General features: G+C 38.9%; 2 protein-coding genes and 1 long non-coding RNA gene across 5 annotated transcripts; 2 read left to right on the plus strand and 1 right to left on the minus strand.

Annotated features, from left to right (window-relative positions):
- Positions 1 to 32,269: 32,269 nt before the first annotated feature.
- Positions 32,270 to 41,778, minus strand: LOC141610873 (ABC transporter G family member 24-like). 3 transcript variants are annotated; one of them, XM_074429175.1, is made up of 14 exons: positions 41,574 to 41,778; positions 40,737 to 41,003; positions 40,201 to 40,264; positions 39,730 to 39,873; positions 39,589 to 39,623; positions 39,366 to 39,439; positions 37,979 to 38,877; positions 36,240 to 36,536; positions 35,663 to 36,136; positions 34,839 to 34,987; positions 34,065 to 34,354; positions 33,609 to 33,742; positions 32,835 to 33,003; positions 32,270 to 32,677 (listed from the first exon to the last, which is right to left on the minus strand). In XM_074429175.1, exons 1-13 carry the CDS (start codon positions 41,665 to 41,667, stop codon positions 32,847 to 32,849), a joined length of 3,078 nt encoding a protein of 1,025 aa, XP_074285276.1. In that variant the 5' UTR covers positions 41,668 to 41,778; the 3' UTR covers positions 32,270 to 32,677; positions 32,835 to 32,846. The 3 variants fall into 3 exon arrangements, with proteins under 3 accessions (XP_074285276.1, XP_074285268.1, XP_074285284.1); XM_074429167.1 differs by having other exon boundaries at positions 32,270 to 33,003; positions 41,574 to 41,754; XM_074429183.1 differs by lacking the exons at positions 40,201 to 40,264; positions 40,737 to 41,003; positions 41,574 to 41,778 and having other exon boundaries at positions 32,270 to 33,003; positions 39,734 to 39,815.
- On the plus strand, positions 38,132 to 40,092 carry LOC141610891 (uncharacterized). The gene is made up of 2 exons (XR_012528433.1): positions 38,132 to 38,221; positions 39,755 to 40,092. It is a non-coding gene; the product is annotated as an uncharacterized LOC141610891 (long non-coding RNA).
- Positions 41,779 to 69,825: 28,047 nt separating the features above from the next.
- LOC141585787 (uncharacterized) lies at positions 69,826 to 71,444 on the plus strand. Its single transcript, XM_074406838.1, has 2 exons — positions 69,826 to 70,660; positions 71,104 to 71,444. Exons 1-2 carry the CDS (start codon positions 69,826 to 69,828, stop codon positions 71,442 to 71,444), a joined length of 1,176 nt encoding a protein of 391 aa, XP_074262939.1.
- Positions 71,445 to 72,089: the final 645 nt, after the last annotated feature.

Consider the following 72,089-nt stretch of genomic DNA (forward strand, 5'->3'; position numbering starts at 1 on the left):
GGGAAAACGAAAACATGATGTTTCGAATCCCAAAACCGAGAACATGCTTCAAGGAACGAAGGTTGCATCTTGACTTGACGAAGCACCAACAATTGACCAACTCCCATGCAAGCGAGTTGATACTTCTCGGGAGGCGATAAATCCCGGCACCATTGTCGCAACGCGTTCTCAAAAGCATCCATGAAATATTTTTGTGGAAGAAGAAGAGGTTTTGTAGAGATGATTTTGTGTTTCGGATGATGAAACAATGAAGCGCAAACGTCCCTATTTATACAAAATAATCAGCGCATTTTTCAGAAAAAGGGGAGAGCCGACTTCCATCGCTAGGCTGCTCGCGCCTCTTTGAGGCTTCCCCAGGATTCCCGTTGTTGACTTGTCTCTTTCAACATGTATTTTCTCCTGACACCTCAAACCTCCCGCCAGGAAGCTCGCGCCTCTTCGGGATGATCTAGGATACTTTGTGTTTCCTCACACTCACATTTCCTTGTTTTCGCGTTTTACGAAATCCGACACGGTTTCCATGACGCAGCTTTAAACATACGGATTTTTCTTTCTCTTTTTTTAGGGGGGAAGGGCTAGTCGCCCCGATCCGCGATGGATCGTTTCCATGTCAGTCGAAATTCCTGAAATTTTTTTGCTTTTTCGCGATTCAAAAAAACCAAAATCGAAAATTGATAACATGACATCAATTTTCATCAAAATTCAAGCACTCACAAATTCGAGTCTTGACCTCAAAAATCAAAAATCAAATATACTCGCAAAAATCCTTTTCTAAAAATTCTTTCCTGACGGTCTGAGTTTGATTTTTTCGAGTCAATTTCAATAATTTCGATGCAATTTAATTCATGACACGAGTTAATTGCTCAAATTTTCAAATCAATTCCTTTTGAATTCCGAACGTGACGATTTGTCACGAAATTTTCAAAATTCATTTCAAAATGTCAATTTTAACTTCAAGTCATCTTGGTTAATTTTGGTTTTCAATCAAATGTTTCTACGTGTTTGCGTTTATGTATATATGCTATTTGTTGCCTATTTTCTACACTAACGATGCAGGAACTAGTGCAAAGCAAATGGAGAATTGATAGCCGACAGCGCTCCTCCGTAACACAACACAAAAAAAGCCAAAATAAACCCCAAAATAAACCACAATCCAAAAACACATATATACAAACCGCCTTACGCAAAATACATCGACAATCGTCTATCATACAGACACTGGCCTAAAACAACCGTCTATCATACAGACACGGGCCTAAAACAACCGTCTATCATACAGCCGCGGGCCTAAAACAACCGTCTATCATACAGACACTGGCCTAAAACAAACGTCTATCATACAAACACTGACCTAAGACAACGAACTGGGGGCTATCCGCCACCTACCGAACTAAGTACTCTCTGTCCTCTCAAACGGAAAAGAAAGAGAGCAACATAGGGAACAAAGGAGCAACGACGGAAGCAGAGGTGATTACCATTATGGTTATACCCCGTTCCTGCTCCACGACAAAAATGAAGACAGTGCCTTGCAGACTTCGGATGATGAGGAGGCCAAGAACCATGATGCGAAGCACCACCCCGGTGCTGAACCCCACTCATCAGCCACCCTGTCTATGAGCCACAACGAAAAGGACAGACCGGCCATGTCAGCCGCCTCTCCTCCTCTACGGAAGCATCCTCCACCACCGCCTCGAATACGGCAACCTCCTCGGCCGCTACAGCCCCTCCAGGATCGACTTCCTCCTCCAAAGCCTCAACGACAGACCCCGTAGGTCCCAAACGATACCCTGCGATCACAAAAACAACAACAAAAAAATATCAGCCGAAATTTCGGCATTACGACGGCATGAAATGGACAAATCCAAACAAAAAAAAACAACCTGCAAAACAAAACAAGGGCAATCCCGCCCAAAATCCAACCAAACAAAACGGTTCACAAAAAAAAACACAAAAATGACTCGCCCATCTTTTCAAGCAAAAGACGAGTCAAAACCACAAAAACGGCGTTTCAAGACCCCTACAGGGTCCGCCTACAAACCAAAATACATTCCCGACACAATGGGGTATTTTTCTACGGCTCAAAAAAGGCAATTCATATGCTAATTTGAGCCCAAACCGGTCAAAATTCAAAAACGACCGCAAAAAGGCAAACGTGATTTTATCACGCCTCAAGGTGACCTAAACTACCAATAAGGTCCATTTCAAGGCAAACCGACTCAATTCAAGCCCAAACAGACGCTTATTTTGTCAGACGTAAGACCGTCACAAAAGGCAAAAATCCAATTTTGCCCGCAATATCCAACGAAGGTCTATGAATGGCGAATACGAGTTTTCCCAACTACAATGCAACCTAGTGGGACCCCCTACCCAAGCAAATAAACTTGGATTGCAAAATGAGACGGTTTCTCGCCTCACTCACGTTTTTCGAGCCTAGGGAGCGGGAACGGGGACCAAAATGCAAACTAAAAGCACCCCTATACTCCTAAACAGGTTTCTAACCTAATGCAAGCATCAATTTCACTCGAAATGGGCTTAATCAAAAATGCCCAATTCGATTTTCTAGGGTAAAATTCGCCCTAATTCAATCAAGCTAAAGATCAACAAATTTGAATGGATTCAAGAGGAAATACTTACCTTGAGATGACATTGTTGATGATGGCACGAGTGGAAGCTAGCAAAGGTCCTTCAAATGGCGATTTTTGCGGGTTTTTTGTGTCAAAAGGAAGAAGACGAAGTGAATGGTATGCGGCCTGAACTCGCGTCTTTTACAGAAAAATAGGGAGGCCCCTTTGGTTCGCCAGGTGGCTCGCGCCTCAATCAGGTGTCCCTTACCTTTTTTCAGCGAATTTTGGGCTTTAGCCCAATTTCCACATAACAAGTTTCAAATTTTCATTTGACGATATTAAAGGTCGTCATTTTCCCAAAAACAAAAGCAAATGGTGAAAATTCCAATTCACTTTTTTTCGAAAGCTTTAAACGACGGCACACAAACCGTCCCTCCAGTCGAATAGTGAAAATTTAAATTCGCTATTTTCAAAGATTTTCAAAGCAAACGGCGATTAAAACCGCTAATTCCAAAATAATAGTGAAGTCAAATTCACTATTTCCCTCCAATTTCAGAAATAAATAGCGAAAATTCAAAAATCGTTATTTCTCCAAATTTTGAGCAACGGCGGCACATAAACCGTCACTTCAATTAATAGTGAAGATTCCAAATTCACTATTTCCATCAAATGTCAATGGCGGCACATAAACCGTCACTTCAATTAATAGTGAAGATTCCAAATTCGCTATTTCCCACACATGTCAACGGCGGCATATAAACCGTCACTTAAAACGTAATAGCAAACTTAAAATTTGCTATTTTTCCTTCAAAATTAAAACAAACGGCGATCGAAACCGCCACTTCAAATTCAAAGAAGAACGACGAATGGTGAAGATTCCAAATTCACCATTGCTTCCAATACCAACAGGGGGCTTCCTCGCAGAACCCGCTCATTCCAGAAACAGTGATAGTGAAAATCCATACTCACTATTTCCACAGCGGCATCATGAGTTCGCTACTTCCAAAAACAAGCCCATTTGACGCGGCAATTCCCGTGGTCCATAAACCGACCGTACCACTGGCTGGCGAGCCTTTGTCCGCAAACTTCCAAAGACAGATCCCGAAAATATCTCGGGTACATTTCCTTGTCGTGGCAGGCGAGCCTTTGTCCGCAACCCGTCCAAGGACAGATCCCGAAAATACCTCGGGTACATTTCCTTGTCTTGGCTGGCGAGCCTTTGTCCGCAACCTTTCGAGGACAGATCCTGAAAATACCTCGGGTACATTTCCTTGTCATGGCTGGCGAGCCTTTGTCCGCAACCCGTCCAAGGACAGATCCCGAAAATACCTCGGGTAGGCGAGCCTTTGTCCGCAACCCGTCCAAGGACAGATCCCGAAAATACCTCGGGTACATTACCTTGTCTTAGCTGGCGAGCCTTTGTCCGCAACCTTTCGAGAACAGATCCTGAAAATGCCTCGGGTACATTTCCTTATCATGGCTGGCGAGCCTTTGTCCGCAACCTTTCGAGGACAGATCCCGAAAATACCTCGGTTACATTTCTTTACCACAGGCTGGCGAGCCTTTGTCCGCAACCTTTCGAGGACAGATCCCGAAAATACCTCGGGTACATTTCCTTACCACTGGCTGGCGAGCCTTTGTCCGTAACCTTTCGAGGACAGATCCCGAAAATACCTCGGGTACATTTCCTTCCCATTGGCTGGAGAGCCTTTGACCGCAAACATTCGAGGACAGATCCCAAAGATGCCTCAGGTACATTTCCTTACCATTGGCTGGCGAGCCTTTGTCCGCAACCATTCAAGGACAGATCCCGAAGATGCCTCGGGTACATTTCCTTACCATAGCTGGCGAGCCTTTGTCCGCAAACGCGCAAGGACATATCCGAAGATGCCTCAGGTATGACTCCTTCTTATGGCTGGCGAGCCTTTGTACGTAGTCTAATGGACATTAAACGACCCGAACAGGAAGTCGACAGACTCTAAACTATTCCCGACGATAGGTCCTTGGCTCTTACCCTCGAGACGCCTTGGCGCCGCCCTTCTTGACGGCAGGTCCTTGGCCCGAATCTTTTCGAGCCACCTCGACGTCGCTTGGGTCTCCAGGTTGTAATCTTCGATTGACCTGGGGGCTCTACTTTGACTTTCGCCCTGTCCAAGCCTCAGTCAAAGTGGGGGCTCTGTAGATACCCAGTATCTGCTTAGACTCCAACAAACACCCGATGATTATCGGATTACAACATGTTTTGGAAATCGCGGCGTTTGATCGACAGTTTGTGTACAACTTTACGTCGGAAAACTTAAAACGATTTCGAAAATAAAACATATCAAAACATTTCAAAAATACCTGGAGTGTTTAATGCACGACCACGGGGTCACAATGACACTAACTAGAGTCAAAACCGACACCGGACCAAAAACCGACTCAAAAATTCAAATCCCGACTCCAACAACGAGTCAACCGAGTCAAACACAAAAACCAAACATTTCAAACCTTCTACCTTAACTTTTCCCGGATTCATGTTGGTCAAGTACCAAACATATGACTACAAAACCTAGGATAGAACAAATCATGATTGCGTTTGTTGTGAAAGTGACAACACAGCTCGAAAACCCGCGACGTGGCTCGCGCCTCTTTGAGCAGCCCAAGTGGCCACGTCGCTCAAAACTCACACAACCACTCATTCTCCTATAAATACCCCTCAAATGCCACCCATTTGAGACTTACACGAGTGTCCGCCCCCTCTTTTCTCCCTTAAAATTCTCGACTCGACTTCTTAAGTCACAATCCGACGCGTATTTACGACCTACCGATCGTAAATACAAGCCTTACATATTGTTTGGTACCGTCATCGTATATTAAATCACTTGACCGACCACTTCGACCACTACACCATCACTAAACTTAAAACACTCTTTTTTACTTACCAAAACGGTTTTAAACCGAGTTTTTTCTGATCAAACGAGTTGTTACACTTACGTCGGTCACTCGCCATAACCAAACATGTAAGTATGAGGGTGTAAAAATTCTCTTTTATTATGTTTTCATTTGTTTCATGACTATAACATGCTAAAACATGCATAACATGAACCAAAACATGGAATAAACGAGCCAAAACTGATTTTTGGTCTGAGGCAGAAGCCCCTTAGGTCGCCAACTAGCTCGCGCCTAAATGGGGTATTCAGACCAGAGATCAACCGTGTTTGTTCTCGTCATTTCCCTTTAATCCATTTTCATATTTGTAATCGGCTCTTACCATTTCAAATATTTTCGAACCATTTTTACTTTATTTCACATGTTTTAACCATAAAGCATTTTTCACCCTTGGTTCCTCATACCATGACGGTTAAATCCGTGTTTCGGTGATAATATTTGGTTAATGACATTTAAAAGGTATTTTAAAACCTTTTATTTCATTTCTTTACATTTTCAAACAAGTATATTAGTCACCAACACAAAGTCATCCTTGGTTCCACATACCATGTCGGATTTAACCCGGGTACGATGATGAGTTTCGACTAATGACATTCAAATGGACTTAAAACAATTAGTCCATAATCATTTTCAAAACTATTCATGTCAAGTTCGTCAAATCGAACCCGGCATTGAATATTATCAAAATAATGATGATTATTCGAGTCTAGTTCTTCAAATCAACAAAAGCGGTCTAAACGACCCCTTCAAATCAAAACGGGTTCAAATACCCATTTCAACACGTTTTATAACGTTTTCTAAAAGGTCAGAACACGGCACATAAACCGTGGGCTAACCCGCGCCTAAACAGGCTCTTCTTTTCTCATTTTCAAAACCAGAGAGAGGCCCCTTATACCGCCGGCTGGCTCGCGCCTCATATAGCCGTCTGGTACAGGGCTTGTTCCCTTCCAGCATTAGTCTAGGACGATCCCGACTCCGGTTGACCCGGATATAGGATGGATCAGATGACTATTTGATTATTCAAAATCATATTTGCAAAATGCCTTACTAAGACAAGTGGATCATGTTATGCACCCTAAACCTAATACGGTAAATGGATGTTTAATTTCCGTTCGCATGCAAATCAACCATTAATCCAACTCGACATCTTATACTTGATAATTGGATTAAATCAACCGACTTAGAAAGCTCTCACATGTTAGGTTTAAATTATTGGATGCGCATTCATGCATTTAAACCGTTTTATCAACTTTTGCATTCAACCAACCAAGATCGATCAGTAGAGACCGCTAAACGCGGGCGGGATTGGGTGTCTGATTAAAGGGCTTCCCAATACGTACCTTCACCTCTTACTCAGAAACTTTGGATAGTGGACGACCTTATCCAGGGCGTACGAGAGTCATTCTAGAGATAGGATGCTAAAGAGGGACGATTTCCTTATCTTTAGTACCTATGTGAAAACGCTGCTTTGTGCTTCGATTTGACCGAGGTATAAAGTAGAATTCGAACGGGTTCCAGGCATCCCACAAATATTTGGTGGCGACTCCGAACATCTCTAATTGTTTCGAGACCCTTACCGAGACGAAACCGACCGATCTAAAAACGATCCGGTCGAAAGCATTTTTACGCCGCCGAGCGTGGCTTTCAAAAAGACGGCTGCCGTTGTCCACAGATCGGCTGGGCATACGCAGGTGGGCCATGTCCACAGAGGCTCGATCTAGGGAAGGCTACTCGATCGAGTAGCTCAGTCACTTGATCGAGTAAGTTACATACTCGACCGAGTTATGGAGTTCAGCGGTAAAATATAAATCGTGGAATCGTGAAACCAAAATTATTTCGTTTCATTTTCTCCTAAACCTAACTGCCCTCATATCTCTCTCCTTTATCCATATTCATCCTTTTGGAGCCTTTAAGAGTTGAGAGACCATGGGGATGGGAAGCATGAGTCGGGTAGTGGTCTTGTCGCCGGAATGCTACGTATAGGTATGTCATCATCATCATTGTCTTCCTTAGTTCTGTTTATGGTTGTGGTAGTAGTAATAGATTGTCATATGTTTGTAATAGGTGGTTGTGGTGGTTGCTTGTCGTCTTATGGTCATACGTGGTATTGCTGCAGATTGCTAAAGGTAGGTTTTCCTACTCAGTATTGTTGGTTGTTTAGTATGTTGTTTGTAGTGTTCGATTGTATTAGTATTTTGATTGGTAGTGTGGATTGATTGTAGTGGATGGTTGTGTGTTTGTCTCTGGTTTGTGAGGTGCGTCCTCGCCTGAGTGGAGTCACTTGCGGGAGTGGCTTCACGCCCTTGATTCGCCCTCTGTGGAACCCGCCACAGGAGGGGATGTGCACATTAAGGAACTTGGGTTTTCGCTCGGTACTGATGAGCGGGGATTTGGTAGGAACGGCTGCGGTCCTCCACTGGCGGCGTGGAATATCTGTTGCGATGCATATTATGGGAGGGCTACACACTTTAGTGGGTAGTCAGGTGTGTGGAGATGTCACGGAGTTGGGTGATTGGAGGAGGTGTTGGGTGTATGTTTGTCGTATTTAGTTTTGTGTGTTCCTTCAGTTACTGACCTTGTGTGGTGTTGTTTGTTTTTTTTTGTTGTGTTGTGTCTGCCGTGATCCATTATGGTGAGCAGTCGGTCTTAGCAGGTTGATATGTGGAGCTTAGCTGGGTGCTTTGGAGGGACGTGTCTTTCACGAGTCATGCAGAGATAGTATCACGTAGTTGTTAGATGTCACAAGTTGTATCTTTTATTTTGTTGATAACTTGTAAATAAACATAGCTGTTCTTCTATCGACATTTGATATTAACTGTTCCTCGGGCAACCGAGATGGTAACGCCCTTATCTGCTTGGGAAGGTCTTGTTAAGGTTCTTGGTAGATGGGGGTGTTATAATAAAAGAGAGGTGAAGAATGAAAATAGGGTAGAAATTTCGTATATAATAGAAATAGTGGAATTCAATTTCGTATACAACTATACAAGAGAGCAAATTGAAATAGGGTAGAATTAAATTGAAATGATTAGGTAATATTATTGAAGAAATTTCAAATGAAGTGACGAAGAAGTCGTGAAATATGAAGAAGGAGATGAACATTAAGGGATTATAAAGTATGAGGGTAGGGGTATTTTCATCATAAAAGATGAAGTTAAGTGACAAAAATTCAAATTGGAGTCAATTGTCCACCTAAGTTAATATTTTGGCTGTAATTTATCATCATAAGTAAAATTTTGGATGTAATTTTCAAAAAAAAATTATATAAGGCTGTAATTTTAAAAAAGTGGTTTATAAAAGGCATTAATCAACAATTTTCTCTTATTAAAAATGTGATAAAAATGGTGATGTTGTTGAATTAAGTATTAAATCAGTAGACTTACAGGGTTCATTACCATCAAATTTGCAGTCTTTAATATCGCTATCGAAACTTGTTTTGTCATCATGTATTCATACTAGTGATATTCCAAAAGAATTTGGTGATTACTGGTGAAATTCCTGATGCAATCTGCGGTCTGCAGAATTTGATGACACTGTCATTGAAATCGAACCATCTTCAAGGGGAAATTCCTGCAAACATTGGTAATTTATGGGTTCTTGTCGAGATTACGATACTTATGTTTGGCTTAAAATGAAGTGTTCAACAGTCACCATGCCAAGTCTCGAATGTGTGACACACAGAGGGAATCCATATTCAAGTGAGGTTGCGCAGCATCCATCGCGATTGCAAGTCGTTTAGTCGTGATTATATTACCACTAACACAAACGGAATCACACGAAGCCAAGATTTCCCCATTCCGATTATTTAATGCAGCTCTATTTCCACAACCCTCCATCGTCATTAAAGCATTTCCCTCCATCAATAATTGATATGAACTACCTTTCATGTCATAGCTAATGATATTCTTAATACCAGTGCTTTCACATAGTTTCTTACGGCGCAGGCCTACTATAAGTTCTTCTTCAGTGTCATAGTGATCATCTGAGACATCATGTATGTTGTCACGTAGTGTGTATCTTCCTGGCCAGTTAATATTTATCACCTCAAGATTGAACTGCCGTAAGAATGGTTTAATTTTGAGAACCAAACGGCGTATTGCAAATGATCTCGTATGATCGGTTATGGTAATAATCTTTAGTAATGCCAAATAGGTATGGAATCTTAACATCACCGCAATGATCAACACAATTAGGCTTCGAAATACTCAAGCCAACTGCGATTCTTAGCACTAGCAATAGATGAAGCACTAATAAGAACCACGACAGCATTTTTGTATTTTTTCGATCACATATAGAGTACAGCACTTAGCCAGACACATCGCTTACTAATATACGGTTAATTCCAAAAGGAATATGATACTATAAAGATAGCTTGTCTTCAAAATATTAACATAATCACAAATTCCAGCGGAAGTAGCCACACATAACGTCAAAAAGTTGTTAATTTAAACAAACCATAATTTAAACAAACCCTATACTAATTAGTGTAAATCAATTCCTTAATTTGATATAATATAATTAATAAAATTAAGAACTAGAATTATTACTTGATCGATACGAGAATTAGCATCCATAATTGTGTAATTTGACGGATTTGATTAATTTTGTGATGGAGAGAATTAGGCAAAGGGCATACTATGGAAAAATAATGAAAAAAAGTCCACGAATGAGTAAAACCCGTACATAAATGAGCAACTACGTTTTACTAAATCTCACACACTTTCTCTCTCCCCATCTAAAAAACATGTCTTTCTTTTCTACCCCTCTTAAAACCCAAAAAAATCGATAATTATGCATCTAATTTGCACAAATCCAAATTAATATAGCCATTTTACCAACAATTTCATGAATAAACTCATCTTTTAATTAATTGAATGATTTTCTTTTTTCAAAAAGACTTTTACAATTAGAGTTTCATAAATAAAAATGGAACGAATTTTGCTAAGATAGACAATTAAAACATAATTGGTACATAAATTGATGATTCTGAATTCATAAGAAAGATTAAAGCCATCAAAATGCAATTTTGTCACATCTCAGCTAATTTGGGATGGAGATAGTTGTGCACATTAAGTCGGGTTTATCAGTCGCAATTCCTAATAATACCAATTTCCCAACCCAACCCCCTTTCTCCTTTCTTCAACACACAACGACAATCGAGCACCATGCTAACGTCCCATTCCCCTCTTGCTGTCGTCGATCAGTTTTCGGGTGGGGCGGTTTGTAACACCCCCACACACCAAGATGCCTTACCAAGGACCACCCCAGTGTATAGAGGTGCTACTATCTCGGTTTCCCGAGGTAAGTAGATCAAATAAACAATAACAGAACATTCATTAAATAACTTTATACTTTACATCATGAGCCAGCGTGAGAAAGATGTTGGAGCTAGTGTCCTCCACAGTTAGTGTGATAACGTGTATAAATCTCTTATAGGTTCACAGGGTATACTTAGTATATTATCAGTTGATTAACGTTTACTAATAACGGTTGGCTTGCTAGAAGTTTGACGTTATTATCATACTGATGGTGGTGATCAACTGGTCCCTAAAAGTCACACCTAAAGGATGTTTTCGAGAGATGTGATTATATGAAAATATAATCACATTGATGCCTTATATGACTAAAAGGTTAGTCCATGTATTTGACTAAAAGGTTAGTTAATGTGATGATGAGTCGATTATTTAATACAATTAAATAATATCAGCTGAGACGAATTACTTGTTAATTCGTAAATTGAATATAAACTGTTATATTTAATTAATGTATATAATGTTAGCTTAAATGAATTAAGATGTTAGTTCGTAATTAAACGTAAACGGTTATATTTAATTAGCAAATTATAAATATGCGATATTTATAGTTAATGTATATATTATACGAAATTGTCATAATAAATGATGAACAGACCGGTATTAATAAATAGACTACAAACTGTTGTGTGCGGACTTATTAAATACGTGACGACATAAATGACAATTGATAATTATACACATTTTATACAATATGATAACTACCTAAAATAAGAAGATTTTCTCCTTATTTTTTGTGATTCACGGTTTAAAGAAAAATAGAAGAAAAATATCTTCCCCTCTTTTTCTCCTTTTACACGGTTATAATAGGAGAGAGGGAGGATCATTTTCTCTCTAGTTTTTGACCTAATACTCTCATCACTCAAAACCCTAAAAATTATTTGGAATTAGGGTTCTCTTTCTAGCAAGAAAAGGGCATTTCTCGGAGCATCTTGGGTGCAACGATTAGGAGAATATCGATCTCGATATTTGTTCTTAGGCCAAATTGCTAGGACCAGAGGTTAATTCTAATCTCTACTCTTTTGTTTATACAATTTCGTTTATGACTCGTAATTTCATATTTCATAATTTCGTTATAATCCGAATTTTCTTGATGAAATATACCGATATTTCCCACAAGTGGTATCAGAGCATAGGCCACAAAATTATTTTATATGATTTTCATAAATGGATTATAAAAAAAAAAAAAAAAAAAATTCGGCCGCATCACTTTTTTTGCCGAGAGGTTTTTGTTTCTTTTTTTTTTGGTGCATTGTTTCCATTTTGATTTATTGATATTGTTGTTTTAATATGTTAAGATGATAATATGATAAATTTGTAGATGTTTTGATTTAATAAGAATTAAATTGAAATGTAAATGGAAATTGTTTTGATTGATGATGTTCATTTGTTTTTGCTATATAGTTTTGGCATACATGATGTTAAATTGTTGTTTAAGAATCATGATTCATTAATTTAATAATGTTCAAATCAATTGCGATGAATCAAATATTCAGATAATCGATTTAATCATAATTTAGATATTCAGTTTAAGAGGTTAAACTGAATCATCTAGTTTCGATCTATGTTTAAATTAAACATTGATGATTATGCCAATCTTGTTATAGTAGCAACATTAAACAAATTTGTTCACATCAAAAGGGGTTGTTTTCGAAAATGCCGAGAGCAATAAAAAAAATAAAATAAAATAAAAACTGTTTTTCGATTTTAGGGCTGAATGCCGAGAGCCATAAATTTTTTTTTGTTTTTTTTGTGTTTTGGCCAATAATTATTATACATTATATCAATAATGTATGATTGTTTGTTGTGAAAAAGTTCACAAATTTTAGATACCCAATTATTTTAAAGTGGTTTAAAATGATGATAGATTAATTCATATTACAAGTTAATGTGTATTAAGATTGGAATTATTGTGAGTAATTGAGGAATTGTCATATAATTTTGATCATTTTAAAATAGGTGGTTTGGATAAATTACTCTACATAATTAAGGAATTATGTCTTGAATGATTAATTTATAGTTGATGCATTTTATTTAGTTGTATGAATTGTTGAATGGTTTATTTACGTATTTTTGCAATCGGTTGTAATTTTGTATTACCTAGTGTGGCCTTAGTTGATTATGTTTTCGTAATGATGGAAACATAATATTGATGTAATTTTGAGATCTCGAATCTCCTTTGGTTTTCTTTAGTATTATGTTTTTGAAATTAGAATGTAAATAGGTTTATTTTGTAATTTTTAATTGTAATTTTGAGAAGACTAAAGATGGAGATTGGATTGCTTACTCCCGCTACATGGACCAAGATGGAACATCAAGACAAGCTTCTCGGATCCTAGGAAGGATTCCAAAGTTGTATTTATGTTCATTTTGGTAGATAGGCCACACTAGGACTTTATTTTTGTTTTACGTTTTTCCATTCTTGTTGCTTTTCTTCGCATGATAGTTAGTGCATCAAATTCCGCCTAAACCAAACCACCTACTTAAATGCATGAAAATTGACTCATATAGTTTGGATGTTAGTTATCATGGACATACAGATGTCACACTATTTTAAGCCATCATCTTAGTTTATTCATTCTCGCATGCTAGATATTAGTTCACTTAAAATGTATTAAAATAAAATTGATGGGATCTTCCTCTAAAACTAAAATTGAGACTAGTCTTTATAGGCCAAACAACTATGAATCCCTTCTTCGTCGGTAGGCATATAGGACCTTACTCTCCATATGACCCCTTCTACGTTGGGTAAGTAGTTTGTGTTGACTTATTTTACCTCAACATTATAATCCGAAGAGTTTCTCGAGATTATGATGGACTATAGATAGAATTTACAGAAATTTATCAACCAAGAATTCTAAAAGTAGAATTAGCCAAGAGGTTGGCTCATCAATTTACAGATAATTGAGTCTTGGGATCATTTATATAATTCTTGAGGGAGGTCAATTGTATAAATGCTTGAGTCTTCGCATTATAACAGTTTTGCATTAGACTTAAATCATAACGATGAGTATGCTTATTATGTTTTTCTTCTTCTTTTTGCAGTGTAGAATTCGTTTTATATTGATAATAGTGCTTACAACAAATGGCTGGAAATAATGATATCCCTATGCCAAGTGTCACACTTGCACGCGAGTCCTGGCTCAAAACATTCATGGACCACATGAATCAGTCCACACGACTGAAGAATGATGGGTCCAACTTTGCGGACTGGGAGGCATCATTACGGAATGCTGCCATTGCTGACGGCAAGCTCAAGTACTTGACTGAGCCAATACCGCCAAACCCAGGTCCCAATGTAAGAGCTAACGATCACTTACTTATAGTGACTTCGTAATGGAAGCGGGTGCGATAAAGAACGTACTCATTTTTGCAATGGAAACCAATTTGCAAAGACGCTTCATTGCCCAAGGTGCAAACAAGATTTTCACCACGCTCACTAATGAGTTCTCAAAAGCACCGAGAATCGTTACTTATGAGCATACCTGTCGCTTCTTTAAGGTGAAACTCCAGATGGGCCAACCGGTTAGCCCACACATTCTTGACATGATTGAGAATGTCGAGAAACTGGAGGCACTTGATTGCAAAATCAGTGAGAGCATAGTCATTGACCGTATGCTTCATTCACTTCATGATGGTTTTGCCCTTTTCAGGGCAAATTACTACATGAATGACATGAAGAAAAGTCCTCATGAGCTACACTCACTTCTCGTACAGACCGAGAAGGATATGAAATTGAGTGGGAGCATGAAGCAAGATGTTCTCATGATTTCCAACAAGAATAAGGGTAAGGGCAAAGCTCACGACGACCTAACTGTAGGAAAGCCAAAGTTTAAGAAGTCAGGAAACGGTAAGAGTGGGCCTGGTGAGACTAGTGGCTCACAAGGCAAGAAAAAGAGCAAGGGCGGTAACGTTGAGTGCCACCATTGTCACAAGACTGGGCATTGGAGGAGGAACTGTCCCGTGTACCGTGAGGACATAAAAGCAGGCCGCGTCACTCCTGTTCGTATGTCATCTTATATTCATATGATTGAGATTAACCATGCAAGTTTCGGAACTTGGGTACTTGATACTGGTTGTGGTTCTCATCTGTGTAATCATTTGCAGGGCCTAAAAAACATCACACCCCTCGCAAAGGGTGATGTGGACCTACGAGTCGGGAATGGAGCAAGAGTTGTTGCAGTCTCAATGGGAACATACGTAATCCAGCTCCCGAGTGGTTTTGAGTTATATTTATATAACTGTTACTATGTACCCAGTTTATCTAAGAATATTATTTCTGTTTCCGTACTTGATAAAGACGGTTTTTCATTTTCAATAAAGGACAATAGCTGTATTTTCTCTTTTAATGAAATGGTTTATGGCAAAGCACTTTCCATGAATGGAATTTATATCTTAGATCAAACCACGGATATATTACATGTGAATAATAAGAAATTAAAGGTTGGTGACAAAGATCAAACTTATCTATGGCATTGTCGAATGGGACATATAAATGAAAAACGTGTAAAGAAACTCATTGAGAGTGGGACTATCTCCACATTTGATTTCTCATCATTTGGCACGTGTGAATCATGTCTTATCGACAAAATGACTCGAATTTCCTTCAAAGGTGTTGGAATGCGCGCTAATGACCTATTAGGACTCATACATACTGATGTATGTGGACCTATGTCAATCACCGCAAGAGACGGCTATAGATATTTTATCACTTTCACGGATGATTTGAGTAGATACGGATATGTCTACTTAATGAAGCATAAAAGTGAGTCTTTTGAAAAATTCAAGGAATACCAGAATAAGGTTGAGAACCAACTAGGAAGAAAGGTTAAAGCACTCCGTTCAGATCATGGTGGCGAATATCTTTCAAATGAGTTTGATCAACACCTTAAAGACTATGGAATAGTTTTACAGTTAACTTCACCTGGAACACCTCAATTAAATGGTGTGTCCGAACGGAGAAATCGAACACTACTTGATATGGTTCGATCCATGATGAGTCACACGGTAGTACCTGATTCATTATGGGGCTTTGCTCTTTTGTAAGCTGCTCTTATACTTAACCGAAGTCCGTCTAAAGCTGTCGACAAGACTCCGTATGAAATTTGGAAGGGAACGGTCCCTAACTTGTCCTTTATTCGGGTTTGGGGCTGCGAGGCTTATGTCAAGTGGAGACACGAGGATAAGCTAGGCCCGCGATCGGTCAAGACATACTTTATTTGTTATCCAAAAGGAATGTTTGGTCATTACATCTATTCGCCTACCGAACATCGAGTTTTTGTTGCGGCTAGTGCAAAGTTCTTAGAGAAAGAATTTCTCGAGAACAAGTCAAGTAATAGAACCTTCGAGCTGTCGGAGATTCAAGAACCAACAACCGAGGAACAGATGGAGGAAGATGTTCCTTCAACTAATGATACGGTTAATATTGCTCAGGAACCTAGGAGGTCGGGTAGAGTCTCTAATCATCCAGACAGATACATTGGTATGGTCGAGGAAAATGACGTTTTGCTCCTAGAGAGTAATGAACCCGCTACCTATAAAGGTGCCATGACATGTTCCGACTCTAAGCTATGGCTTGAAGCCATGCGATCCGAGATGGACTCCATGTATGAGAATGACGTATGGGATCTTGTTGATTTACCTAACAAGATACGACCTCTTCAAAGGCAAAATGGCTTTACAAAATAAAGCATTCTCAGTAGAAGGGCGACCAGATACCTATAAGGCACGACTAGTGGCAAAAGGTTTCACTCAAGTGCACGGATTGCATTATGATGAAATCTTTGCACCCGTAGTTATGCTGCGTTCCATTCGGATAATCTTAGCGATTGCCGCTTTTCATGACTATGAAATTTGGCAGATGGATGTGAAAACCGCCTTCTTAAACGGTTATTTGGAGGAGGAATTGTACATGGTACAACCCGAAGGTTTCATAGATCCTGAAAATCCTAAGAAAGTGTGTAAGCTTAAACGTTCCATTTATGGACTTAAGCAAGCTTCTCGGAGTTGGAATCATCGTTTCGACCAGGTGATAAAAGAGTATGGTTTCACTCGATCGGTCGAGGAACCATGCTTATATGTCAAGTCGAGTGGGAGCAAGATTGTTTTCTTGATATTGTATGTCGATGACATACTCTTGATTGGGAATGACATTCCTCTCTTATCTTCGGTAAAAGGATGGTTGAAGAACCATTTCTAGATGAAAGATCTAGGTGAGGCACAACGCATATTGGGAATCCGTATCTATCGAGATAGATCACGACGGATGTTATCACTGAGTCAGGAGTCTTATTTAGATAAGATTCTTGAAAGGTTCAGCATGACAACCTCCAAGAAGGGGAACCTTCCAATGACTTCTGGGATGCATTTGAGCAAGTCTCAGTCACCCAAGACACCTGAAGTGGTTGAACGCATGAGTCGCGTTCCTTATGCATTAGCCATAGGATCAATCATGTATGCCATGATATGCACACGTCCAGACGTGGCATATGCATTGAGTATGACGAGTCGGTACCAAGGCAATCCAGGTGAAACACACTGAATGGCTGTTAAAAACATCCTTAAGTACCTACGGAGAACAAAGGATTGGGCATTGACTAATGGAGGAGATACTAAGCTATGTGCAATCGGTTACGCAGATGCTAGCTTCCAAACGGATCGAGATGATTCGAAATCTTAGTTTGGATTCGTCTTTACTCTTAATGGTGCTGCGGTCAGCTGGAAAAGTTCCAAACAGGAAGTTGTAGCAGATTCTACTACTTAATCCGAGTACTATGCCGCTTCAGAAGCAGCAAAGGAAGTTATATGGATGCGTCAATTCTTACAAGGACTAACCATAGTTCCTAGTTCGAATGACCCAATCACCATCTATTGTGACAATAGAGGTGCCATCTTCCAGGCCAAGGAGCCTAAGTCTAGCAACAAGTCTAGACACGTACATCGGAAGGCTCACCTGATCCGTGATTACGTGGAGTAAGAGGAGATAGTGATTGACAAGATTGCTTCAGATGACAACATCGCGGATCCTCTCACTAAACCATTGAAATATGATAAGCATGAAGGGCACGTTATTTCCATGGGAATTAAACGTGTTCCTCAGTTGTACTAGTTACTTATGGATTCGATACATTTTCTTTTTCATATGCTATTTATAACTTCATCGTATTTTTCATATTTTGTTTTTCATGTGGATTGTACGACAACATTGAACGCCACAAAGTGAACTGAATTACATTATATTTGTTTTGGTCCGTAATCGCCTACATGAGCTGATAACTCTAGCTACTATATTGTGAAGTTGATTGATGGTGGGTTCAATGAGCCATAAGTCAAACGGTTGGCTGATCGATCACAGATGCGAGTTATAACGATACCTCGTAGGATATTGTGACAACGTAATGGAGTCCTAAATGTTTAAAAATATTCGGTGCCAGGTCGTGGATTGGACGTCCATTGTGTTCCTAGAGTCGATTCTTTTTACTAACGACTATCTCTTGAGATCAAGGCAGTTTTTGGGTGACTTTGGTTTCTTTCTCATGGTCGACCGTAACAGGAGGCTAAGCAGATTTTTACTGGGTCATTTCATACTGTACTTGTATCTGCAGGATTCGAGTTGAAGAAAATATCCATCCTTTATCAGGTTTAGTCATTTCTCAGGGCCACTCGAGGAGTTGTACCTGAAATGCATGACCATGCTCGAATGATGATTCGTTTATAAGTTAAGTTACTCTCTAGTCGAAAAAACCACTCTTGATAATGATCACCTGTAAAATACGACCTTTGTGAATACGGATTTTGCAAATTGTTTTACAGTGAGTGGGAGAAATTAAGGATATGAGAATCGGTTATCGCACATACACTTGTGAGGACAAGTGGGAGTTTGTTGGAGCTAGTGTCCTCCACAGTTAGTGTGATAACGTGTATAAATCTCTTATAGGTTCACAGGGTATACTTAGTATTTTATCAGTTGATTAACGTTTACTAATAACGGTTGGCTTGCTAGAAGTTTGACGTTTTTATCATACTGATGGTGGTGATCAACTGGTCCCTAAAAGTCACACCTAAAGGATGTTTTCGAGAGATGTGATTATATGAAAATATAATCACATTGATGCCTTATATGACTAAAAGGTTAGTCCATGTATTTGACTAAAAGGTTAGTTAATGTGATGATGAGTCGATTATTTAATAAAATTAAATAATATCAGCTGAGACGATTTAATTGTTAATTCGTAAATTGAATATAAACTGTTATATTTAATTAATGTATATAATGTTAGCTTAAACGAATTAAGATGTTAATTCGTAATTAAACGTAAACGATTATATTTAATTAGCAAATTATAAATATGCGATATTTATAGTTAATGTATATATTATACGAAATTGTCATAATAAATGATGAACAGACCGGTATTAATAAATCGACTACAAACTGTTGTGTGTGGACTTATTAAATACGTGACGACATAAATGACAATTGATAATTATACACATTTTATACAATATGATAACTACCTAAAATAAGAAGATTTTCTCCTTATTTTTTGTGATTCACGGTTTAAAGAAAAAAAAGAAGAAAAATATCTTCCCCTCTTTTTCTCCTTTTACACGGTTATAATAGGAGAGAGGGAGGATCATTTTTCTCTCTAGTTTTTGACCTAATACTCTAATCACTCAAAACCCTAAAAATTATTTGGAATTAGGGTTCTCTTTCTAGCAAGAAAAGGGCATTTCTCGGAGCATCTTGGGTGCAACGATTAGGAGAATATCGATCTCGATATTTGTTCTTAGGCCAAATTGCTAGGACCGGAGGTTAATTCTAATCTCTACTCTTTTGTTTATACAATTCCGTTTATGACTCGTAATTTCATATTTCATAATTTCGTTATAATCCGAATTTTCTTGATGAAATATACCGATATTTCCCACAAAAGATACAACGTAAACAACTGAAAGAACTACTAGAGATGAGTGACAGCGATATCTACTTCGGTAGCGTGATGACTCGATTCCCCTCTATGTCCTGCAAGTATCAAGACTAACTGTACCTGCTAAACCAACTGCTCACCATTCCCGAATGGATCACCACAGTTTTGAAAACACAACTCGGGGTCAGTTCACTGAATAATAAAGATAAGCAGAGTACAGTAATGACAAAAACAACTATTCCACAATCAACTCTGTCTCACCATCACATCTCATAACTGACTACACACTTAAGTGTGCAGTCCTGCTAGATTACTGCCGCAATAGATAATCCTCTCCGCCAGTGTGGGACCGTAGCCTTGCCCACCTAAGCCTCGCTCATCACACGAGCGATAACCCGCATGTTCCTTAATGTGCACATCCCCTCTTGTGGCGGGTTCCACAAGGGGCGAATTAACGGCGTGAAGCCACTCCCGCAAGTGACTTCACTCAGCCGAGGACGTACCTCGCAAACATCATCAATCCATCTCAACTCCAATACTCCAGAATACAATCAACAACAATAATATCATATCAATTAAATCACAACATCACGCACATCTTAAATCCATTATACAATCAACTTAGTAGGGAAACCCTATCTTTCCGCTATTCCATAAAAGTACATCCAACAACTAGCCAAGCAAGACTATGAGGTGAATCCTACAAGTAGTAATCACATCCTATTACTTGACTATCCAAAAACTTACTGAAAGATTACGACGAAACATAAACTCACCTTGAGACGCGGACCAAAGTCGGCAAAGATGACGTCCCGACTCGAAGACTTCAAGCATGAACCATTCCCCTTATTGGGTTAGAGTCTAAGCTAAATGAGAGAGTAGCAAGATGGGTGATAGGTGGGAGAGAGATTAGGGTTAGAAAGAGAAAGGAACCGTCGAAAATGAAATAAGGTTTACGATCTCGCATTTTATAATAACGCCTTAACAGACATGATACTCAGTCGAGTATAGTCATACTCGGCCGAGTAAGCCCTACTCAGTGGAGTATTCCCTCTACTCGGCCGAGTAACCTTCACTAGGTCGAGCAATCAGTAACGTAGGTCTCCTATCTTCTCCCATATCCCTTGCTACGAGTCTCCTTTGGTCAAATGGTCAGTCAACGGGTCTTTAAACAGGGCGGGTATTACACGATTGATAGTCTGTAGAGATTTCAGGGGGGCGGGTAAAAACGAGTACAGGTAGAGCTTTCACAGCTAGTGTGGCGGGTACGGGTACAAAAATTGCACCCGCCATGAGTGGTGGGGCGAGGATGGGTTTTATGTCATACTCACTTAATACCCGCATACCCACCAATTATTAAAAAAAATATATTGTATTATGACTTTTTATAATATCCTTTATTAAATTTTATAGAAAATCTTAAACTAGAAATATAAAAATGAAATTTTGAGGAAATTCATAGTGATTAAATTATATTTTATTCAAAAAAAATATGCAAAAAATTATGACATAAGTGGTTGGTGGGTAAATGGGGGGTACGGGTCAAGATTTTCAGCCGGGGAGGTACGGGGGGGGGGGGGGGTAGGGGGGGTACGGATATAGAAACTTGTACCCACCATGGGTGGTGGGGCGGGTACGGGGGAGCCTATATCCACCACCGCCCGCCCCAATGACATCCTTAATGGTAGGGTACTTTTGGGGAATTCTTTATTTCTTTTGGTTTTTGATTTGCCTCTCTTTTGATGGGTGTGAGAAATGAGAGAGGCAAATTCGAATGGAGATGAAAAAATGTGCAAAATTAAGTAAATTTGTGTGCGGATTTAGCAAATCCCTTTTTTAAGGGAAGTCTTATATTTTCTATTTTTCACAAGGTGTGAGATTTATTTTTAATTAAATTATTGATGTGACCATAATTTGAGCATATTTAGTCCCCGAATTAGCCTTGTTCCCATGCTTTTTAGTGCATATTTGGATCATTTATTATCTTTAGTCCTTTGTTTTGCATATTCTTTGAGGTTTTTTTCCTTGGTAGGAAAGGAGTGCAAACCTTGCATTTTCATGGCAAAATAGAGCTAAATTGATTGAATTCAATGACCAAGCATCAAAGAGAAGACAAGACTAGAAGGCCTTTGTACATATTGTAGTAGTTGGGCAATGATGAGAAAAGATCCTTGCATCTCCGACGAAATCCTCAAGGAATGTATGAAGAAAAGGAAGAAAAGAAGAAAGGAGGAAGCTAACTCAGAATCCGAGCGGATTGCCCACAATCCGCCCGTCCAAGACAAGCAATCCGAGCGTCTTCCTCAGAAGGACGCTCGTCCAAAACCACCACAATCCGCCCGTCCACCCCACGAATCCGCTCGTCCAAAAGGCCCACAATCCGCCCGTCCCGTGCCCTGGACGCTCGGATTGTGTGACAGCTATTCTGTCTTCTACTTGTTTAATGAAGGATGCGCATATTTTTCAAAGACCGGCGAAAAGGAGACCGGAGTCTCTCTTGAGACCGGCGATTCCTCAAGGACTTAATCGTCATTTAAGCCCTTAGTAAACCCTAATTTATGTACCAATCCCCGCTATAAATACCCCATTAGTCTAATTAGCTAATCATGTTCTTCTTATCAATCTCTAGTGTAGTTTATATCAATCAAATCTCTCTTTAATCTTGTAATCAACTTTTAATCAAGTCTTAATACAAATCTCATTTCCTTAATCTTTCTTTTGTTCATCTTCTATTTTGGGTAATTGAAGATTATTTGGGTTATTATTGGGAGATTGACAACCTTCCAATCAATCATCAAGTACTTCTATTATTCTTTGCTTTATTATTGGAATCATTAGTAGGTATAATTCTCTTAATTCCTTTTTAATTATTGTTAATCTTCTTCATTTATTCATCATGTTTTACTTTGTTGGTATGATTGACAACCTTGCTAGCATGTTCAACATGATAATGAGTGAGTAGTTTCCTTAGCTAGGGTTAATGGGTAATTAGGGGAAATCAACATGGGGGATGATTCATGCTTAAATTAATATGTTTTCATAGTTTATTTGCTTGCTTGTTGTGATCTCAACTTATGCACATGTTATGTTTGATAAAATGCGAGCCTATGAATTCTTGCATTTTTTACCCATCACCTATCTTTTCAATGAGACTTGTAAGACATAAACCAACTCGAGTCTCATTAGACCATGCATATAGTTGAGTAGGGAAGATTAAATCGACTTGTAGGTGTTGTACAATCTAATCGATTCGGTTCCGGGACCCAAACTTTCCTAGGATTGTAAGATATAAACCAACTCGATCCATCATAACAATAATTGCTTGCTTATAATTTGAGAATATGTTTGTATGATCAATTCCCATGAATCCGCTATGACCCCATGACACCCTAGTGCCTTTTATCAATTGTTTACATCCCTTTTTAATCATCTTGCTTGTTTACTTTTATTGCTATTTAGCTTAGTGATCTTCTATTCCAACTGTAGATACGCAGTATCTGTTGAGACTCCAACAAACACCCGACGATTATCGGACTGCAACATGTTTTGGAATCGCAGCGTTTGATCGACAGTTTGTGTACAACTTTACGTCGGAAAACTTAAAACGATTTCGAAAATAAAACATTTCAAAAATACCTGGAGTGTTTAATGCACGACGACGGGGTCGCAATGACACTAACTAGAGTCAAAACCGACACCATACTAAAAACCGACTCAAAAATTCAAATCCCGACTCCAACAACGAGTCAAACCGAGTCAACCACAAAAAACAAACATTTCAAACCTTCTATGCTAAGATTTCCAGGATTTATGTTTGGTCAAGTACCAAACATATGACTACAAATCCTAGGATAGAACAAATCATGATTGCGTTTGTTGTGAAAGTGACAACACAACTCGAAGAACCGCGACGTGGCTCGCGCCTCTTTGAGCAGCCCAAGTGGCCACGTCGCTCAAAACTCACACAACCACTAACTCTCCTATAAATACCCCTCAAATGCCACCCATTTGAGACTTACGCGAGTGTCCGCCCTCTCTTTTATCCCTTAAAATTCTCGACTCGACTTCTTAAGTCACAATCCGACGCGTATTTACGACCTACCGATCGTAAATACAAGCCTTACACATTGTTTGGTACCGTCATCGTGCATTAAATCACTTGACCGACCACTTCGACCACTACACCATCACTAAACTTAAAACACTTTTTTTACTTACCAAAACGGTTTTAAACCGAGTTTTTTCCGATCAAACGAGTTATTACACTTACGTCGGTCACTCGCCATAACCAAACATGTAAGTATGAGGGTGTAAAAATCCTCTTTTATTATGTTTTCATTCGTTTCATGACTATAACATGCTAAAACATGCATAACATGAACCAAAACATGGAATAAACGAGCCAAAACTGATTTTTGGTCTGAGGCAGAAGCCCCTTAGGTGGCCAACTATCCCGCGCCTAAATGGGGTATTCAGACCAGAGATCAACCGTTTTTGTTCTCGTCATTTCCCTTAATCCATTTTTCATATTTGTAATTGGTTTTCAGCATTTCAAGTATTTTCGAACCATTTTTATTTTATTTCACATGTTTTAACCATAAAGCATTTTTCACCCTTGGTTCCTCATACCATGACGGTTAAATCCGTGTTTCGGTGATAATATTTGGTCAATGACATTTAAAAGGTATTTTAAAACCTTTTATTTTATTTCTTTACATTTTCAAACAAGTATATTAGTCACCAACACAAAGTCATCCTTGGTTCCACATACCATGCCGGATTTTAACCCGGGTACGATGATGAGTATCGACTAATTACATTCATATGGACTTAAAATAATTAGTCCATAATCATTTTCAAAACTATTCATGTCAAGTTTGTCAAATCGAACCCGACACCGAATATTATCAAAATAATGATGATTATTCGAGTCAAGTTCTTCAAATCAACAAATACGGTCTAAACGACCCCCTCACAATCAAACCGGGTTCAAATACCCATTTCAACACGTTTTATAACGTTTTCTAAAATGTCATAACACGGCACATTAACCGTGGGCTAACCCGCGCCTAAACAGGCTCTCCATTTCTCATTTTCAAAACCAGAGGGAGGCCCCTTATACCGCCGGCTGGCTCGCGCCTCATATAGCCGTCTGGTACAGGGCCTGTTCCCTTCCAAAGATTAGTCCAGGGGATTTATCCCGACTCCGGTTAGCCCGGATATAGGACGGATCAGATGACTATTTGATTACCCAAAACCATATTTGCAAAATGCCTTACTAAGACAAATGGATCATGTTATGCACCATAAACCTAATACGGTAAATGGATGTTTAATTTCCGTCTTGCATGCAAATCAATCATTAATCCAACTCGACATCTTATACTTGATACTTGGATTAAATCAACCGACTTAGAAAGCTCTCACATGTTAGGTTTAAATTATTGGATGCGCATTCATGCATTTAAACCGTTCTACCAACTTTTGCATTCAACCAACCAAGATCGATCAGTAGAGGCCGCTAACGCGGGCGGGATTGGGTGTCTGATTAAAGGGCTTCCCAATACGTACCTTCACCTCTTACTCAAAAACTTTGGATAGTGGACGACCTTATCCAGGGCGTACGAGAGTCATTCTAGAGATAGGATGCTAAAGAGGGACGATTTCCTTATCTTTAGTACCTATATCAAACGCTGCTTTGTGCTTCAATTTGACCGAGGTATAAAGTGGAATTCGAACGGGTTCCAGGCATCCCACAAATGCTTGGTGGCGACTCCGAACATCTCTAATCGTTTCGAGACCCTTACCGAGACGAAACCGACCGATCCAAAAATGATCCGGTCGAAAGCATTTTTACGCCGCCGAGCGTGGCTTTCAAAAGACCGCTGCATGTCCACAGATTGGCCTGGCGTGCAGGTGGCCCGTGACTACGGACCGGTAGGTGGCCCAAATCCACAGACCGAGATGTGGTCCATGTCCACACCAACCCCAAATTGTGACACCCCTAGACACCGCTAGTTGCAATTGAAAATCTCATCTCAATTCCTGTCCCTTGGCATCCGACCTTTACTTGCCTCTTTACTAATTGTAGAGTTGTTTGTGGAGTTATAAATTTTGTTTTGGTCTAGGTGCTCCTAACGACAAGTACCGAAAACTAAACCTCTCAAGAGAGGTACCGACCAATTATATGGATAATTAACAATAATAATCTAAAGTATGAACGATCTTCTTGTATAAATCCATACTACATTTTAATTTATAATTAGTTTTGTTGCCCGCAAAATTCGCGGAATTGTTAATGTTATCTAATGTGAGTTTGATCGTTGTCGATATCATTTATTCACTAGCTAATATACTAGGCGAGATTTAAATGAATAATTGATCCAGTTAACTCGGACTCGCTCGAGTCGAGTGACAACTCCCTCGAGTCACGCTACTTAAGTCTGCATTTTTGCATTGCTATCTCTCCCCACTTAACCCTAATCTTGTAGCCACTATATATACCCTACGTTGTAATAACTTAGGGTTATGCTTCATTAGCCTAGGAAGCCCCCTTAGATAATCTCTTCTTAGTTTAGATCCTAATCCTTAGATTAGTCTTTAATCTCTCCACAATTTACATTCATCTTTCAATAATTGTTCTTTCAATTTACTCTTCAATAGTTTACATCTTGGATTTCTCGGTATGTATTTGAAGATTAAGTGACAAGCTAGTCTTCATCTTTATTCAAGGATTCTCCTTTATTGCTTAATTAGTTGGTATACTTCTTAGTCTCTCTTTAATTTCTTGTTCATGTTTCATTATGTTTGGTAATTACTTGTCTTAATTATCATGTCTAGTATAGATTCTATGATTATTGTTGTTGTTAGTAGGTTTCTCATGATGATTAATGTGTAGTGACCTTGCTAGGATTAGTGGGGGATTATGGGTATGATTTTGGGTTAATCTTCTTGTGTTGGGTTCAATTGTTGATTATTTGTCTTACTTCTTTCATATCCACACCACATGTTTGATGAAATACTTGTTTGACCAAAACTTATATGATTCTCTACTTGTTTATATGCACCTGCAATAAGATCGAGAGCTTTGGATTGCATTAGAACTTGTATATCGCTAGTAGACCGACCTTGTGTACGCGAGAGTTAACTCGTGTTAGCCTATGGTGGGGTTGTTAGACCAAGAGACTCAACACATTTTCCTAAATAAGACTACCATCAACATGAGACACAAGTCACACAACCTACTATAGTTACCTTAGTCACCCATATGAACCCACTCTTCCTAATTTTCCCTTTTATTGACTTATGTCTTGTTGTTTATTTGTTTTTCATTAGTGTAGACTACAATCCAATTTTAATTGTGACAACCTTAGCACAACTAAATTTTGATTGAGCAATTTAGATCCCCCCGTCCTATGGGTTCGGCTTCCACTTACTTGCTATGCTAGTTTGTTAAGTCATAAATATCATTTGAAGAGTTAATGACACGTCAGTAGCTTAATAATATTCTTAAAAATAAAAGTATGTCAATTATAACCAACCACTATTTAATTTCAACAACCTAGAATTTCACATTAGTCTGAGATTTTCTTAAAGGCATCGTCGAATTATTGTTAATATTTATAAATGATGAAAACGTTAGGCTAAGTCGCTGAAATTGTTAATATTTATAGATGATGATAGTTTTATTGATGGTGATGGATGTTGCATGATACTTGATGATGAGTGAAAAGTTGAAGTACATGATGAATTAATATGAGATTGACATTTCGACTAGTATTTTTTTTTTTGCAAAAAATTATCATTTCATTCCATTAAAGAAAGGAAATTACATTTTGCAAAAGCATATCCAATAGGGAATACAATATAAAGAGAAAACCATTAAAGAGGGCAAGCTATAGCTATTTAGATGAAGAAGAATATGGCCTTGATCAATCTTATAGGACTTCATAAGAAGCCTAACAGCAACAAGATACTTGATCCTTATCACTAAGTCTGCCACACCATTGCATTGTTGCACAGAAATACGAGTATTCCTTTCCTGCCAGAGCTGATAAACAACAGCAGCCAAGGATATGCTGAAACAATACCTTCTCCACCCTTCTTTCTTTGGTAAATCAGGTGGACTAGACCATTCCTGCATAAGGTTTCTTCCAGTTCTAACCAGTCCCATCCAAGACAGAATAGCAGACAAAACAGCATCAAAAAGCAACAGTTAAAGAACAAATGACTATGAAACTCCTCCTGCTGTTCACAGAGGACACACCGATTAACCATATAAATCCCCCTGTATTTGATGTTGTCCACAGTGACCAATTGGAATTGCAAATCCATAGAGGTAATGAATTTGTGACTAGAAATAATCCTAGAGCATTTCAGATTAGAAGTCCAAGGACCAGCAACAATGTAATCTCTCAGAAACCTGTAAGCAGCACATGGCCTCAGTACCTCTCCCTTTGCCCAAGTGTTAATCAGATCCTTAGATTGTTGAATGCTACTAGACTTTTTAATTAATTTGTCTCTAGCTTTGATGATACTCTTAAGACTGGAGGAAAATTGATCTTTGATTTCAATAGACCAAATGTCCTGATGCTTGAAAGTATAGGCAGTATGCCATCTAGCCCAGAGGCCTCTAGGAGCATGAGATAGAATCCAAATCCATTTGAGGAGAGAGATGTTCCAGGTTTCAATGTCCTTAATACTAAAACCACCACTATCCCAGGGAGAACAAATGTACTTCTAACCCTTAAAAACCATTTTCCGCAGTATGCCATCTAGCCCAGAGGCCTCTAAGAGCATGAGATAGAATCCAAATCCATTTGAGGAGATAAATGTTTCAGGTTTCAATGTCCTTAATATTAAAACCACCACCATCCCAGGGAGAACAAATATACTTCCAACCCTTAAAAACCATTTTCCTTCCTCTATTAACACAACCCCAAAATAAATCCTTGCAAAGCTTATTGATATTTCTAATCACATCAAGAGGCATCAATATACTAGAACACCAAAAATTTTCAAGACCAAAAATGACCGAGTTAATAAGCTGGGCTCTTCCAGCATAGGACAGTAATCTCGAAGACCAATACTGACAGGCATGCTGAATTTTAGTGATTATAGGATCATATAATGCAACATAGAACCTTGAATCAGTTAATAAGATACACAAGTACTTGAAGGGGAATAAGCCAACTGAAAATCTAGTATCCTGAAGGATAGCTTGTTGTACAGTAGAAGAGACTCCACCAAAATAGATATTAGTTTTATCTGCGTTAGCTTGCAGCCCAGAGACAGTAGCAAACTTAGAAAGCACATTCTTAACAGCTCTAACAGAGGGAACATCCCCTCTAACAAAAATCACCAGTCATCTGCAAAAAGACTAAATGAGTAAGATTAATTTGCCTGCATTTAGGATGATGTGAGACATTAAGTTCCTGACAGAGAACTCTCATGTGCCTTGACAGCACTTCTATGCTCAACACAAAGAGATAAGGGGACAAGGGGTCTCCTTGTCTAATGCCACTCTTCTCTTGAAAAAACCCAAGAACACCACCATTAATCTTAAAAGAGTACCAAGTATTGGTAATGCAACCCATCACCAACTTAATGAACAAGGAGGGAAATCCAAAAGTTGCCAACATGTTAGCAATGAAGCCCTGTTGCAGAGTATCAAAAGCTTTCCTAATGTCAACTTTGCCAACATGTTGAATCCGAAATGTACAATTAAAAGAGGTGGAGTCAGTTTAATGAATCATTTGCTTTATCCCATCATATAACAATTATTTGATTTATCAAAAATGGAAATTAGACAGCTAAACAATATATTCTGTATATTAAACCATGGAAGGAAGCCAGCAGCAATCAACCTCATCCAAAGAAATCTAGTTATATTTTTCTGTCTCACTAAACAATACTCCGAAACAAGAACCACCATACAACCATGGAACTTCACCTAGTGCAAATATATAAACAAGAATGAACATAACATACAGTTTACTCCCTTCTTCCCAATCCTATGTTTACCTTTGACTAAAATACCCCTCTCAACAGGAATAGAAGAGGAACAAAGAAAAAAAAACCGGGGAAGGAAGAGGTAACCCGATATTGAGTTGATTGGAGTTGAGATGCTGAGTAACATTATCAGACACCCATTTTTCAGCAGCCTTGGTACTGGTAGCAAGAGTGTAGAGCATGTCATTAGGAATTCCAACCATAACCTCAAGCTGTGACTTACCAAGTGCCCTTAATCTGTTATAATCTGCATCAAAAAGCTTCACTTTTTAAATCCCATTATCTTTAAGCAACCTCACCACTATGTCTGCATCGAAAGGGTGACTAGCTTGTGTACCCCAATTTGCAGCTATCCCACTCACTGGAATCAACATTGAAACACACACAAACATCTTCAATACAACACAAAACCTTGTCATGGAATGATTTGAGGTCGACTAATTAACATAAACCGTTTTAACAATAACATAAAAACACCAAAAAGTTTCTCTGGTTAAAAGCTAAAACAGTACAAGGGAGATATTTATGAGCTTATTCTACCAAAAAGTTGATGGAAGCTACAGTGGGGAGTAAGGGAAAATGTGCGTATTCTCTACTTATACCTCTATAATCATAGGGTGTACCTCAAAACTCACCTTGGTAAATCAAAATGAAGACAACCCATCACCCATTTAGCTGATTGATTGAAACAAGAGTTGGAAAGACATAAAGACAAGAACTTGCAGCTGATTTAGCTGGTTTATGCAAGAAAATATAGGTAAGCTAGGTTGCTCGTGCTCGGTTAGAAGTATTCGACATGGGTGCGTGTCTAAGTGTCGGATTCGTCTATTTTATGTAAAAATTTCAAGTTTTTGGTCTAAATGAAGTGTCCGCTTGTCTTACCCACTTCCAAGTGTCGAGTGTCCGATACGGTTACACTACGTAATATTGAAGAGTTGAACAACATAGAAGGTAAGTGTATTTCCAAATTAAGGAAAAAGTGACAATGACCTAAAAGATCATGTTTAATGTAGATAATTAAATGGATTTTAGGAAATTAAACTAATACTCCATATGACTGTGAGAGAATTGTAACATAAGCAAAGTCTTAGAAATGCAGTCTCACATGAGAACAACTCCAATTAAAAAAAACCAAAATTTTATAAACTCTAGAAAAACTAAACGAGATTTAAAAAAGAATTAAAGTTATATAATCTGAAAAGAGGCATTTTTTTTGGATTTTAGGCAGTCAAGAACTAGCAAGGATCCTCTATCCCATATACTAATAACTAATCTCATGTTCATGTTATTCTTATCTTGACACATCAATATAGGAAATCGATAAATATATTATTTATGTATTTTATGTCTACGTGTCAAAACGAGAGAGCATAGAACAAAAAAAATGAGAGAGAAAAATGAAATAGAGGATACTCATTGAGAAGAACAAAAGAGCACATGATGATGACTGCCTAAAATCTGTTTCTGAATTTAATGTAACAGCAATTTAAGGATGAGTTAAGTTTTTTCATTTTGTGACGATACTATCCGTCCCAAATGAAAATTTGTGTTGTGTAATTAAGACAATTATTATTATGGTAAGTGAGGTAATAAGTTGATGTGCACAAGAGATGCTTTGTGTGAGTCAGTGAGGAATAATGAGAGTAGAAAGAAAGCTTGGGAGTTGAAAAAGGACTTTAAAAGGTAAGGTCCACTGATAGACTGGCAGGGCCCAGGTATGAGTTATCTACTAGGACTCTAGGAGGAGTAGTCGGCCATTTGATTTAGCATTATTAAACCATAAAGGCTTAAAGGTTTAGAAGTACGATTTTTCCGGAGAATACACGAATTTTTCTAAAACCACCCCTTTCATGTTCCAACATCATAGGTGAAAATATGACTCACGTACCTTCCTGCCCTGTCTTACATAATCCACCTTCTTTTCTCAATCTTCTCTCTAAACATCGTAACTCATCTACCATCCAATAAATCAATAATCACCCTACCCCACCCCACCAAATCTATCCACCAACTCCCACCCAACCGAGAACCACAATCCCCCCCACCACATACACCCCTTCCTCTATCCGAAAAGGCGAACCCCCCTAGCCCTAAGTACCCACCCCAATCCTTGCCATCCTAGATAATGAAAAAAAAAATAGTCTGGCCTGCTCTACATATATAATTAAGACATTAACATTTACGGAGTACTTAATATCTCAATTCAATCACTTACTTAATATATCAGTTTTTAAAAGTAAGTCTCCTCTAAAATGATTTCACAGTGATTTATTGTCAAACATCATGATTAAAAAGGGTTGTATCGCCCGATGCCTTTCGACATAGTCGAAATTACCTGCACAAAATGGTTATATTATGTGTTTACTATAGAGGGTCTTTACTCCCAGGACCACTATAAAAAGTACTGTTATACTACCTTGATTTTCCTTCTTTTGCTTTTGATTGTACATTTGTTCCATAAAAGCTCATCCGGAAAAATTCATTATTACGCAAAAGTTTCTAACTAAAACATTAAGAAATAATATGGCAGGAACAAAATGATATTACAAAGTAAATATTAAATTTTCTACGGGCAAATTACATAACATGCGTAACATAGTTGAAACATTATTGACATGTACGTAAAAATTTAGAGATAATTTACATATGTCACATAGAAGCGAAACTTAGTATGTAGAATTAAACAGCAAGTAGTTCCACACTTCCACAAATCCGTCGGAGATCTGTCAGAAACATCGCCAGAAAGGTCCGTCGACCTTCCATATGGCTGATCGTATGAGCATCTCCCTTCAAAAAACCTACTAGTTCATGTCTGTCTCATAATGAGGGTTATACAAAACGAAGTTGTATCTTTCTTCCTCTTAAGTATCATATCTTTGGCTTTTCCTAGTTCCTTGTATGTGAAGCTTCACTAAGTTTTCAGAAACATGGCCTGAGTATGTCAGACCAAGCAATGACCGTTAACACAGTTGAAAAAAAAAAATCATTTGTGATCATCAACGTGGTTAAATGGTCGGCCTTAATACAAAAATTTTGGTGGGTTTGTGTGTTGGAAAAACAACCTGGGGCTGAGTTGATAGTCATAGTACCTAGAAATGTGATCACTTTCTCCGAAGCGCGAGCAGGCCAACGAAGGCTATGGCACGACTCACGACACCGTATATGATGAGGATAAAAAAGCAATACCACCAGTAGTGAAGACTATAACCCAATTTTGCTAGTGCACCACAACGATTTATAAGCCAGACTCCATAGTACCTGAAATCAACAAGAAGAAAAATCAATTTAAAGACTTAAAAATGTACAGCATTTTAACCATTGTCTCATGTACTAACACTAACAGTTCATAAGCTTTTGGATTCCTAGACCAAGTTTAAAGGGAAAAGAAAAGGTAAAAATGGTCCCGAATGTCGAGCAGTCAGATGAACTTCTTAGGCATGGGTATTTCTTCAAAATCTGAGATACAATAGGTCATCCGGTTGGAATAACCAACTGGCCCAACTTAGTTACAAAGACACGAAGAAACACTTGATATCGCATTTCCCTCGACAACAGTCTTACCAGCTCCGTGGTTAAAGATATTAACAGATACCCATGGTATCAAATATATCATTTTTAATCTAATTAATCTCGTAATCAGTCACCATGATCTAATCTCGGTCATTGCACAATTGCAAATGCCGATGCCGGCTAAAATTGTGGTCTTAGGACCTTCAAAACCTTTACAAAGTGGAGGCCGACATTCTTCTCAACTTCATATTTTAAGTAGATATTCACATAAGAACTCCAAAAACAAAAAGCAGTAGATGTTCATATTACATATGGAGTATTCAACATTTTGCAGGCATTGCATGAGTTTATACCTCCTCGCATTTGCAATCACAAGTGCTTGCAAGGCCCACTTAGGGTAGCACAAATCAGCTACAGTTTTTAGTCCGCCATTGTTTAACGCCTGAGTTGAAATTAGAGTTAAGCAAACAGGGGCCAGCACCGAAAACTGCAGCAAAAAAAAATCAAGATTCAGAGGAAAGTCAATAAAGCAAACATGGACAGAACTACAACATCAACAATATTACACCATGATAACTCACACACTCCTGCCTATGGCAAGGTAAAGAGATCAGGCGAACAAAAACTTATCTTGAGTTGAAAATGTATAGAGATAGTTTCCAGATGATCCAAAAATGAAAATTATGTCGAGGATTGTGAAATCCCACTGCTACTTCACAATATTTGAAGCACAATTAATTTGATGAGTTATTTTGTTGTGTTCCATCGAATTCCAGAGCTACTTAATAAGGAGTAACTTAGAAACTCACCAGCTGAGCAGGCCCTGGGTTTAGGAAGGTGGCAAAAGCATACCCCATACCCGTAACGCAATAAACAAGACAGACCAAAACGAGGTAATTGTCGAGGAAGGTGGATCGTGGATTTGTGAAGAAATAAAACATGGAGAGATAGACGAGAGGCTTGATCAATGTATTAAAATGGTCCATGGTATCCTTTGCAAGAAAATAAGCTAAGCTGCTGATCCCAGAAGCACTCTCTCTCAAATATTGTAACTTGTCAAGAGAAAAAGTTCTCAGAGCAGCAATTTGGCACAATAGAGCTGGAACAAAGACAAATAATTAGATTGAAAATGTCATGGTCAAATGACGTAGCATGGCAAAAAAAAAAAAAAAAAAAAAAAAACACAACTCCGTTAACAATAAAGAAAGAAAAAAAAAACAGATAAGCATTGTAAAATTAAGCAGCCAAAATGCACAAAGAAATATGGTGGTATTTACAAACATATTATTTCATTACCCACTGTCTCACAGAGTTACTCCCTTCCTATGATGGTGAGGTAAGGGAGTTGGATTCACCTGGAGAAACCCATGCATTTATTAAAGAGGTGGCTTTAGATGACCCATAACAAATATTGCTTCAAGAATTACATTGACTGACTGCTACAACACAATATAAGAAGCACAAAGAGTTTAGTGAGCACTGAGCAATGTCTCTATAAACTCCATCATGTTCTAAAGCCAAAGGTTTTGGCTCCAATGGAAATGGAAATGATATGTAAAAGCTTAGAGATTATGTCAACTTACAAACAGCAATAATAGTATATGAATAACCAGTTGCTCCAAAATTTACATCACTGATTTTGGATATGGCACCTAGGCAAGCTCCGGCCAGTAGTAAGATAAGATAATCTGTTCCTTGTAACCTGGCTTCACGTAACCGCTGCTTGATTATTCTAGAAAACATACAAAGAGTGTTAACTGTCAACCAATCGTATATAAATGGGAATAAACATATCGCTAAGCTTGTTGTTTACTAAAAACCGTGCTTCGTACATAGACTTGCTACCAATGTCTCATCCATACTTTGATAATAACATTATTATTTGTTTGGATACTATAGTAGGAGGGAACCAACAGTGAGGGGGAATGGAATAAGGGAATTTTTCTTCCAAATCTTTTGTATGCTGGAAGGATTTTATTTTATCTTGTAGGAGAAAATGAATCTCTTGAAGAGTTGAAAGTCTTGATTCTCTTCAGTTTCCTCAAACCCAATTTATAACCAATTACGGGGGATTGTCCCCCGCCCTTCCAATTTACTGATCAAATACGGGAGGTTGTCTCCGTCCCTTCCCCTTTCATCCCTTACCCTCGAAATCCTTACAGAATCCAATCACGGGGTTAATAGCTCTGATGATATTCAACTAAAAAAATGATTTTGAAGTTCAACTAAGAATTTATCAACAATCATGAATCACAATTTAGGGAATTCTTGCAATTTGACAACTTAACATTTTAGAAACAAAGTGCTAGGGGCTTATGCCAATGAGTGTCATACCATTGTTGCTTCAAGAGTGATAAGTTTATGTTCAACATCATGACCATGCTATGTCAGGAGACGAGATTTTCACCTGCCAAGGAAGTACTTGTATTGGTGAATTACGCCAGGGGTTCTTCGACCAGACAAATCCTTGCGCCTTAGGAAATTAAGGTGCATTTGGTCGCGCCTTAATCCAACATTGTACCGAACATCCTGCCACACTTCTCCCGCAAAAGATTCAATCTCGCCAGCAGAATCAATAGATACACTTCTTGGAGACAGTTCAAGAGCGGCAACTTGAGATTGCATATCCTCAGGAACAGGATACCCTTTATGAAGCATCCATCTTAACGGGAGCTCTTTATAATTGACTCTTGAGCTTGTGCTCGTCCCCACCATACCCTCGAGAATGTCAATATAATAGTCTGGAGGATTCACACGCTCTGGGACATTAATTTCTAGTCCTGCAAAGTATTCCTCTACTTGCCTTACTGGCCCATGATAGACCATGAGACCACCTTTTGCTAGAAGTATCAAATCATCAAACATCCTGAACAATGAATAACTACAAAAAGGGGAAAAAATGATGAGTGTAAGTTAGACAAGTTTTTTGCTAGTCAAAATAGAAGCTTTCAAATCTGAAAAATCCTGGTTTCCAAGAAGCATACCTGGGTTGATGAACTACCATGCAAATATTCACTCCTGCAAGCGCTTCATGTTTAAGTGCTTTAAGTAGTAGCCGCGAAGATGAACTGTCTAGACCAGAGGTTGGTTCATCCAAAAATAGAAGTGAAGGTTCCATAACCATCTCTAAGCCAACGTTTACTCGTTTCCTCTGCCCTCCAGAGATTCCTCGCTCCTCCACTGTCCCGACCAGGGAATTGCGCACTTCATGTAGTCCCAAGTTCATTATGACTCTTTCAACAATCAGAACTTTGCGTGATCTTGGTAAGTGAGTGGATAGTCTTCACAAGCAGGTTGTCAATCACAAAAATGGACAGTGAATAATTAGTAATTACAGTGGTTCAAAGAGAAACTCCAAACTTGTTTTCCCTTATTTCTTACCCGTGTCAGACACTGGACACTCGGACACGGGTAGGACACTCGGACACTTCATTTTAGACCAAATACATGAATTTTTTTAATAAAATAGATGAATCCGACACTTGGACACGTACCCTTGTCGGATACTTGTGACCGAGTCCGAGCAACATAGGCGATAAAGATATGCCCCAAGGATTAAGGGAAACTTTTATCGCACGGCGATTAGGCTTGCCTTACTTGACGACTCCGAGTGTTGGGCTGTGAAACATTGTCACATTCAAAAGATGAGTGTGGCGGAGATGCGTATGTTGAGGTGGATGTGCGGCCATACAAGGAAAGATCGATTAAGGAATGAGGTGATCAGGGAAAAAGTGAAAGTGGCGCCAATAGAGGACAAGATGATGAAAAACCGCCTAAGATGGTTTGACCATGTGAAAAGGAGACCTATGGACCCATCAGTTAGGAGGCCGGAGACCTGGGGAACAGAAAAGGTTGTTAGGGGTAGAGGGAGACCGCGAGTGATACAACATGATATGAGATTTCTAGGGCTTGATGAGGGAATGGTGACGGGGAGGGCACAATGGAGGGCAATGATACATGTGGATTTTTAGTATTTGACGTTATTTGAAATATTTAATGTTTTTATTTAATTTTTAAAAATTTATTTGTTCTTTTCGGATTTATTACACCTTTTTACCAACAACTTTCTTATATATTAATACTTGGTTCACTTTAAGGTATCTCGGACCCTTAAGTTTTACTTCGATTTTCAAAATCGTTTTAATCTTTATTCTCAATTTAAATTCTAAGTTTTTATAAAAGAAATCCGGACTTCGATTTTAAAACCTATAAGTTTACCTGCTTTTGTATTATGTTTCACTCCCCTTTTGTTTTTCACTTTTTCTTTTCTATTTTTTTCGCATTTTGAGGTGTGCGTTCACCCATGGACGGTTCTAAAGGATGATTCATATCAGCCGACCCCAAATCATTTTGGGTTTAAGGCTTTGATGTTGTTGTTGTTGTTGTTGTACTACTAATCTTTCTCTGACTCTGTTATTCCTTTTTATCTCGCTATTTCCATTTCTGTGATTCCATACGGTGGTTCATGTTACCAGATCATTGATCCGTGATCCTTTTGAGACTAAGATTCTGTTCTTGTGTGAAAAAGGTCTGTAACCTTATCTGTAATCTGTTTTGGGTGACTTTTCTTTTCTAAAACAGTAACCCGAAACCCTAAACCCTCAATTTTATTCTCTGACGACATCAGTGAGTGAGATGAATCCATAAAGTACAGAGACAATAAAAGATTGTCTAACTATCAATGTGTAAGTACAGTATCTTAAAGGTGCCAAATCTGCCGTACCTGCAACGTGCACTGAACCATAGGTTCTCCTCTACCGTCAAATTTCCATGTACGATATCATCTTGTGGTACAAACCCAACAATCTTTTTGTATGAGTGGATAGACTCAAACCTTCCATTTATGAGAACTAAACCACTTTTCGTGCACCCGGTTGCTTTCCCAGCTAGAGCAGACAGAAATGTAGTCTTTCCAGCACCTGACGGCCCCATGACAGCAGCTATACGGGCAGGCATAATTTTTCCGGTAAGATTTTTTAAGAGACATTTTTTCTTGCCTTTTAATGTCAAAGTTAGATCTTTAAAAGCGATTGAAAGAAGAGGTCTTTTCTTCATCTCCTCGTCTGTAGCCATTGAAATAACCCCAGAAAAAGTCAGATTCTCAGACTGCCTCTCTCGATTCTTTTCCTTCTCAATCTGAGCATACACGTACTCAAACATCTGACTTACTGTTTTCACATGTTTTCCCTTGGCATCCTTTTTCTTTGGATTTTTATCTTCAATCTCAAGATTCAGCTTGCCATTACTGTGAGACTCGTCTACATGTGTTTGTGCTTTTGTTACTGATTCCTCTGACTCTCCCTCCAACCTCATCGATGAAGGCTGTGAGTCACTCATATTCCTTGCATGTTGAACTGAGAGCGGAGAATCATCCCCTTTGGCATCTTCTTCATGTGAAACTTCGAGATTCCTTGAAGAAAATCTCCTTGATAAACTAGCTTGCAATTCAGATGCGTGCTTCTTAATAGAGTTTTTTGCTAATCTCCATCTTGCTTTTACACGTTCTTTCTTTTCCACACTTAACGTGGCTCTTTCCCTAGACTTGGCCCGTCTTCGTTCACGAATAGCTAGAAGTTGGTCAGAGAAGTTGTAGACGAAGAGAAGCACAGCACCTAAAGCAATCTGCATGATTTATTGAGATATTGGTTATGGAACTGATTAAACAATACTTCCCTGGTGCCTTGAAAGGCTCTTGTGGGGTAGGGGGGTTGGATGTATGCATCCTTACACCTTTATTCAGCACATAGAGGTTGTTTCCGGATGACATATAAAGAAAATTGCATCATGAATTGCATTGCAGCATTGACAAATGCCACAATGCCGGAAGTGCACATAATTTAGTGAACCTTTTTGCTTTATTCTATCTATTCCTAAACCAAATAAGATTCAATCTTTCTCCCCATTGAAAATGTAATACGGAGTAGTTTAAAAATAGCTACATATTTGAGTGAAAAATAACATGAAAACAGTCCTAACATTTCATATATTAATACGTCAACAAGTCGTCTACTATTTAGACAGCTCCAAAGATTCAAATTAGTGAAGACAATTCGAGGACTATCCTGGTTGACAATTACAAACTTAACTAAGTTTAAAATAATGCAACTTACAATGAGCATAATTCCATAGGTTTGAATGTTCTGCTTTTCAGTATTACCCTTGCATGAAATTGATTTTGAGCATCCTGCAAATATATATAGTAGTTAAATTTCTCTACCGTATGACACGAAAGTAAAACTAGATGAAAATAAATTACTTGAGGGCTATCCAGTTAAGCACAACAAATTATGTCTTCACAAGCACTGGTATTTAGGTGAAGTTTCATGAACTTACTCGTTTCTGACGTGGAGCCTGTCATGCAGTAATATCTGAAAAACAATGAAGCAAACAACGTTCAGATAACCTGCTTCAATGACTAATTAAGTATTTGTGATTATATTGTATAGTCCGAAATACTGAAAGAAAGAGGAGTACCCACTATCACATGCTTTTTTTTCAGTGGTTGTAGGACAGTATGATCCTGCAGGACAGAAAATCTGTTTGCTACTACCAAGATCAGCCCATATATTTGCTCCGCCGCAAGTATGATTTCTTCCAGGAGGGAGTTGATATTGGTATCTGATGAAATCTAGCATAAATTTATCAAGAGTATAGCCAACGGGCCACCAACAACATGAACCCTGTGTCTCAAAAGCCACACCTAAGGCAGGGTAAGGGGATGTTGTATATACCCAAAGAGACTGCTTGTGGATGACTTATAAGAAGATTGTTTCGATAACTGCATTGAACTGTTGCTACTTTATAATATAAGGGCCAGGGGTGCAAATGTTTAGTGAATCATTTCATTCTACTCATCATAATCCAAAGCCAATAAAAGTGAGTCTATGGGAATGGAAAGGAGCGTAAAGCTAAAAACAATACATAAAAAGGAAAAGACAGTCTTACGGTTCGCATAAGCCAGTTGTTGCATTTAATGTTGCTAGCGGACAGTATGCACCCAAAGGGCAAGCTTCAAGGGTAGAGAATATACGTCAGTCAAAAGAGTTAAGAAAGGCACTTGTAAGCGAAAACAGAAAATATGTATGGACTTGATATCAGGGTCCTTATATCATTACATGATACTGAAAGTATCATTCATCAACTTCAAAGGTAACCCTTTCACGGAGGCAAAAATAATAGTAGTTTTAAAGCTCAGAATTGTCAGCAGTTCTTTTACGTGAACTGTAAAGTAGCAGTCAGGCAGTCATTTACTGCAATATCTCGACATTATTTTCATCACAAGTCACTTGGAAACCAAAGGGGGTAAGACTGGGTCCATCTAACCTCTTAACCCACCATTGCGGGAGCTCTTGAGCTAGTGGGTAACTTTTAATGAATGGACCCGTTCAACTATTCAAGACTCATTGTCATTCATAATATGGACAGATGCACAATAAAGTTAAATCTATCAAAAACTAAGATATCAATAGACCAGCACTCACGCATCATACACGTAAGGCCTTGTGGACAAAAGAAACCATCACAACAAGTTTTGCAATCTGATGTTCTTGCAGGTATTTGTTGAGAATTCCCCAAGTCAAGCCCTTTCTGAGAGCCTACGCTGCAAGCCCATCCAGGCTCGCATCCAGCAACCCATGAAGTCAAATTACAGTTTCTGTTAAGGTTCATGTTATTGGCACCCACTTTATTGAAAAAGTTGTTCAAGTAAAGCTGTATCTCAACTGATGAGCACAAGCGGCTTCCAACATCTGCAAAAAAACATTGGAAGAGTCACTTAACTCCTAGATAGAAGATCAGCTTATTTTTCGAAACATTTACTTAGATTAAATAAAATTTAAATTGTTAAAAGGTAAAACACAGTGGGATTAGATGTACTCAAATGCTGGAGAAAGGAAAAGGAGAACAAAACATGACTAAAAATCGTGTCATTTCCCACCTTAATGTTTCCTAAATAAGGAAAATGCTGAGAAGTTATAAACCTAAGGGAGTATGGTTTCAAATTTCATTCCAAACATAAAGAATTTGCAGCTTGTCATACTGATTTCTTGATACATCAATAACCATTATCACATTAAGGGGCCATATTTGACCGTGCGGTCAATTATAGTCATTTATTTATATGCCATTGATCCATTATATCACAGACATATTTCGACTAACTCGAACAACATACCATTGTCCATGGCTCCAAGTAACACGATTGAAGCGGATACCACAATTCAATACCATGGGAGACACTATAATCTATAGCCTATCCAAAAAGATCACTTCTGTTTGTACTGTACAGCATTTGAGTATTTGACAACCCTACAACTTACCTGGCCTAAACTGCTCCAAATCTGACGGTAGTACCTCTAAATGGTGAAGGGGAACTGACCCAACCCGACCTGATGCCAAACCAATAGCACCCATTATTTAATCCAACCCAGCCCAAAAATCGATTGATATGTCTCGGCTTCTTATAATCCGTCAATGAATTAGCTAAAAATAATCTGACCATCAAACTTCATAATTTTAACAAAACGAGAATATATATATATAAACCTAATGTCTAATGATGATACTAACATAAATTGTCGCCCCGAATTTAAGAAGACTACATGAAACGTCTTCTACGGTCTGCTAGTAACCTAACTCAAGTTAACCTAATCAAACCCAAACAGTTCACGTCCCGGTTCGACTTGATATTAACCTGGCAAAACCTAAACCCGATATGACCCGGCCTGCTACCCGCCTATCTAACCGGACAGACTAATCCGATTACCAGATTGGCAACTGTATAGCCTAATTAAATGAGAAGTAACAGGAGGTTTTAATCAGCAACTATACAACTACACACAAATATTACTATACAACCAGTTGTATAATACTCCCTCCAATTCGCTATAATGTTGCCTCTTTCCTGAAACGGATTATTCAAGTAATGTTCCCCTTTCCTTTTTTGGTAATTTTTCCTCTTATTTTATTCATCCCTCTCTCCTATTACCAAACCCCACACAACTCCTTTACTCTTATTTTATTACTTCTCTTAATGTTTTGGCCCTACAACTCCTTATTTAATTACTAACTATTCTTCCTTTCTCCTATCAATAAACCCCACATTTGTCCATTATTTTTTTATATTGATTTTTTTAAGTATTGTGTCATTCTCAAATGGGAACATTATGATGAATTGGAGGGGGTACTATGTACTAAAACAGAGTACAAGTGAAGTGACATGTCCCTCCACTCAATTATTTGTTTACTTTTTTTATTTATTGTGAGATGTATTTTAATCAAAGGTAAACAAATGAATGAGAAATTGAGATGGAAGGAGTATATATATATATAAATTGCTTATGAATAGCAGAAAATGGAGAATTGATGAAGAATAATCCGTAGCTTGCCTTGATTGTTTTCAGCGCAACGAGTCAAGAAATCCCAGTTTGAATAATTGAAAGCTCTATTCCAATCAATCTCCCTGAAACATTTTAGATTACAATCAACATTACAACTTACAATCGGTTAAAATACCGGGGCATTTGGGGATTTTGCAAGAGTCGGCAAGTCTGACCTGATCCGAGTGACCCGACCCGAACTCGAGCAAACCCGACCCGATAGAACCCTAGAATTTTGCGACCTGAAACCGACCCGACCCGATAATCCGTGACCCTAACAAGACCCAGCCTGATTTTGACCTGAACCGATATTGGTCCGATTAAATTAATGATCCGAGACTTATTAAGCTTAATATTGATCAAAATGAAAGTGATTTAGTTTGACTTATTAATAATGAAGTAACTAAAACAAATAATACTTAAAAACTATTTTTAATGGTCAAAAATTGAAATATTGCGATAAAGTAATCGGACCTGATAATGACCCGACCAAATTCAACCCGACCCGATACATCATTTGACCCCAAAATAACCTAACCCCATAACGTCCCGACCCGAACCCGACTCAACCTGAAAGGCTAGGTTGACCTGATATGTCCCGAAACCGATATAACTCGATCCGACTTAACCTAACCCGACTGACCTAAGTGCCACATCTAGATAAATTAAAATGTCTCGTTTTTAAAGTAAAATATACTTTAACATATTGTCATTGCCTTATTACAATTCTTTTTCATTGTTTATTAGGTAGTACAAATACATATATTCCTTATTTATTACTACCCTTAATATTTATGCAAATTGAAATGGGTGATAATATATGAATGGAGTCGCATTACAATAAGGGGAGAGGGAATCGAACCTGAGACCTATTGCACAGGATACCTCCGTCTTAACCACTAGGCTAAGACATCTTCAGTTCATTTTTGCTTCTGTGACACATAAATAATAGTTTCTCCTTTTTATTTTTGTCGGTGTCGTGACGCTTTTGAACTTCAATTTTCTCTTCGAGTTCAGTGCTTTCAATTTTCTTGTTACTCACAAAAATCAATTTTAAGATTTGTGTTTCAATTAGGTTTTTTTGATAACTGCTACCACATATAATTCAAATTTTGCCAATTGGTATCTAAGTAAATTTTTTTTAAAAATTGCGACCAATATTGTTGGTTCGGTTTAAAACTAGCCACCACATCAAGTTAGGAAGCAAATAAGAGAAGATCTCAGTCAACCATTTCAAATTGTCATTTTAAGTTATATTTTTTCTTCCTTTAATACCCTTATCCCTTCCTTACATGTTTCTAATTCATTCATTCATAACACCTCAATTAATTTTCAATTTTACCAATTTTAACACACACTCTCTCTCTCTCTCTCTCTCTCTCTCCATTAATCTGATTCTCATTTCTTATTTTAACTTTTCTTTTCAAGTTCAGGTAATTATTCTATCTCTTTTGTTTTCTTCCTCTATTTGATAAGACCATCATAAATTTTCAAATTAGGGTTCTTCATTTTCATTTTCTGGGTTTGTAGCAATGTTGAATGAGGGTAATGATGAATCCAAGAATCAATGAAATTAAAAACGACTAAGTATAAAAAGGGAGGAATTTGGGGAAGAAGTAAAAACGTACCTGAGATTAAAACACATTGGGGATTTAGACTAGTAAACCCTAATGTGGGATTCAATTTGGGGAATAAGTTTAAAGGATTGAGATGATTTTCACAATCCTCAATTTAATTGGGAATTAATTTAGTTTTGGTTAAATGATGAGGGAAGTTAAATGATTAGGTTAAAGAGGGGCTGTGTTTGGATAAATGGATGATATGAGTGAGGGGAGTGTAAAATATGGGTATTATTGTCTTTTTATGCTCAAATAGGAGATTCGTGGTAATTTGATAGTTAGTTTTAAACCGAATCAAAAATATTGGTAGCAGTTTTTAAGGAAATTTTACTTTGGTAACAGTTGCTAAAATCTGAATTATACGTGTTAGCAGTTATAAAAAAAAAACTCTTTCAATTATAATTATCACATCAATTTTCTCGGTTTTACACAACGTACCGTTATTGTAAAAATATAGCTTAATTTACTTAATTAACCCTAATAAAATTAACTTCCACTACTACCATGTTTGGGTAAGAAGGGAATAAATTTACGAAATTGCTAAATCTCGCGCACGATTTTACTTTATCGTATACATTTTGTCTTTTTTTTTTCCATCACTACCCTTTAATAAAAAAAAACAAACCAAATTCCTTCCGTTTTCTCACCATCATTGACCACCCATCCCTCGGCCCTTCACCACCCATCCCCGAGACCAACCACCCATCCTCCAGCACCGACAATCAACATTTCCATCGCCCACCCTGCGGCGTCAACGACGTCATCCCATGCGCGACTCATCCCTTCCCCTTCCCCTCTCTCCTTCCTCAACAGTCAAAACTTCCATTGTTGTTGACCCTTCCTGCCACCGATCCCCAACACCGTCGAACACCGTTGATCCCCCATGCACCGTCGACCAACCCTGTTATGAGCCACCTTGCGCACTACACACCCCTTCCCACTTCTCTCTTCCTCAACGCCTCCATCGCCGTCGAACCTCCCTAATCACCCCATCCCCGACAACTAAACCCGCTCAGTCGTCAGTCAGTTTATAAGTGGTTGGTGGGGGCGGCAATCGAAAAGTGGGGCTTCCATGGTAGTTTTTCTTTTTGGGGGATTTTTAGGGTTTTTAATTCTCTCTTGTTTCTCTATTGATGGGGTGAGAAATGAGAGGGGTATACACAGAATAACGGGAAAAAAATGTGCGAATTGAGTAAATTGGTGTACGGGATTCAGCAAGTCCCTTCGTCATTTTAATCATCCAAAAATACTTTCTCCGATCCCCTCTTGGTTCCTTATTATGTGTGTGTTTGGCTAGCTTTTTAAAGTGTTTTTTTGCCCAAAAACACAAATTGGCCACACTTAATTATTTAAAAGCTGAAAATAGTTTCCTAAAAACTCAAAAATCAATTATTTGCCCTTAAAAATAGAAGCACCAAATTCACGCTTCTAATTTTGAAAAACACTTTTAGGTAGCGTTTGGGAACGATGGTTTCATTTGAAAAGCTAGATTTGAAATTTATATTTTGAAATATGCAAATCCAAATTCAAATACGTTGTTTGTTAAACTCCAGATTTACAATTGAGAATTTACATTCCGATTCCATTGCTCCTCCAATTTTGACAAATACCTCATCTCTACCAACAAAACATCACCAATTCATTCAATATCAGTGCATCATCCAGTAATTTATTTTTCCAACATCAGAGTGTTGTGGTGTCATAGAAATGCCATTGAAGACCTCATACCAACAATAATATACGACGCAAACAGTCATAATCACAAAGTTATGATCTATACAGTAGAAAATTTTGATGAATGGGCTTATAACCATGGTTCAAAATCTCAACCGAGTTGTATTGGATTTTCACTCTATCGATACAAAATATCGCCCGAAAAATACCGAGATCCGTCCGTGACGGTCGATTAAGAACCGATTATAGTGCTACCGCGACTACGACCGATACCGAGATTTTAAACCATGCTTATAACATCCCAATCTCAAATTATATGATCACAATCTGGTTGCTTAAATGAGCGGATGAATGCTTCGGGGAGATGACGGTAATACGTCGACAAAAGACGATAAGAACGGTGGTGAGAAGACAACAGTGAGCAATGAACAGTGTAGAGAGATATGTATTTGGATTTGGAAATGACAGGGGTAGAGGTCGTATTTCAAATGGCGTGAAATGTATTAGGCTGAGATTTGGATTAAATCCAAATACTCTGAGTTGCCAAACAGTAAATTTGAGTTGAATCTGGGTTTTAAAATGAAATTTTGGTGTTCCCAAACAGACCGTTAATACATGCTCTATATATACCTTGGAAGAGCGCTATGTATACCTTGGAAGCATTATTCTCTGTTTGACAACACAATGTCTAGAGCAATTAATCATCTAATGCCGTGGCTATCATATCACACCACAGTGAAATTCTCATCTTATTTCCTTACTCGTATTATATTTGAGCAATAACTTACGAGTTCCTACTCTTCTTTGCACAGTTGAAGGAGTGAGGAGCGCTATGTATACCTTGGTGCGCAATTCTCTACTTGACAACACAATGTCTAGAGCTATTAAGCATCTAAAACAATGGCTATCATTTCACAACACAGTGAAATTCTCATCTTATTTATTTTTATTTATTTATTTGCCCGTACACTATCTCAGTATTTACGCCATATAAGACTATCTTAAACAACAAGTACTTGTGAAGTTATGATAACTTTAGCCATTGACTTGTTTATTCCATTTGGCTCCTTATTCACCTTCCCTGGAAGTACCAAACCAGCCATGGTCAAAGTCAAGGTTTAATTTTGATGGTACTACATGATCACGGTGCTCCATTTTTATTGTAGATTGTAGATGGTTTCATTTTCTGGAGAAAACGGTTGACTTAACAGTTTTATACTTTTATGTATCAGTTAATTAAGTTGTACGCTTGCTGATACTATTGATATTATTGAATGTATTTAACAATTTCTCGAGGTAACATGTATTACAGAGGATATATACAATCGGATCATATATATATACAAACGATGATAGGGAACAGGCAGCTGCTCCATTAAACTAGGTCCGCATGCAACAAGAAAGAGTTATACCCCCTCGGTTCCTATCATTTGTTTACTTTGTTTTTTTTTTTATTCTTTTCTTTGTGAAAGCTATTTTAATAATCAAAGGAGGGATTGCTACTCTGTATTGATTGTATACACTTTTCAAAATATTTTTTATTTATTTTGAAAAATATATACAATCAATCAATGAGACCGAGGAAGTAAAACTAAAATCGTTGAAAAAAGAGAGCAAACCAGTTAAGAATGCAGAAGCTGGCACGATTTTGCATCTCAGAAGCAAGTCTATTAGTAATATCCTCAATCCCGCTTCTCAAATGAATGATTGTATCAACATTATTATTATTATTATTTCCGGAATTCTGAGCTTGTATCTCCACCATTAATAGCAGCATAACCATGTAAACCACCATTATTATTATTAATGGTAGATTTCTCATCATTAACAAATTGTTTTAATCGGGATTTTGAAATAATCTTAATAATGAAGTAAGTTTGAAAATGGGATTTTGAAGAAAGATACAAAATTTGCAAACAAAGTTAAGATGATGCATTACGTAAATATAATGTAGACTAGTATGCAGTCGGCTTGTTTAACTAGTGATGATGGTGTTAGTGGTATTAATTAATAGTAATTTACTATTGACTTTCTCTTTTCGTTTTTCTAATAATGAGGAGATCCGCAACCGCTATCTTTGGTGTCGTCTGGGTAAATCCTCGGGTATATGTAATAACTTGCAAACCATGTATACCATGTAAGTCACCCGAGAGTGACAGATTCGAAGTCTAGAAGGCATAGTCTCAGGCCATAAATAGCCCACAAGATTGCTCTTGCGGAGGTTTGACCCCGAGTCCCTTGAGAATTTTATCCAAGTTTTAATCAGTAGACTCCACCCTTACGGCTACTGTTGACTTTAATTATACTATATTTGTTGGGGCTGGTGTCCTTTACAGTTAGTGCAAGGACTTATAAATCTCTAAAAGGATCAAAGGGCATACTTTTGGTATTATAATCAGTTGGTCCACGTTTATCAATAACGGTTGGCTTGCTAGATAAGTTTGACGTTATTGTCATACAGATGGCGGTGATCAACTGGTCCCTAAAAGTCACACCTATAGGATACGTTTGAGAGATGTGACGGTATGAAAATACAGTCATGTAGATGCCAAATTTGACTAACCAGTTAGTCCGAGTTTTTTGACTAGTAATTAGTCAAAAATGTGATGTTGAGATATTTTATTTAATACGGATTAAATAATAACGGCTAAGGCGAATTAAGAAATTAATTCGTAAATTAAATATAAACGATTATATTTAATTAATGTATATTGAATAAATTATACAATATCGTCTTTGTCGGACATATATTAATACTTCAACTAACCCGTGTTATTAGTTGATGTTTTAATAGCCGATAACCGATGACGATTTATAAAAACCGCGTCATATACATTTTAGCGAGACGAGTCGGATCAGTCGGATCACGAGTTAAATGAGGAGAAAGTGGAAAGCCCACTCCCTCCTCTCATGACCATGGGACGAGACAACAAAAGGAGAGGCTCCCTCTCCTTTTGACCTAGACAATTTCATTTACAGAAAAACTAGGGTTTTGGAGATCATTTCTCTCTGAAACCTAGATCTCACATCGGTAAAAACCTCACAATAGCTCTCTCGATATTGCAAGTCAATTAGAGAGCATTTCTAGCACAAGGGCATAGTCTCAGACGGTCTTGGGTGCAACGATTAGGAGGAAATCTCTGTTGATTTCTGTTCTTTACGCCGCACTACAAAGGACCCGAGGTTGATTCTTAATCTTTATCGTTTCATTGTTGTATTTCGTTTATGACCATATTTCACATGTTAAATTTACGTTATAGTCCTAAATTTAAAGGGTCTTATACGGATATTACCCAACAAGTGGTATCAGAGCGAGGCCACGTAAATTTTCATTGTGTTTTTTCATAAATCGATTTGAAACGATTTTGTTTTTGTCTTTAAAACCGTGCGGCATCAGCCATTTTCTCACGGCAGAAATTTTTTTTTGGCTGTTGCGTTTTTGTGCTTTGTAAACCGTGTCTTGTGTTTACACGGTTGATACGGTTTGTGTCCGTTGCATATTGTTATTTTACACGATCATTATAGCAATATGTTAATGTTTTGCAATTTGTTGATTTATTTTTACAAGGTTTTGATCATAATTGCAATAAGTTTTGTTTTGACAAACTGTTTTACGAGGGTTTTGCATTTCCAGAAATTTTTGTACTCGATCGAGCAAGTTTTTAAATCGATCGAGTGGTTTTTCTGTCTTGTTTCACTCGATCGAGTCCTCAGCTGCACTCGATCGACCACTTTTAAAACCCTGTCTGCTCGATCGAGATGTACTCGTACTCGATCGAGTAGATTTGCTGATAAAAGTACTCGATCGACCACCAGTTTAGTCGATCGAGCACTTTCTGTTTGGCAATCCTCTCGATCGACTAGCAGTTCAGTCGATCGAGCCCTTTTGTTCCTCGATCGAGCACTTTTGTCCCTGGATCGAGGGTTTTTTTTTTCTGGCAGCTTTGAAAATTTATTCCTTTTGTTTTAAATTTTCTTTTGGCCTTAATATGTACTCTATACGGATATTGTACACTCGCTATGATTGTGAAACGGTTCACACACATACCATTGAGTTATTTTAAAGCGTATTTAAAGTAACGGATTATCATGAATTAAAATTAACTTGACTGAAGCGGTTTTATCATATAATTTTAATTGTCTTTGGTGGTTTGGATAAATTTAACATAATTACGGAATTATGTCACGAATGAATTTGTTTTAGTTGATGCATTCTTTTTTATCGTTTATTTTGAATGCCGTGAATGCTTTATATTACGTATTTATTTATTTTTACAATCGGTTGTAACTTAGTGTGGCCTTAGTAGAACGTGTTACCGTAATGATGGAACACGGTCTTGGTTGTATTTTGAGATCTAGTATCTCCCTTTTTATTTCTTTTAATTACAGTTTTTATTTAGAATGTAAATAGGTTTATATTTTGTAAATTTTAATTTGTAATTTTGAGAAGACTAAAGATGGAGACCGGATGCTCACTCCCGCTACATGGATCAAGATGGAACATCAAGACAAGCTTCTCGGGTCCAACGGTGGATTCCAAAGTTGTTTTATGTTCTTTTTATTAGGATAGGCCACACTAGGAATTTTATTTACGTATTGCATTTATTTATTTATTTATCGTAACGATAGTATGCATCATATTCCGCCTAAATACCAAACCACCTGATTGTTGCATGAAAACTGACACATATAGAGGTCACGAGTTAGTTTTCTTTGACATTCTCATGTCACATGTGTTTAAGCCATCACCCAAATTAATTCATTCTCGCAGACGCTAGTTATTCGTTCACTTAATATGAATTATAATTTAGTTGATGGGATCTTCCTCGTATAAACAAAAATTGAGAATAGTCTTTATAGGTCAAACTCCAATGAGTCCCTTCTTCGTCGGTAGGCATAATATGACCCCTTCTACGTCGGGTAAGTTGGAACTGATTGACCTATTTTATCTCAACACCATGGTCACTCGTACGATCCTGTGATTATGGTGGACTATAGATAGGATTTACGGAAATCTATCGACCAAGAGTTCTTACGGAAGAATTAGCTAAACAGTTGGCTTATCAATTTACAGAAATTGAGTCTTGGGATCACTTGTATCATTCTTGAGGGAGATCAATTATGCAAGTGCGAGAGTCTACACGTTAAAATGAATTTTAAATAGACTTAAATCACCTCGATGAGTTGCTTATTTCGTTTTTGTTTTTCTTTCTTTTTCAGTGTAGATCACGTTCACATAAACTGCTTATAACAATATGGCTGGTCACTTGAACGACCCAATGCCAAGTGCCACATTGGACCGTGAGTCCTGGCTTCGGATCTTCATGAATCGGATGAATCGGTCAACTCGATCAAGAATGATGGATCAAACTTCGCGGACTGGGAGGCAAAGATTACGTAATCTTGCCGCTGCCGCGGAAGCTCAAATTTCTGCTTGAGCCCATGCCGTCAAACCCAGGCCCCACGGCTGGAATTAATGAGATCGACAAGTATAACGATTTCACTTTAGAAGCGGGTGCGATTAAAAACGTAATCATTTTTGCAATGGAACCCAAGTTGCAGAAACGCTTCATAGCCCAAGGTGCAAACAAGATTTTCACCACGCTCACCAAGGAATTCTCGAAAGCACCGAGAATCGTGACCTATGAGCATACCACTCGCTTCTTTGATGCGAGACTCCAGAAGGGCCAACCGGTTAGCCCACACATTCTCAGCATGATTGAGAATGTCGAGAACCTGGAGACGCTTGATTGTAAAATCAGCGAGAACATCGTGATTGACCGCATGCTTCATTCACTCCACGATGGTTTTTCGCAATTTAGAGCGAATTACTATATGAATGATTTGAAGAAAAGTCCCCATGAACTGCACTCCCTTCTCGTACAGACCGAGAAGGACATGAAGTTCAGTGGGAGCATGAAACAGGATGTTCTCGTTGTGTCAAACAAGGGCAAAGGTAAGGGCAAAGTTCAGCCAGGCCTAGCAGTAGGCAAACCGAAGTTTAAGAAGTCGGGTTCAGGTAAGAGTGGGCCTGGTGAGTCGAGCACCTCATCAGGCGCGACAAAGAGCAAGAATGAAAACATGGAATGCCATCATTGCCACAAGACTGGGCATTGGAGGCGTACATGTCCTGTTTATCATGAGGACTTAAAGGCAGGTCGTGTTAAACCTGTTGGTATGTCTTCATCCTCTTCTACTTTTATTCATATGATTGAGATTAACCATGCAAGTTACGGAACTTGGGTACTTGATACTGGTTGTGGTTCTCATCTGTGTAATCATGTGCAGGGGCTCCGAAACATCGAACCCCTCGTAAAGGGTGAGGTGGACCTGCGTGTCGGGAATGGAGCACGAGTGGCTGCCGTCTCGAGGGGAACATACGTGATCCACTTCCTAGCGGATTTGAGTTATTTTTATATAATCGCTATTATGTACCCAGTCTTTCCAAAAACATTATTTCGGTTTACGCACTTGACAAACTTGGTTTTTCATTTGTAATAGAGAATAATACTTGCATTTTCTCATTACACGATATGATTTATGGCAAGGCAGTCTCCATGAACGGAATTTATGTTTTAGATCAGACCACCGAAATATTACACGTAATGAATAAAAAGTTAAAGGTTGGTGACAAAGATCAAACGTATCTATGGCACTGCCGTATGGGACACATTAATGAGAAACGCGTAAAACAGCTCATTAAGAATGGAGCTATCTCGGCCTTTGATTTTCAATCATTTGGCACGTGTGAATCATGTCTCATCGGTAAGATGACTCGAATTTCCTTCAAAGGTGTTGGAATGCGCGCTGCTGACCTATTAGGGCTCATACACACGGATGTATGTGGTCCTATGTCAATCACCGCACGAGAAGGCTATAGGTATTTCATCACTTTCACGGACGATTTAAGTAGATATGGCTATGTCTACTTAATGAAGCACAAAAGTGAATCCTTTGAGAAATTCAAAGAATACCAGAATAGGGTACATAACCTATTAGGTAGAAAGATTAAAACACTACGTTCAGATCGTGGTGGCGAGTATCTTTCTCACGAGTTTGATCAACACCTTAAAGACTGTGGGATTGCCTTACGCTTAACTCCACCGGAACACCTCGGTTGAATGGTGTGTCCGAACGGAGAAATCGAACACTACTTGATATGGTTCGATCCATGATGAGTCACACCGTGTTGCCCGACTCATTGTGGGGTTATGCTCTTCTTCACCGCTCTAATACTTAACCGAAGTCCGTCTAAAGTCATTGACAAGACTCCATATGAACTATGGAAGGGAACGGTCCCTAACTTGTCCTTTATACGGATTTGGGGCTGCGAGGCTTATGTCAAATGGAGACACGAGGATAAGCTCGGCCCGCGATCGGTCAAGACATACTTTATAGGTTATCCTAAAGGAACGCTTGGTCATTACTTTTATTCGCCAACCGAACAACGTGTTTTTGTTGCGTCTAGTGCGACATTCTTAGAGAAGGAATTTCTCGAGAATGCAAAGAGTGATAGAACCTTCGACCTGTCGGAGGTTCCAGAACCAAATACCGAGCAATCATTGGAGGAATCAATTCCTACAATCCCGGCTGCGTGAATATTCTGAGGAACCTAGGAGGTCGGGAAGAGTCTCTATTCCTCCGGACAGATACATTGGTATGGTCGAGGAACATGACATAGATGACATTCTACTCTTAACGAGTAGTGAACCCGCAACCTATAAAGGTGCCATGACTAGTTCTGACTCAAAGCTATGGCTTGAGGCCATGCAATCCGAGATGGACTCCATGTATGAGAACAACGTGTGGGATCTTGTTGACTTACCCGCTAAGGTTCGTCCCCTTCAATGCAAATGGCTTTACAAGATAAAGCATTCTGTGGAAGGTCAACAAGATATCTACAAAGCACGACTAGTTGCTAAAGGTTTCACCCAAGTGCCAGGTTTGCACTACGATGAAATTTTTGCACCCGTAGTCATGCTGCGTTCCATTCGGATTATCTTAGCGATTGCCGCTTTTCATGACTATGAAATTTGGCAAATGGACGTGAAAACCGCCTTCTTAAATGGTTTTTTGGAGGAAGAGTTGTACATGGTACAACCCGAAGGTTTCATCGATCCAGAACATCCTAAGAAAGTGTGCAAGCTTAAGCGTTCCATTTATGGACTTAAGCAAGCATCGAGGAGTTGGAATCATCGCTTCGACCAAGTGATAAAAGAAAATGGATTCACTCGATCGGTCGAGGAACCATGTCTATATATCAAGTCGAGTGGGAGCAAGATTGTCTTCCTAATATTGTATGTTGACGACATACTCCCGATTGGGAATGACATACCTCTCTTAACTTCGGTGAAAGTATGGTTGAAAAACCATTTCCGGATGAAAGATCTGGGTGAGGCACAAAGAATTCCGGGCATCCGTATCTATCGAGATAGATCACGACGGATGTTATCTCTCGTCGAGAGTCTTACATAGACAAAGTCCTAGAGAGATTCAGCATGACTAACTCCAAGAAGGGGTTTCTTCCTATGGCTCCGGGGTGCATTTGAGCAAGTCTCGGTCACCGAGACACCGGAAGAGAAAGAGCGCATGACACGGATTCCTTATGCCTCGGCTATAGGATCAATCATGTATGCCATGATATGCACACGTCCGGACGTGGCATATGCATTGAGTATGACAAGTCGATTCCAACAAAGATCCAGGTGAATCACATTGGCTGGCTGTCAAGAACATTCTTAAGTACCTACGGAGGACTAAAGATTGGGCATTGACTTATGGAGGCGAACAAAAGCTATGCGCAACCTAAGTTCTACGAGATGCTAGCTTCCAAACGGATCGTGATGACTCAAAATCTCGGTCGGATTCGTTTTTACTCTTAATGGCGCTGCAGATCACCGGAAGAGTTCGAAACAAACTGTTACAGCAGATTCTACGACTGAGTCCGAGTACTATGCCGCGTCTGAAGCTACAAAGGAAGCGATATGGATGCGTCAATTCTTACATGGGCTATCTGTAGTGCCTAGTTCGAATGACCCGATAACCATCTATTGTGACAATAGTGGTGCCATCTTCCAAGCTAAGGAGCCTAAGTCTAGCAACAAATCTAGACATGTACAACAGAAAGCTCATCTAATCCGAGATTACGTGGAGCAAAAGGAAGTAGTGATAGAAAAGATTGCTACAGATGATAACATAGCAGATCCTCTCACTAAACCATTACGCCAAGATAAGCATGAAGGGCACGTTAATTCCATGGGAATTAAACGTGTTCCTAAGTTGTAGTACTCTTTTATGGATTAGATTCATTCTCTTTTGTACTCTATACAACATCATCGTTTTGATATTTATATATTTTGTTTTTCATGTGGAATTGTGCGACAATTTTTGAACACCACAAAGTGAACTGAAAGAACATTATATTTTTCAGTCCTTAATTGCCCACATGAGCTGATAACTCTGGCAATTATTTTGTGACGTTGGTTGATGGTGGGTTCAACGAGCCATAAGTCAACCGGTTGACTGACCAATCACAGAGGCGATTTATACGGATATTTCGTAGGACACAATTGTGACATCGACGTGGAGTCCTAAATGTTTTATAACATTCGGTGCCCGGTCGTGGATAGGACTTCCATGGTGATCCTAAGAGTCGATTCTTTTGACTATCGATCGTGTCTCTTGAGACGAAGGCGATTTTGGGTGACTTTGGTTTCTTTCTCACGGTCATCCGTAACAGGGGGCCAAGTAGATTTTTTCTGGGTCATTTCATGCTGCGCTTAGATCGGAAGGAGTTCGAGTTGAAGGAAATATTCAGCCTTTATCAGGTACTCGATATTTCTCGGGGCCACTCGAGGAGTCAGAATCGAAATGCATGGCCATGCTCGGATACGGATTCGTTTTATCGGTTAAGTTACTCTCTAGTCGAGGAAACCACTCTTGATACAGGTCGATTGTAAAATACGACCTTTGCGGATCCGGATCTGCAAATTGTTTTACATTGAGTGGGAGAAATTTTAAATGAATATGAGAATCGGTTATCGCACATACACTTGTACGGACAAGTGGGAGTTTGTTGGAGCTGTGTCCTCCAGTTAGTGCGGATAACGTCATTGCACATACACTTGTACGGACAAGTGGGAGCTTGTTGGGGCTGGTGTCCTTTACAGTTAGTGCAAGGACTTATAAATCTCTAAAAGGATCAAAGGGTATACTTTTGTATTATAATCGGTTGGTCCACGTTTATCAATAATGGTTGGCTTGCTAGATAAGTTTGACGTTATTGTCATACAGATGACGGTGATCAACTGGTCCCTAAAAGTCACACCTATAGGATACGTTTGAGAGATGTGACGGTATGAAAATACAGTCATGTAGATGCCAAATTTGACTAACCAGTTAGTCCGAGTTTTTTGACTAGTAATTAGTCAAAAATGTGATGTTGAGATATTTTATTTAATACGGATTAAATAATAACGGCTAAGGCGAATTAAGAAATTAATTCGTAAATTAAATATAAACGATTATATTTAATTAATGTATATTGAATAAATTATACAATATCGTCTTTGTCGGACATATATTAATACTTCAACTAACCCGTGTTATTAGTTGATGTTTTAATAGCCGATAACCGATGACGATTTATAAAAACCGCGTCATATACATTTTAGCGAGACGAGTCGGATCAGTCGGATCACGAGTTAAATGAGGAGAAAGTGGAAAGCCCACTCCCTCCTCTCATGACCATGGACGAGACAACAAAAGGAGAGGCTCCCTCTCCTTTTGACCTAGACAATTTCATTTACAGAAAAACTAGGGTTTTGGAGATCATTTCTCTCTGAAACCTAGATCTCACATCGGTAAAAACCTCACAATAGCTCTCTCGATATTGCAAGTCAATTAGAGAGCATTTCTAGCACAAGGGCATAGTCTCAGACGGTCTTGGGTGCAACGATTAGGAGGAAATCTCTGTTGATTTCTGTTCTTTACGCCGCACTACAAAGGACCCGAGGTTGATTCTTAATCTTTATCGTTTCATTGTTGTATTTCGTTTATGACCATATTTCACATGTTAAATTTACGTTATAGTCCTAAATTTAAAGGGTCTTATACGGATATTACCCAACAATATTCATCCCTTAATTTCCATGAAAAAATGTGGGAAAATAATGGGATTCACGCTTACTTAAATATTCGTGTAAGACGATTTTATATAATTTTTGGGGTAAATTGTAACACCCCCATACTCCAAGTGCCTTACCAGGACCACTCAGGTATAAGGATGCTACCATCTCGGTTACCCGAGGCAATGATAATCAAATAGACAATAACGAAACAACATTTAAATAGTAATAACTTTAGTGAAAGGTTACAATCCAAAAACCAAAACCAAAATACGAATACATGTTCTCAAACCAACTGTCTAATCAGCTAACTGAAATGTTTATCAAACTACTAGCTACATCGAAAGACTTCTATCATCAGACCGTGGCACATCCCAGCTATCCCAGTAACTCGACTCATACCTGCTCAATAACTGCTCACCATCCCCGAATGGATCACCACAGTTTTTAAAACATTAAACGGGGTCAGTACTAATCACACAATTTATATAAACCAACAATACAGTAAAACAAACAGCTCAATCATCACAGATATTCTCCGAACTCCAAACCCAACTCCACAATCCTGACTACACACTAAAGTGTGTAGCCCTGCCAGAGTGCCCATCGCAACAGGTCACTCCTCACCGCCAGTGGACCACAGCCGTTCCCACCTAAGCCCCGCTCATCTCCATCGAGCGATAACCCAAATCCATTAATGTGCACATCCCTTCTGTGGCGGGTTCCACAGAAGGCGAATCATGGGCGTGAAGCCACTCCCGCAAGTGACTCCACTCAGCCAGGGACACAGACAGATACAATCAATCACAACTACTATCAGCAACCAAATCCAGCAATCGTCACAATACGAGTATGATAATATTCAACAACTAAGAAACACCACAACACATTATGGGACTAATACCGAGTAGGGAAACCCTACCTGGAAAGCACAACACAATCAGACGATCTCACAGCTGATATCAAAACGCTTCCTCTACGAATCCTCCTCCTAACATACAAACATATAATCACTACCAATCATAAAACACAACAAAACCCCCAAATCCCAATATTAGGGTTTAACCAACTTTAAAGAAATACTATAAAAACGGTATATAGGTCTTACCCTCGACGCAAGGATCACAACGGTATAAAGAAAGGTAAAATCCGACCTTTCAAGCTCCGGGATTTGCCAACAATGCGATTGATGCGAAGAACGTACTTTGATTTCTCTTTTTGAAAGTGATTAGGTTTTAAAAGTGTTTAAAGAACAATGACGGAAGTTATTATATACTTAATCGCATTATTAACAAAACCCGAGAAATCATCCCCCGTAAACCGGCTACTCGATCGAGTAGCTAAGGTACTCGATCGAGTGTCCCCTTACTCGATCGAGTATCTACGTTACTCGATCGAGTACCCAACAGGTCAGAAACTATTTTAAACTGCAACTCACCTTTACTCGACAGAGTAAGGCCTACTCGATAGAGTACCCAGAGACTCATAAAACCGTAGTATTACAGTCTTCCCTCCTTAAAAAGAACTTCGTCCCCGAAGTTCAGACCACAACAAAACAAAGACTCACGCTGCAACACTCCCGACTCAACAATCAAAACAAACTCAACATAAAACATGTTACTAACCCAAACTCAACCCGACTCAACGACAACAACCATACCGACACAACATAAAAAGGGTATAAAGACTCTTAAAACTCTTTGCGATCATCTCCTACCCCCCTAAAAGAAGCAAGGTTACGTCCCCGTAACCATACATACCTGATCAAAAAGGAAAGGGTAACGCTCTCTCATGGCATCCTCTGCCTCCCATGTAGCTTCCTCAGTCTCGTGGTTAGACCAAAGGATCTTAAGCAAAACTGTCTCACCACTCCTAGTCTTCCTAACCTTCTGGTCAAGAATCTGCTTAGGTACCTCAAGATATGATAAGGACTCATCTAGCTCTAAGCTCTCTACCTCTAACACATGTGACGGGTCACTCACATACTTCCGCAGCTGCGATACATAAAACACATTATGCACTCTCTCTAACGCAGCTGGTAAAGCCAGACGATATGCAACCTCCCCAACTCGCTCTAAGATCTCATAAGGCCCGATGAACTTCTGACTCAGCTTGCCTTTCTTCCCAAATCTCATAACCCCACGCATAGGAGACACTTTCAGAAGAACCTTATCCCCAACCTGAAACTCTATATCCCGGCGATGTAGATCTGCATAACTCTTTTGCCTATCCTGAGCTGCTCTCATCCGTTCCCTAATCATCTTAATCTGTTCGACCATCTCATGTACCATCTCTGGTCCTAGAACCACTGCCTCAACACTGTCGTCCCAACAAATCGGACTCCTGCATCTCCTCCCATATAAAGCCTCAAACGGTGCCATGCCAATACTAGTGTGATAACTGTTGTTGTAAGAAAACTCTATCAAATCCAACCTCTGTTCCCAGCTACCACCAAAGTCCATCACACAAGCTCGTAACATATCCTCAAGAGTTTTGATTGTTCTCTCGGTCGACCGTCTGTCATCGCAGGATGAAAAGCTGTACTCATCTTCAAAGTTGTTCCCAAAGATTCCTGCAACTCTTTCCAAAACCTTGAGATAAATCTCGCATCTCTGTCAGACACTATGTCCTTAGGGACTCAATGTAACTTTAGCACATTCTTTCGATAAGCCATAGCTAATTGTGCTTTAGTCCATGTATCTTTCATTGGCACAAAGTGAGCTGACTTGGTCAATCGATCCACTATTACCCATATCATGTTGTTACCCTGTTGACTCTTTGGCAAACCCACGATAAAATCCATAGAAATGGATTCCCACTTCCACTCAGGTACCTCTAAAGACTGAATCTTCCTTTGTGGTCGTCGCTGTTCCCCTTTAACTCTTTGGCATGTCAAACAACGGGCCACAAACTCAGCTGTTTCTTTCTTCATCCCAGGCCACCAAAACGTGTTCTTCAAATCCTTGTATAGCTTGTCACCACCTGGATGTACTGAATACGGTGTACAATGTGCCTCTGTCATGATTGTCTTTTTCAGCTCCTCATCATTAGAGACACACCACCTACCATCGAACCTCAAACTACCATCTGTATGAATAGAGAATCGAGACACTGTCCCTTTTTCTACTCCAGCTCTCCACTCAACCATCTTAGGATCTAAAGCCTGTTTACCTCGAATATCATCATAAAGATCAGGCTGTACTGTCAAATCTCCCACAGCATCCCCTCTCTGCATCATATGTATCCCAAACTTCCCCACCTTATCTCTCAACCTCATCAAAGATAGAGCTTTACACAGGGAATGCACACTCTTCCTACTCAAAGCATCTGCGACAACATTGTCTTTCCCTTCATGGTAGATAATATCCATGTCATAATCGCCAATCAGCTCCATCCACCTCCTCTGTCTCATGTTCAACTCCTTTTGAGTGAAGATGTACTTGAGACTCTTGTGATCCAAAAATACCTTAAAGGTCGCCCCATAAAGGTAATGTCTCCAAATCTTGAGAGCAAACACCACTGCACCCAACTCCAGATCATGTGTAGGGTAGTTCTCCTCATACGGCTTCAATTGCCTAGAAGCATAGGCAATCACCTTACCGTTCTGCATCAACACACATCCCAACCCATTCTTTGAGGCATATGTATAAACCTCAAAGTTCTCGATCCCTTCAGGCAATGCTAAGATAGGAGTTGTGGTCAAACGCTCCTTTAATGTTTGGAACGCCGTCTCACAACTCTCATCCCAACGAAACCTGTTCTCTTTCCTCATCAAAGCTATCATAGGTCTAGCTATCTTGGAGAAATCTTTCACGAACCGTCTGTAGTATCCAGCTAAACCCAAGAAACTCCTGATCTCAGCAACGTTCTTTGGTGCTTCCCACTTTGTCACTGCCTCAATCTTTGCCGGATCCACAGCTACTCCCTCCTTAGAGATCACATGCCCCAGAAAAGCAACTTTCTCTAACCAGAACTCACACTTGGACAGCTTAACATATAACTCATGCTCCCTCAAAGTCTGCAACACAATCCTCAAATGCTCCTCATGCTCCTCCTTAGTCTTAGAGTAGACTAAGATGTCATCGATAAACACCACCACAAACTTGTCCAAAAACTGTCTGAAGATTCTGTTCATCAAATCCATAAACACAGCCGGTGCATTAGATAACCCAAACGGCATCACCACATACTCATAATGGCCATACCTCGACGTGAAAGCTGTCTTTGGTATGTCCACCTCTCTAATCTTCACCTGATGGTATCCCGACCTCAAATCAATCTTAGAAAAGACTGCTGCACCACTCAACTGATCAAACAGGTCATCTATCCTTGGCAAAGGATACTTGTTCTTCACCGTCACTCGGTTCAGCTCCCTGTAGTCTATGCACAACCTCAAACTCCCGTCTTTCTTCTTCTTCACGAAAAGAACTGGTGCTCCCCACGGTGATACACTAGGTCTAATGTATCCCTTCTCTATCAGATCATCTAACTGTTTCCTGAGCTCCTCCATCTCTTTAGGACCCATCCGGTACGGTGCCTTAGAGATTGGCCCCGTCCCCGGTTTCAACTCAACCGTGAAACTTATCTCCCTCTTCGGTGGCAACCCCGGAATCTCCTCTGGAAAAACATCTGCAAACTCTCCCACCACTGGTATCTGATCAACTATCGGACTCTCTATCCGGTCATCTCTCACATGGCACAAGATTAAAGGGCATCCCTTCCTCAGATAAGACTTCAAGGTGACAGCTGCAATCAACTTAACTTTGGGTTTGACTAGAAACCCACGATAAGACACACTAACACCCTTAGGCCCTCTCAAAGACACTTTCTTTTGATGATAGTCTATCTTAGCTTTATACTTTCCCAACCAATCCATTCCGACTATCATCTCAAAACCGTCAAAAGGAAACTCTAGCAAGTCTACATGTAGATTAACTTGCCCAACTATCATAGGTACATCTCTATACAACCTCCCACATGATACAGACTCACCCGAAGGTATAAAAACTTTTTCACTTACAGACTCATATACCCTCAAACCCAACCGTTTAACATGACTCGAAGATACAAACGACTGAGACGCCCCCGAATCAAACAAAACAAAGGTATGAATACCGTTAACAAGAAAAGTACCAGTGATAACATGTGCATCCTCCTCAGCTGCTTTCTTCTCCATCATGAACAACTTTCCACTGGTCTTCTGTCCACCTCCCTAGAGAGTACTGGCTGATGTGGTCGGCTTAGCACCCGACCCCTGATTTTTGTTGTTGTTCGTAGCTGGTTTCTGATAAGAATTACCGCCATTGCGGTTACCTCCACCCTGATAGCTCTGACTTCCCCTGTTAGACCATGACCCAGACGCTCTATTGCTCGCATAACTCAGTGCAGGTCCCTGAGAATAGCTCCCCCGAGCCGATCCCTGTAAAGCTCCCGGTGCACTCGTGCACTCATGTCTCTTGTGGCCTACACCGCTACAGCCAAAGCAAGTCATCCCCCAACTACCACTACTACTCACACGGCCACGCCCAAAGGAAGCCCCATCACTGAACCCTGACCCAGAAGAAAACCCTCTAGCTTGATTGTGGTTACCTTTCTTGTGACTGGATTGGCCACCACCCTCACTCTCAGCCTTTCTTTTCTCAACACCCACTCTCTCCTGAGCCATCTCCACCAACCTCTTAGCTCTCCCAGCCCTCTCATAAGCTTCCTTAACATCAGTAAGGACTCCCACAGGTAGCTTATCCATGATCTTAGGGGTCAACCCCTCTCAAACCTCGGCCGCTAGGTTCTCCTCACTCAAACCCATATCCTCGATACCTAGACTTCTCATTAAACTGCTTGTAGTACTCAAAGAATCGACATATCGATGTCATCTTAAACCCATCAAACTCCTCTCTCAGCTTACTCCTCACATGTTCCGGTACAAACTCTTTCCTCATAGCCCTCCGAAACTCTTCCCAAGGTATAGCAGGTAAGCCCTGGTTCGCATACATCTCCCTAGCACTCACCTTCACCTTATCCCACCACTCACCAACTGCTTTCCTCAGGTAGAACGCAGCTTGCTCTACTCTCATCTCATAAGGACAGTGAACCAGGTCTAGTATGTTCTCCATCTCACGATGCCAGTTGTCAAGAAGGTTTGGTTCCCCGGTCCCCTTGTACTCTTTTGGGTTGAACCTCGCTATATAGAGGCTGATCTTAGAGTGATCAACCTCCTTATCCTTATCTTTTCCCACTTTCTCTAAGGCCTCCGTAAGAGCATCCTGATGCTCCAACATCTTAACGATATCATCTATGTTCATGGTCTCGGCTCTCGCATAAAAGGCGTTTCTCTTGGGCGGCATCTTGAAGCTATATAAGAAAGGGTAGACATAAACATACGCACTAAAACCTCAAAACACGAAAGCGGACTGCCCAGAACACACTCGATCGAGTGCCTAAACCTACTCGATCGAGTAAGAGGCTACTCGATCGAGTGCCCCCCCATACTCGATCGAGTGCCTCGACATCAGACCCCAAACAGACCTTCTGATCTTTAACATACTCGACCGAGTAGCCAGGCTACTCGATCGAGTGACCCCCTACTCGATCGAGTGCCCGAGGTACTCGATCGAGTGCCCAAAAACACGATTCTGGTTGCAAAATCGTCAAATACCCACTCGATCGAGTCAGACCCACTCGATCGAGTCATGCTAACTCGAATGTGCTACCCGCATGCTATATCATATCCCAACATATTCTATGCAACTTTATAACTTGACATATAAAATAGTTAAGCATGTGATTCTACCAAGCTTTTCATATGATCAACAAAACAATCATATCATGTTATCAAATGCCACATAGTAAACATCCAACATGCTTCTTGTTCATACAACAGTTCTATACACTCCACCAACCTTTCATACACAAACTCAACCTTCTAATCCAAACATCAGACAATTACAGCATACATCTCCACATTCACATGCAAACTAACAAACATCACATACGACTTTGACATATACCCTCCATGTGACCGGTTCAAAATTGTAGGGCGAGTTCGCGACTTTAGGACGTCTCCCAAGCCTTTGCATTAGCTCCTACAACCTTCACCCCGGGTTCATTTTAATTGACTCCCTATATTCATTAGATTCATTGGTTACAGGTTTCAGGATCGTCTCTCTGATACCATTTTGTAACACCCCTATACTCCAAGTGCCTTACCAGGACCACTCAGGTATAAGGATGCTACCATCTCGGTTACCCGAGGCAATGATAATCAAATAGACAATAACAAAACAATATTTAAATAGTAATAACTTTAGTGAAAGGTTACAATCCAAAAACCAAAACCAAAATACGAATACATGTTCTCAAACCAACTGTCTAATCAGCTAACTGAAATGTTTATCAAACTACTAGCTACAGCGGAAGACTTCTATCATCAGACCGTGGCACATCCCAGCTATCCTAGTAACTCGACTCATACCTGCTTAATAACTGCTCACCATCCCCGAATGACTCACCACAGTTTTTAAAACATTAAACGGGGTCAGTACTAATCACACAATTTATATAAACCAACAATACAGTAAAACAAACAGCTCAATCATCACAGATATTCTCCAAACTCCAAACCCAACTCCACAATCCTGACTACACACTAAAGTGTGTAGCCCTGCCAGAGTGCCCATCGCAACAAGTCACTCCTCACCGCCAGTGGGGGACCGCAGCCGTTCCCACCTAAGCCCCGCTCATCTCCATCGAACGATAACCCAAATCCATTAATGTGCACATCCCTTCTGTGGCGGGTTCCACAGAAGGCGAATCATGGGCGTGAAGCCACTCCCGCAAGTGACTCCACTCAGCCAGGGATGCACCCCGAAGAACACAGACAGATACAATCAATCACAACTACTATCAGCAACTAAATCCAGCAATCGTCACAATACGAGTATGATAATATTCAACAACCACAAAACACCACAACACATTATGGGACTAATACCGAGTAGGGAAACCCTACCCGGAAAGCACAACACAATCGACGATCTCACAAATTGATATCAAAACGCTTCCTCTACGAATCCTCCTCCTAACATACAAACATATAATCACTACCAATCATAAAACACAACAAAACCCCCAAATCCCAATATTAGGGTTTAACCAACTTTAAAGAAATACTATAAAAACGGTATATAGGTTTTACCCTCGACGCAAGGATCACAACGGTATAAAGAAAGGTAAAATCCGACCTTCCAAGCTCCGGGATTTGCCAACAATGCGATTGATGCGAAGAACGTACTTTGATTTCTCTTTTTGAAAGTGATTAGGTTTTAAAAGTGTTTAAAGAACAATAACGGAAGTTATTATATACTTAATCGCATTATTAACAAAACCCGAGAAATCATCCCCCGTAAACCGGCTACTCGATCGAGTAGCTAAGGTACTCGATCGAGTGCCCCCCTTACTCGATCGAGTATCTACGTTACTCGATCGAGTACCTAACAGGTCAGAAACTATTTTAAACTGCAACTCACCCTTACTCGACAGAGTAAGGCCTACTCGATAGAGTACCCAGAGACTCATAAAACCGTAGTATTACATAAATTGATTATAACTCCCTTGTAAAATCCATTTTTTGAAACTTACTTCTTTCTATAAAGTTTTTAGAAAATTACTCCCGTGGAATGTTACTTTGTTTAAAAGTTGCTCCTATTTATTGATTTCGGTAAAAAAAAAGTGAAAATTCTGATTAAAATTTGAATTTGCTACTTAATTTTGTTCCATATGAGTTAATGACTATATTGCCTTACCCTTATTATATGCTCACTTTAATTCATCTTCTCTCTCCTAAAATATATTAAATCCCTTTCTCTCTCTATCTCCAATTAAATTCTTCAATTTGTCTCACTCATTTTTATCACCCTCTCGGTTATCAAAGTCATAATTATCAGCGATTCCATTTTAGGGCAAAAATATTCCTTCTTAACTTCAAATTTTTTTATTTGAAATCTCTTTAAAACCCAGTTTTTGCAGATTTTCAATTAGGATTTACTCTTTCTTGTTTTATGCAGTACAATGTAACAAAAGTTCTTATTTTAGTTTTGAGGAAACAAATAAATGCTTTAATTGAATGAGGTTGTAGATTAATGGTGTTTTCGTTTACCCAATTGTAAACATCGACGACGTTTTAGTAACTATCGACGACGTTTTCAGTGCAAAAGACAGTATTGCCCCCATATCTAATTCTTTTCTCTCTAATTCAAAATCCTCCAAAATTCACCCAAATTCCACCATCACCACCACCACCACCACCACCACCACCTAGCTGAATACAACACGCCAGCAGGCCACCACCACCACTGCCGCCAGCACACCGCCACCACTGCCACCACCAACATTGAATTAGTTGTTTGTTTTAGGTTTTATCCAATTTAATTGAATTAGTTTTTTTAATTAAGTTTAGTTTTTTCTTGTTAATTAGTTTGTATATATGTTTTTGATTTCATTATTGTTTGTAATTGTGGTGTTGTACTGTTGTTGGCGAAATAGGGTGAATTTTGTGTCGATTTTTGTGGTTGTTGTGTCGAATTAAGTCGAATTGAGGAAGGGAAAGAACACCATGGAGAAAGCTGAAATTCAACTTTCATCCATGGTGCAAACGTTGGGATTCAACGTTGATGCCATGGTCGAAAGTTGAATTTCAGCTTTCCTCCATGGTTGAACGTAGGATTTTGAGGTTGGTTCATGGTCGAAATTTTTTTTTGGTGTTAAAAAAAAAAAAAAAGGCTTTGCTCCATGGCAAACGTTGGATCTTTAGTTTTGGTCCATAGTTGAATGTTGAATTTTAACTTCCATTCCATGGCAAACCTTAAAATGCAAGGTTTGCTCCATGGACGAATGTTGAAATTCAACATTTCGTTCGTGGTTCGACAAATTTTTTTTAAACGGTGTTTATTGCCTTTATTTGCCGATTTCTTACATTTTTTAAGTTTTCTAGTCGATGTAGGTTATTTTCTAACATTTTTTATTTGTTTACGTACCGGTGATTCGGGTTCCGTCATGCTATTTGATGTTGTTTTTTTTATTTAATTGGGTTTTGTTAGAATTTGAGAGAAAAATGTTTAGAGAGAGATAAAATAGTGTTAATGTGCAAGGGCATTATCGTCTTTTGGAATGAAAACGTTGTCGATAGTTACTAAAACATCGTCGATGAAAATCAGTCCTCTTTCGTTTTAGGAGACACACACACACACACACATATGAAATGGAGAGATAAATTCAGCAAGTCGGAAAAGCTAAGTTAAACCTTGGCAATTATAATGGCTTTAACTCCCATCACTATATTGAAGCGGAAGGCCATAATCAACTTATCAGTAGCAACCTGCAGAAGTTGGAGAGATAAGAAGCAACAGAACATGATATATTACATTTAACTTGAAATACATTTATAAACAACTACTTGTCGACCAATTTCCTTGACTAGATTTGAAGCCTTCTTGATCGAGAAGTTAATTGAGTAACTCATTTAGTATCCTACTCATTTGATCAGTCTCCATGTCAATAGAGCTTATATCATTATAATAAATTTTGAGGATAAATTTGGTAGCAATAAGAACAACGTGATGAATTAAATGGAATAAGTCCATTTAACAATGAAGATAAGACCTACAAGTGATCACCTGAGCTTTAAGAGGTGCCATAGTTTCTATTCCAACACCAATTGTTTCTTGAACAATCTGCATCACGTAAACGAGTTACTGAGAAAGCACACAAAAACTTTTATGAGACACTATTTTACAAGTGTGGCCACCATATTAACCATATAATTAGATGAAAAATACAAGTATTTGACTTGGTTTTGCATGTGAGACTGTCTCATAATGGACGCATGAAGTACTATCATATAGCAGTACAAACTACGGAAATATGAACAATGTACTCGAATTAGAAACACGAACTCCCCAAGTAGTATTGAAGAGTGTATAGAGAAAGCAACCACGTACAAAATGGAAATCATCATTACATACAACTTACGGAAGACGACTGAACATGGTTCATGCATGTGATAGTAATGGTCATAAGATGAAAACTGGGCATATTTGCCTCCCAATTTACCTTTTAGTTTTGATACAACCTAGAACATGATACAAACTGATAGTTGCAGTTAGAGCTCATTTGTGATACAATCTAGAAAATGAAAACGCTTCCAAATGAAACAAGGTTTGGTGCTCTATAAACTAATTAAATATATATATTAAATAATGAATAGAACTTACCATGGATATCATCTCAATATTAATAGCAAAAACGCCCATAAATGATGGAAAATAAAAGATAGGCGCCATAAAACCTTATGAATAAACCGGTTGACCGAAGAGGATTAGCTTATCTTACAAATTAATGTTGTAAATAATAGATCTAGAGTAATATCTACAAAATAGGGACATAGAGCATCAAATTTGAGTACAGTGACATCAAATCAAATAATAAAACAATTAAAGAAATAGTAGTCTGAGAGATGGATAGTCTTACCAAACAAATTACGAGAATCTTTCATGTAGAGAGAGAAGCTTCATTGTTGATTGTAGAAGAGAAGGAAGGAATGGGATGAGAGGCGGAGATCTTACATATGAGATAGGGTTTTAGGTAGTGGGGAGTAGTTCATTTGGGAAGGAGAGGAGTTGAGTTGGTAGGAACGAATTGATTAAAACGAGGTCGTTTGTGTGCCGCTTAATTTTTTAATGTGTGTTTTCTATTCGCGGATTATTAATCAGGCGACGCTTGTGTTAAGCGTCAATCACTAAGTGTCATTAAGTGACGGGATTTGTAGTAGTGGAGAGAGAGAGAGAGAATCTGTCATATTCTTTTTTTTTTCTTTTTTTTACGGAATCATTAAATAAGAACAACTTTTGAACAAAGTAACATTTCATCAGGTTAAGTTTCAAAAAAATTATATAAAGAAGTAAGTTTCAAAAAGTTAATTTTGTAAAGGAGTTATAACTCATAATCAATTTACCCTAATTTTTATTATAGAATCACATGTTATTCTATTTAAATAAATCATTTCGGTTACCAAATTTTCTTCGTGTCTACCTTTGTGAAAGAAATCGTTTATTTATGTTTGTACGAAGTACTTTTTATATTTTAGTAAATGTAAGAATTTAAGATATACAAAGCAATGAACTAAATGAAGCTAATTCTTCTGCAAATTTTGTTCATCTATTATAGTACATTTTATAATTTATACCATAGTTCTTTACCAATGTCTTTGATAACTACGGACTACATGTTTTTGTATAGTACTCAATGACGTAGTTTGCACATGATTTTATAATTTTGACCATAGTTCTTTTACACATGATTTTAATATCTAGAAGTAACGTTTTGGTAATTTGCACATTATTTTAATATATAAACTAAAAGGGATTTGTTGGGGTTATTCATGATTTATTGACTAATTCAGCATCTAGCTTGGTTAGAAACTCACTAAACTATTAAGCGTACTTCTTAATATATTTTAAACTACGTTGGTAGGCTAAGCTAGTTGTCCAATATGTCATTCACAAATTCTTGTTTAGGATGGGCACTATCCGTTTTAAGCTTAAAACGACGGGTTAATATATCTATTTGCTATGTGGGATAAGTAGGCAAAAGCAAAATGTATTAGAAAGGGCAAAACTACTAAGCCCTTTATTTAGATCTTTTGTTTTTGTTGAGACCACCGGAATTGATGCAAACGGTACGGCGGGTGGCCTTTGGGTTGGATGGAAAAAGGAAGCTAAGATGAGCCTTGTGGAGGCGTGTAATAATTTTGTGGTGCTTTTAGTCGAAAAATATAATGGGCTTTTGTGGTACCTTGTTTTATTCTATGGTGCATCTAAATTTGAGCTAAGAGGAAGGGTTTTCGCGGAATTAGAAGACTCTTTGAGAGGGTTAAATCATTCGTATCTTATTGTGGGTGATTTTAACCAAGTGGATTATGGTTGCGATAAGTTAAGTATTAATAAAAATTACATTCGGGGAGCTTGTGATTTCAATAACTGGAAATTGAGGAATGAGCTTTTAGATATACCTTTCAAAGGGCCGAGGTTTACTTGGTGTAATAATAGGAAAGGCGAAAAAAGGGTTTATGAATGGATCGATAAGGCACTTGGATCAAAGGGGTGGTTTACCATCTTTCTAGAGACGGGCATTAAGCACTATCCGATCCAGATTTCTGACCACGCACCTATTGAAGTGGATTTAAATCTTACGAAGAATAACAGTAAGAAACCATATAAATTGGATGCGTGGGTTTTGGATTACTCTGATTGCATTCAGGTCATAAAGGAAGTTTGGAGCATTAATGATGTGGGTTCTCCAGCTTTTCGGGTGGTTAGGAAACTAGCTCGAGTAAGGCAAAGTGTGAAAAAGAGGGCCCTTGACAAACGTAATGACTGGTCAGGGAAATGGGATGATTTTGACAAAGTATTGGAGCATGGTATTGAATTAGCTACTACTGGAGGAGGAGAAGAAGTATATAATCAGGTTAATGAGAAAGTCCGTGATTTTGCCACGGCGGCAGCCATTTATTGGAAGCAAAGGGCTAAATTAAAATGGATGGTTGTAGAGGATACTTGTACTAAATATTTTTTTTTAATTGGGTAAAAGGTAGAGCGGGACAAAATTTTATTCTGGGAATCAAAAGGAAGGATGGAACTTGGATTTATACACTAGAGGAGACTAGTGTATGTTTCAGGAAAATTTTGTGGATCTTTTCACACTGCCACCGCACTCACAGGGAAGCTCTTCTTATCCATATACCGACATTCTTAAGAATCGTAGAAGCCGGGTTACTAATGATCATACAGACTTATTGGGTAAGCCTTTTTCGGCTAAAGAGGTCAGACGGGCCGTTTTCCAGATGGGTCCATTGAAATCACCGGGGCCGGATGGTATTTCGGCCATTTTTTTACCAAAGATGCTGGCACATTGTGAAGAAGGATTGCACAAAAGCTATTCTATCCATCTCAAACTCTTGGATGGTCTTACGGAAAACGAATAGGACTTTTATTGCTTTAGTGCCTAAATGTGATAACCTGGAGGATGTGAAGGATTACCGTCCTATTAGTCTTTGTAATGTTTTTATGAGAATTGTGACAAAATGCATTACAAATCGGCTGAAGAAAGTTATGGGATATCTCGTTGGGGAATACCAAAATGCGTTTCTAGCTGGAAGGAGTATTAGTGACAATATTTTTTTGGCTCATGAAGCAATTCATAGGGTCAACGCTCAAAATAAAGGAAAATACAGGAAGTTTGCCTTTAAGGCTGATACGAGTAAAGCCTATGATCGGGTTAAGTGGGATTTTCTTCAGGCAGTGTTGCAAAAGTTCGGTTTTTGGATAGATTGGTTAGATTGATCATGTGCTGCATCTCCACGGTCAGTTATGAGGTCTTATTCAATGGATCCCCTCTTCCACCTTTTCGACCACAATGTGGTCTTCGTCAAGGTAATCCGTTGTCACCATACTTATTCATCCTGTGTATGGAAGTCTTATCGTGCAATGTGGAGAATACACAACTAGCGGTTCGTCTAAAAGGGATCCCAATCTGTCGAGGAGTTAAGCCCTTAACACATTTATTCTTCGCGGATGACTCAGTTTTCTTTCTACATGACAAGGGTAAGGCAACGTGTTATCCCAAACGCCTACTTGATAAGTATTGCAATGCATCAGGTTAAGTTATTAATGAGGATAAGTCTGGGGTTATCTTCAGCTCTTAGGAATGTAAGAAATTGTTCGTGAGTCCTCAAAATTAAGAGGAATAAAGGTTTTGGGAAGTGCCTGGGGCTGCCGACTGAGTTCAAAGAATATAAAAAGGAGATCTTTAAAGGAATTGTGGAAACCGTTTCTAAACGGATTTCCTCGTGGAATGGTGTTTTCCTATCTCCAGCTGGGAGGCTAACTTTGATTTCTTCCGTCTTATCAAGCTTATCAAATTTCATTATATCGGTATTCAAAATACCGGTAAGTGTGACTAAAAAGATTAACGCTCTTTTGTCACAT

Source organism: Silene latifolia, chromosome 1 (assembly GCF_048544455.1).
Source record: "Silene latifolia isolate original U9 population chromosome 1, ASM4854445v1, whole genome shotgun sequence".
Taxonomy (NCBI): domain Eukaryota; kingdom Viridiplantae; phylum Streptophyta; class Magnoliopsida; order Caryophyllales; family Caryophyllaceae; genus Silene; species Silene latifolia.

Bases quoted from the DNA above. Each gene is read 5' to 3' on its own strand.
- LOC141585787 (XM_074406838.1), top strand. From the start codon at position 69,826: ATGAGCCTTGTGGAGGCGTGTAATAATTTTGTGGTGCTTTTAGTCGAA. The intron at 70,661-71,103 runs GTACTAAATATT...TTATTGCTTTAG, and splicing joins GATGGTTGTAGAGGATACTT to TGCCTAAATGTGATAACCTG.
- LOC141610873 (XM_074429175.1), bottom strand. From the start codon at position 41,667: ATGGGTGCTATTGGTTTGGCATCAGGTCGGGTTGGGTCAGTTCCCCTT. The intron at 38,878-39,365 runs GTAAGTTGCATT...TAAATCATGCAG, and splicing joins CCTATGGAATTATGCTCATT to ATTGCTTTAGGTGCTGTGCT. The intron at 34,988-35,662 runs GTGAAAATCTCG...TATGTTTTCTAG, and splicing joins TACAAGTACTTCCTTGGCAG to AATAATCAAGCAGCGGTTAC.